The sequence below is a fragment of the Phaeoacremonium minimum genome (assembly GCF_000392275.1).
Source record: "Phaeoacremonium minimum UCRPA7 unplaced genomic scaffold PA7_03_scaffold_108, whole genome shotgun sequence".
Taxonomy (NCBI): domain Eukaryota; kingdom Fungi; phylum Ascomycota; class Sordariomycetes; order Togniniales; family Togniniaceae; genus Phaeoacremonium; species Phaeoacremonium minimum.
This window is the reverse complement of record NW_006921015.1, coordinates 72,334-142,051: the sequence shown is the minus strand read 5'-3', so window position 1 is coordinate 142,051 and position 69,718 is coordinate 72,334. Positions and strand designations below refer to the sequence as shown.

The 69,718-nt window shown below is 50.1% G+C and overlaps 12 protein-coding genes across 12 annotated transcripts; 2 read left to right on the top strand and 10 right to left on the bottom strand.

Annotated features, from left to right (window-relative positions):
* Positions 1-11,422: 11,422 nt before the first annotated feature.
* On the bottom strand, positions 11,423-13,243 carry UCRPA7_1478 (putative mfs maltose permease protein; the record flags this gene model as incomplete). The annotated part of the gene is made up of 3 exons (XM_007914058.1): positions 11,423-12,473; positions 12,521-12,859; positions 12,963-13,243. The coding sequence occupies 3 exons, from the start codon at positions 13,241-13,243 to the stop codon at positions 11,423-11,425; spliced, it is 1,671 nt and encodes a 556-aa protein (XP_007912249.1).
* Positions 13,244-14,610: 1,367 nt separating this feature from the next.
* On the top strand, positions 14,611-16,316 carry UCRPA7_1477 (putative beta-galactosidase protein; the record flags this gene model as incomplete). The annotated part of the gene is made up of 3 exons (XM_007914057.1): positions 14,611-14,649; positions 14,896-16,217; positions 16,268-16,316. 3 exons carry the CDS (start codon positions 14,611-14,613, stop codon positions 16,314-16,316), a joined length of 1,410 nt encoding a protein of 469 aa, XP_007912248.1.
* A 4,366-nt stretch (positions 16,317-20,682) lies between these two features.
* On the bottom strand, positions 20,683-21,849 carry UCRPA7_1476 (putative aliphatic nitrilase protein; the record flags this gene model as incomplete). Its single annotated transcript, XM_007914056.1, has 3 exons — positions 20,683-21,345; positions 21,439-21,625; positions 21,692-21,849. The coding sequence occupies 3 exons, from the start codon at positions 21,847-21,849 to the stop codon at positions 20,683-20,685; spliced, it is 1,008 nt and encodes a 335-aa protein (XP_007912247.1).
* A 7,854-nt stretch (positions 21,850-29,703) lies between these two features.
* UCRPA7_1475 (putative carboxypeptidase s protein) lies at positions 29,704-30,753 on the bottom strand (the record flags this gene model as incomplete). The annotated part of the gene is made up of 1 exon (XM_007914055.1): positions 29,704-30,753. One exon carries the CDS (start codon positions 30,751-30,753, stop codon positions 29,704-29,706), a length of 1,050 nt encoding a protein of 349 aa, XP_007912246.1.
* Positions 30,754-31,978: 1,225 nt separating this feature from the next.
* Positions 31,979-32,830, bottom strand: UCRPA7_1474 (putative short chain oxidoreductase protein; the record flags this gene model as incomplete). Its single annotated transcript, XM_007914054.1, has 1 exon — positions 31,979-32,830. The coding sequence occupies one exon, from the start codon at positions 32,828-32,830 to the stop codon at positions 31,979-31,981; it is 852 nt and encodes a 283-aa protein (XP_007912245.1).
* A 7,749-nt stretch (positions 32,831-40,579) lies between these two features.
* On the bottom strand, positions 40,580-41,770 carry UCRPA7_1473 (putative serine threonine-protein phosphatase 6 regulatory ankyrin repeat subunit b protein; the record flags this gene model as incomplete). Its single annotated transcript, XM_007914053.1, has 1 exon — positions 40,580-41,770. The coding sequence occupies one exon, from the start codon at positions 41,768-41,770 to the stop codon at positions 40,580-40,582; it is 1,191 nt and encodes a 396-aa protein (XP_007912244.1).
* Positions 41,771-44,141: 2,371 nt separating this feature from the next.
* UCRPA7_1472 lies at positions 44,142-45,979 on the bottom strand (the record flags this gene model as incomplete). The annotated part of the gene is made up of 3 exons (XM_007914052.1): positions 44,142-44,175; positions 44,228-45,742; positions 45,816-45,979. 3 exons carry the CDS (start codon positions 45,977-45,979, stop codon positions 44,142-44,144), a joined length of 1,713 nt encoding a protein of 570 aa, XP_007912243.1.
* A 5,319-nt stretch (positions 45,980-51,298) lies between these two features.
* On the bottom strand, positions 51,299-52,444 carry UCRPA7_1471 (putative ubiquitin-conjugating enzyme e2-16 kda protein; the record flags this gene model as incomplete). The annotated part of the gene is made up of 4 exons (XM_007914051.1): positions 51,299-51,438; positions 51,499-51,682; positions 52,039-52,084; positions 52,401-52,444. The coding sequence occupies 4 exons, from the start codon at positions 52,442-52,444 to the stop codon at positions 51,299-51,301; spliced, it is 414 nt and encodes a 137-aa protein (XP_007912242.1).
* A 1,844-nt stretch (positions 52,445-54,288) lies between these two features.
* Positions 54,289-55,698, bottom strand: UCRPA7_1470 (putative glutaryl- dehydrogenase protein; the record flags this gene model as incomplete). The annotated part of the gene is made up of 3 exons (XM_007914050.1): positions 54,289-54,335; positions 54,398-55,423; positions 55,488-55,698. 3 exons carry the CDS (start codon positions 55,696-55,698, stop codon positions 54,289-54,291), a joined length of 1,284 nt encoding a protein of 427 aa, XP_007912241.1.
* Positions 55,699-57,410: 1,712 nt separating this feature from the next.
* UCRPA7_1469 (hypothetical protein) lies at positions 57,411-60,318 on the bottom strand (the record flags this gene model as incomplete). Its single annotated transcript, XM_007914049.1, has 5 exons — positions 57,411-58,416; positions 58,467-58,705; positions 59,220-59,274; positions 59,351-60,231; positions 60,289-60,318. 5 exons carry the CDS (start codon positions 60,316-60,318, stop codon positions 57,411-57,413), a joined length of 2,211 nt encoding a protein of 736 aa, XP_007912240.1.
* Positions 60,319-64,229: 3,911 nt separating this feature from the next.
* On the bottom strand, positions 64,230-65,374 carry UCRPA7_1468 (putative carbon nitrogen hydrolase-like protein; the record flags this gene model as incomplete). The annotated part of the gene is made up of 4 exons (XM_007914048.1): positions 64,230-64,447; positions 64,512-64,592; positions 64,654-65,150; positions 65,217-65,374. 4 exons carry the CDS (start codon positions 65,372-65,374, stop codon positions 64,230-64,232), a joined length of 954 nt encoding a protein of 317 aa, XP_007912239.1.
* Positions 65,375-66,646: 1,272 nt separating this feature from the next.
* Positions 66,647-68,545, top strand: UCRPA7_1467 (putative choline transport protein; the record flags this gene model as incomplete). Its single annotated transcript, XM_007914047.1, has 7 exons — positions 66,647-66,943; positions 67,009-67,234; positions 67,286-67,547; positions 67,610-68,150; positions 68,211-68,256; positions 68,305-68,387; positions 68,447-68,545. The coding sequence occupies 7 exons, from the start codon at positions 66,647-66,649 to the stop codon at positions 68,543-68,545; spliced, it is 1,554 nt and encodes a 517-aa protein (XP_007912238.1).
* Between the last annotated feature and the right edge of the window lie 1,173 nt (positions 68,546-69,718).

Here is a 69,718-nt window from a genome sequence, read left to right as displayed (position 1 = left end):
CAGGCCGTCTATTGCCGGAATATAAGGGACCGAATAATGACCGCTGGCAACTACCACAGCATCGAACCACTCTACCCACCAGTAGTCACTGCTATTTCCTTCCTTTCGGAGTGTAACCTTCCATTCACTCCCTATCTTCTCCACTCGCTCCACAGTAGTATTGTAAGAAATAAGGTCTTCATATCCATTGCGCTCGACAAGGCCCTGGATATACCTCTGCACCAGTTGCCAGGAACGAAACGGTGTATCGGGACCGTGAATAGCCGTTGACCAAGCGCTCTTCTCTGTCGGAAACGGTTCCTGCGAGAATTCCATCGCTAGGTTGTGCACATTTGTCTCTAGATAGGGATACACGGACCCTTCGCTATATCGGGGCCGTGCGCTCTTCGGCAACTGGGCTGGGAGCTTAGTTGGTACCGGCGCCGGGGCGTCTGCGGTGCGAGCAGCTAGGCCAGCAAAATCTGAAAGCAGGGGAGGTGGCGTCTCATCTTTGATCCTACAATAGGAACGGCGTTCAGTCCGGCTGAGTGAGGGACCGGGGCCTCGGTGACAATTGAAAGCAAACTTACCAGCAGCCACCAGGTGCTTCCCTTCGCTCAAAGACTCTGATAATGTCGAAAGCCTTTTCTTTCGCCAAGGCATCGATTGTGATGGCCCCGGCTGGCCCTGCCCCGATGACTGCAACACGCTTGATAGCGACCATGCTTGCTTAATTCTTAAGCTTATAGGTCGACGAGATATTCTGTCCGCTAGAATCCGAGATCAAAAGTGAGCATCTGTAGCAAATTTGCGACGCATACTTGAAGCTCTTTGAATATGCAAGATTGGATGACAGACCTACCTCTCTGACCTGATCTGATCTAAAATGCCAATGCAAGTTCAAATCCCGAAGAAATGGGAGCTAGTAAAACGGTCTGCCTGGTCCGAGTCTAAGCCACTCTGGGCGCTTATGCGTCTTATCGGCTGATATCTACTCTAGTCTTGACCCTTTAATCGATCCTAGTGCGCGATGGCGACATTCCGCGTGATCGATGTAATTAGGTATTAACTCTGTAGGTAAGGGACGCAGCACTCCCAGCACAGCGGGTCGGCCCTGTAGAAACGTCACTGCCGGCGCGGATTGTGCAATTCGCAGTGGATCCTCAACGGTCGCGCTATTTGGTCGTCACCGTTGTAGGTGCCGTACCAAATCCCGATGGCTCACTTAAGTATGAAATGTGTAGTTAAGAATTTCGTGATGTTCTTTCTGTAGACGATCGCCAGTATTCTCAAATATCAAAGATGGAAGAAACTCAAGTGGAGAAGGATTCAGGTGACGAAACCAATCGAGTTGCGTCTGCATCAGTGGGTGAGACAGGATTCTCACTACAAGATGAGCGAAAAGCCCGACGAAAGTTAGTGCATTGTCTTTCCTCACGTGAAGAGCCGACTTCTCCTCTTCAGTGCCGCTGATGACAATGTTTTTGCTAGAGTTGACTTTTCAGTCCTGGCCCTCCTTTTCCTTGGGCTGTTGGTATTCCAGTTGGACCGGATGAACATTGCCAGTGCACTTACTGGCGGATTTGCAAAAGACATTCACATTACTCAAAGCACTGTGAACGCGGGAAATCAATTGATGTTTATGGGAATTGTTGTGTTAGAGATCCCTTCTAACATTCTCCTTCAACATGTAAGTCCAAAGCTCGTTCACGCGGCATAAGATACAAAGCTAACCGCTAAATTCATGCAGCTCGGGCCTAGAAAGTGGATCTCGGCACAGGTCTTCATCTTTGGACTGGTGGCAACTCTGCAGCTTCTAGTCCGCAACCGCGGCGGTTTTCTGGCGACACGCTTGATACTCGGATTTTGCGAAGCAGGTTATATACCGGGAGCCGCGTACACACTCTCGACATGGTATCCTAAACATGAACTCGCAAGGAGAATTGCTGTACTTTTCTTTGGAATGTTTGGGGGCAATGCGTTGAGCCCTGTGCTTGCCTCAGGAATTCTTAAGCTAGATGGACGACGGCATCTTTCGGGATGGCAATGGCTTTTCCTTCGTGAGTTATTACCTGATTCTATCTTCAGCACGATAATGTAACTTACCTTATTATAGTTGAGGGACTCTTCACAATCGTCGTGTCCATACTCCTCGCCCTCTTTCTACCCGGATCGCCAGACAACCCTAGGCCGCTGCTCAGCCCGGGTATTATTCAATTCTCGGAGAAGGACCGGGAAGTTCTGCAGCGCCGTCTTGAATTGGACGATGACGAAAAGTTGCAGGGAGCTCGAGGAATGAAGATTCCATTGTCACTCGTCTGGAAAACAGTCAAGCATTACAAGCGGTGGCCACACTACTTTTCAACTTTTGCTGTCTTTTCGACCTGGGCTGCCCTGACCACATACACCCCGACTATAATTATGTAAGTTAATTCTCAAACATTGTGTTTCTTCACAAAAACGTTGGTTTAACGAAATATTTGTTAAGGAATCTCGGGTTCGACCGCATTGCGGCGAACGCGCTTGCAGCCGTCGGCGCGTCCCTGGCACTGGTGGTTGTCTTTATCTTTGCTTTCATCAGCGACAAGACCAATAAGCGAGGGCTATCAGTGATGCTAGCTCAGTCCTGCTATCTCATTGCGCTCATAGTAGCTAGGTCCGTACAACCTCATGTTGGCAAGTGGTCGAAATGGGGACTATGGACACTAGTCAATAGTTTTGCTGTCGGTTATCACCCTGTCCACAACTCATGGGTCCAGCTCAATTGCCGAGACCCTCGAGAGAGAAGTATTGCAATTGCGTAAGTATTGAACAGTGCTTCACGGACGATATACCTTCGACAGTTTCTAATGATAATTTTAATAGGATGTGGGTAATGTCAGCTATCAGTGGCCTCATGGCCGGTGCTCAGTATTTCCAGGCCCGTGACGCGCCGTCGTAAGTTTGCACAAATCTATTTCATTCTTTTACAATATGCATTGAAGCAGTTTGGACTGACAAAAGTACTCTAGGTATCATACAGGCCTCCGCACGATGATCATAATGGTCTCAATTGGCCTGTTCTTTGCAATGATCCAAGAGGCGGTATACTTCTTTCACAACAGGCGTGTTGCCCAAAACAAGTCCCAGTCAGAAGATGGCGAATCACCGTATATTTATGTTCTTTGAACTTCTTTATAATATTTAGCAGCCAACACAATAGAACAACGCCGTTTCTCAAAGCGCAAGCAGTCTTTAGTGTTTCTAACTCTTTGCGATATTGTCTACATCGATGATGCCAGAAGCTACTGGTCACAATCACTAGCTGGATTACTCCTAATCTGCTCTAAGCTGTTTGCAGTGATTCCCAGTGGTTTGTTCCTCAATCTATGTCAGCCAAGACTTGGGTTATGCCATGAGAACCTTACTTCGAATTCTCGAGGCATGATGGAAAAGGGGGCAGGGTTCGCTGTCGATTATAGCTCTGACAGTGTCTTAGGGGGACAAAGAGGCTTAAGCAGGGACTAGCAACTTCGCCTAGCGGAAGCGGTATAATTTGTAGTGAGGTTCCGACTTCAGTCTCTACCCCACTCAGTGACTTCTATGAACTTGCTGCCCCTTTTGTCAACAACATCTAGCCTGCAAACGCCGCAAAACTACAGAGAACTTAGCAGGAAATGCTGCTGCAGCATTCGTCTCAGACTGGCATCAAGCCCCATCCTTGAGGTATTCTACTTTTCTCAGTTTTTCTGAATCATGATTACACAAACATTGCGACGAAGCACTTGACGATTAAGATGACGCATACGAAGGGACATTTGTATTCGACTAGGCGGCCTATTTTCAACATTGTTACTTGCTAGGAGTAGCGAATAAGGAGGACGGCATACCAATAGCTCACATTCAAGTGACTAGATGAGAGACAGCATATGATACCCAGCCAATGTCGTATATTTAGCAGTTTGTGATCAATTGAGGTGCCAGAGAGATTATTATTATGATTGGTTAGTGTTGATATTACGATTAAATGCAGATGATTCCCACTTCTCGTTCAGCAACCACAGTCGCGATTGCTTCCAACTATCAGAAATCAATTCCGTGCACACGTCAACTAGATCATGCCGTGCTCTTTTCAATGAGCTTCACCAGATTGGATCAGCCTTGCCCTGTACCTTCTGTTTAGGGGAATACTGGGCCACAATGCAAAATGACCAGACCGAATAAACTGTCAGCACCACACCGACGCAATAGTACGCTGGTTGTGCGAAGATCTCGGGGATAGTCAGAGACCACATGCTAAACGGTGCGAATGTCCAAACAGTGCCAATGATGTTGACAAGGCAGAATCCAAGAGCTAGACCGTCGCGAGATCCTCTTCGTAAATACTCATGTGTTGGGCCTACCACAATGAGCACATTGGTGAGGCAGAACCAGTGCATAAGACAGCCCTCGCCCATGAGTTGAATTCCAAGGTGTATAATGCTGTACATGGCTTGTTGAATGAGCGCAGCGTACGTAAGCACAGCTTGCAAACCCGGACTCGGGCCTAAGAATGCCTTGAAGTTTGCATCCCGCTCCTTGGTGATGGCGCGATAAATACAGAAAATCTCGAGAGTTGCCCAGAGAGATAACTGTCGATGTGCTCCTTAAGAACCAGTGATTGCCGTACTGTGGCGCGACAGAACCAGGGACATAGGACCATGTCGAGTCGTGAGCGAGGTAAAAGGAGTGCATCCAATAGGGCATAGGACCCCGATCCTCACGTAATGACACACGGATGGCGTAGACATATTGGAGGTAGCCGATGACGAAGCTAATGACTGCAGCGGTAAGCAGCGGTTTGTTATCTAGAGAGAAAGTCTCGGTGAGACGCTCGTAGTAGTAGTTTATGGCGGTAACCATGATTCAGTGTCTTAGAAGGGACGCTAAGTTGGACTTGGACTGATGATATACACAAACGTTTCCTCGATTGCACAGATCTTGTGCGAAGAAAGTGCATGCTTATATAGATAGAATAAAGCACTCCTGTTAGAAGAGTTAAGCTCATTGTTCGGTATTTAACGCGTGGCTGGTTCATCTTTGGCATCGTGATGATGAAGAGTCAAGTACTGCGCAGAGCCGAGCTTCTTATTTGAGAATTTGGCGTCGGCTTCACCATACTTGCCGGGATCTACTAGGTCCACAACTCGGGCTGTGTAAAGTTGGACTCACGACTACGGTAGTCTGCGGAATGTGTTGGAAAATATTCTCAGGTGATACAACTACTGATACCTACTTCTTTGAAATGAAAAGTGCTCCAGTCTAGCAGATCTCGGGCTACGCCACCAGCCCGACGGTGCTTCTTTACTCCTTACTCCCACCGGCAGCCGCCTCCTCAGTTTCATATCCAAGATTAGAACCGTCCCGAACGATGGCTCGGGTCACGCTAGAAGAGACAAACTCAAGCGCAACGAAAACATCTTCGGGTTGCACGTTGTTGTGAGGACGGACGGCTTACACAAGGCCGCCACTAGCTTCTACTTAGCTTACCTTCCCTCACACTTACATAGCTTTCCTACAGAGAACGAACACATAATGAATGCACAGCACAGCTAATTTAAGCCTACGTATAGCGTAGCCGGTATCAGTCCGTGAGTCCATATCATACCTTACGTACGTCGTGACCGACGCCCTTACACACTTAATAAACGCAGTGAGGGAAAACCGTACGTTCAAATGATTATACTTCAACCCATTTCACATGCCACCTTCTAGAATAGACGTCTAGCCATCTATTCCTATACGTTCTACTGGATCATCCATTCTGCCCCTTGTCATGTGACTTTGAACATCTATGCACCGCCGCGCATTTAGTCAGCGTCTCGCGGTGCGATTCTATTTATTCGCCAAGGCCTGTACTACAGCCTCCAGTGCCACCTTATCCGCACCACGAATTCTTTCGACCAGTCCATCATCACTGAATACAATGGATTGGTGGCTTTTAAGCCCTTCAATAGCTAGTCCCTTTGGTTTGCCGTTTTGAAAGACAACAAAAGTGGGCATAGCCGAGACATTGAATCGTTTGGCGACGTTGTTGACCTTGTCAACATTAACCTTGGCAAAAGCAAGTCGACCGCTGGAGGCATGGTCATCAGCTAGCTTTGAAAAGATAGGCGCGATCGCCCGGCACGGCGGGCACCAGTCTGCATAGAAGTCTACCACCACATGAGTGGCAGAAGACAGTAATGCATCCAATTCGGTTTCAGCGGTGATTTTTTGAACCTTTTCTGAGGTTTCAGGGATGGGTGATCGATCCGCAAACAGTGCCTTATCCGCCAGAAAGTGTCAGCATTATGAGAACAATGATCATTGAGAAATGTGATCATGATGCTAGCTGGTTGCAGTCTGGATGGTACCCGGACAAGCCAGATAATATTTCCGGGAGAGTGAGCAATTTGTTATGACTTACCGGTCCTACTATGAAGACAGCAATCAATGCAAGGATGATGTAGTAGAATGTATCCATTTTGTAATGTATCTTGGGTACTCAGGCGTTGATCTGATTCATATGAGCACGCCGGACTGGGTTGTAGAGGGAAAGCTTTCCTTTTTGACCACGTGCGAAATAGTAGGCAGGCCCCGCATCACATGACTGCTTATATAATAGAAAACCTCAACCAACAGCATGACCGGCCAATGGCCCAAGCTTCTCCATTGGTCCTACTGCCTCCCTTATTTCGACATCGCCTTATTCAGGCTATGACCTGCGAATCATTCGGTCGAAACAAGGGGATGGGCAGATTGCTGCCTACTGTCCGGATGATAGTGTGCATCAGTGATACACCAGGAAGATGAAGGCGCATCGCAAGGCGCCACGAGCTTGCGACAGCTGTCGTATACGTAAAGTAAAATGCGACAACACTGATCCGTGTTCACAATGCACCCACTTCAATCTGCCTTGTGTTGTCTCGCCAGCGATGACGAAGCGGAAGAATCCGATACGCGGTAGACTGGTGGCACAAGCCCGCGGAGGCGCCGAGCAAATCTACGGGTGGTCAACAGAGTTCGGGGGCGCGCAGTCCGTTCTGCCTGATCACCAGCATACTGTCGGCGTTGCCACCGTGGCTAAATCTCCATCGAAACTCTCTACAGCATCTCATGACTACAATAGAGAGTTTTTCACTCATCTGTTACCTCAATATGAAGAAATTGTTTATCCTTTCAACCCGGTTCTTGCTCCCTCTGACATATCATCAACAATTGACAACATGGAGCACAGCCTGGAAGACCAGGCCCTTGTTTATGCGTTTGCTTCAGTCACTATATTTCTTGCGCAACGCTGGGATGACACGCATGACATCAACATGATGCGGATGGACGAGCTGATGCTGAAAAGCCTCGACGCACATAGACTCGCAGACTTGCGAGTCGGGCCGGATGGCCACATGGTCGAAGAGCCACAGGTATCCATCAAACGGATCATGACTTGCATTTTTCTGGAGGTCTCCATGATGGCATTCCGGCGATTCAGTCGCAGCTTCTGTCTTTTGCGCGAGGCTATCACCATGATTCAAATTTTCCAGATCGATAAGCATGCGAAGTCGAGCCTGGATGCCAGTAGGTATCAGAGACTTTACTGGGAGGCATACATTCATGAGCGTTTTCTATCAATTGCGGCGGGATATCCGAGCATTCTCCGTCCTCTCCCGTCCGGATTTCCCACCTCCGATCCCTCGATACCAGCAAATGCGGAACTTGGGTTCAATCGTCTCATCGCGCTGTTTTTGGTCATGGACGAGCCCCTTCTGGCGTATTGGCAAGGCGAGCAGCAGAATTCAGTCGACATCACAGCTGAGTGGATTGAAAATAAGCAGATGCAGCTTGATCAAGACGAAGCGAGTGCCATCGATGCTGAAAAGGAGCTGCAAAGCACCGGGCGTGGGTCTCTCACGGAACTCCAGCACACAGATCTGTTCATCACCCGGTTATGGTTACGGATACTGGTCTGGCAACTAGCCTTGTCTCGTGGTCTCCTCTGGTCTTCGCTGCCCAACAATGTGCATGAGGGTCTTTCTCTCCATTTCCCGGCACAGCGACTTTCAACTCAGCTCCGAGGTCTTGTAGGCCGATTGAACAGTATCGCTAGCATCGGCACTCAAGGCAGTGGCATCATCCAAAAACTCTTTGAGATAACAAGCACTATCGCAGATGTGCTAGCATTGCCACTCGGTTGCGATGAAGAGATACAACAAGCAAGCACACATGTTGAAGACTTCATCTTCGTTGTCAAGTTCATTTTCCAATTTGAACAAATTCGTGAACAGCAGAAGGCATATCTGCGGGAGAAACTAGACCTCTTACGCCAGCTATATCCTGCCGTAAATAACAACATTCTATATTGAATACAATACACACCAGCACGCTTGCTCATCTCTCAATGCTATGTCCAATTGACTTGCAGTCAAAACTTGATTCCCCATCCGTGTTCCAGACAATCTTAAAGCTATTCCACTCAGGATCCCGTTTCCAGTCTACTTCATGACGCTCTGCAATCCCTCCCAAAGCTCTATGGTCTCAAACAGCCCCTGATCCTGCCTGTCTCCTTCCATGAAGCAACTTATGCCGAGGCAACTCAGCGAATCCGCGTATACCGTCGTGGAGAGAGCGAATCGATCGTTTGCGAAGATCTCAAGAACATCTCCATCGCTGAATATACGTATATAAAGCTTCTCCACAGTCTCTGTTCCATTTTCATCGGATATGAAAAGAGTGAATGGTCCGGACAGATTATTCTTTTGAATGTCTTCCTCATGATTGGATAATGTTTTGTCAACAGAGATCTCCTCATCTTCTACTACGAAGCATATCGTTGTGGTGTTGAACAGGTTGTCGTCGTGCCGTACGTGGAAACCAATGCGCCGTAGGCCTGGCTTAACTTTGATAACGGCTTCGAGTTCCCAATTTGTTGACTGAGTCCTCGTGAGCTGGCGAGGTTTGCTGGTTTGCGTCGAAATCGACGACCAGGTTGTCGATGTTTTAGGCCGTAGAGACTTAAATATAGGCAGAGGTCGAATGCCAAGCGTATACACAGCTTTCTCCCTTCCATCCCCGCTGTCGAGTAGTTTAATAGAGGATATGCTTTCAAGGGGAGACTTCAAAGCTCTCCTGATGTTAGGTAAGCGAGACAGGAAGAGCTCTCGGGGTAGTGACAGGTAGCCTGTCCAGCCTTTACGCTCCCGCCGAGTGATGTCTAGATCTTCCTCCTTGATCCAGCCCCAGAGAATCTGTTCACCGGTGTTGGGATGCTTGTATGAATTTGGTGCATAAAAGTCCCCGTTGTCCAACATGCCGCCAAAGTCAAAGGTCATTGGATGGCCATCATTACCTTGGGTGCTCAGGCCCATCCAGAGTGTCCAAGTTCCGTGAGTAACTTCTTCTCCTTCTTTATGTTGTTTCTTTCTATATTCTTTTGCTAAACCACCCTCAGTTCCCATCGTCAGAATGTTGAGATCAGAAGCCCCGTCACTAAGAGCTATGAAGTTAACGCATTCCCAATTGACTCCAAAATCCCCGTTCCAGTGACTGGGTCGACGGAAACCCACGGCGATATCTGTTAGAGGTCCTAGGTACGTCCATGTCGTCAAGTCGTCCGGGGAAACATCGTACAGGAAGGCGGCGGGCCCTTTACCGACAACTCCACCTGAGACGATACCATACAACCGTTTCTCATTGCTACCCCGTACCTTGTCCAATGCTGGCCATTCTGACAGAAAGGGGTCTCGGAAGCCAGTCACAATCAGTCCATCGGGCTCGCCGGTCAAAATTGGGTTGACGCTGCTCTTATTCCAAGTGCGGCCAGCATCCTCAGATATCGCCAAGGCTAGCCCTGCACAGTCGCGTTTATATGGTAGTGTCCAGTGGATAGGCAAATGGTTGATGGACGAGTAGATGAGTGTGAGTTTACCACTCTCTCCATGTGGACCCGTTGGATACATGCAGCCTGTAAAGATTCCCATGTCCTCATAGGGAAGCTGTGGCTTGAGGACTGGATCGACGCCGTTGTGCTGCCAGTGCATGCCATCTTGGCTGATAAAGTGCCCCCAACAGATATCACCCCAATCGCATGATTTCGGATTCCCTACTTTGTGTCTTAGCATTGCCCCGGACAGAGGGTGCGCATGACCTAAAAAGGCAGACCTACATTGATAGAATAAGTGATATTCGCCAGTGGCCGGATCGAAACCTGGGGCACAAGGATCATTCAACCAGCCTTGGAGAGCTTTCAAGTGATAGACTGGAAGTGGGTGCCAACGAGATCTAGGATCAGGCAGTTTTGAATTGGCCATTTCCTACCAAACAAGCCAAGAAGCGATTCAGGTACAGCTTCAGATTCGTAAGTGGGATGACCTCAGCTGACTAGTTGGGTCTTTTTTGTCTGAATGTCAATGAATCTCCTCAAGTATTCTCACAGCTCATGCATTCTTCATGAATCTCCTCTCGAGACAGGCAAATTTGACCATTAATATGGCACTAAATGGAGGGCTAAGGTTGTGTCGGGATGTTTGATTTTTGACAGCTGCTGTGTCCCGGAACTATCAGCCTACGACTAGCCCAGTAGCTAACATACCAAAGAAGATCACGAGAAGTGGGATGATATCTACTGGTAAGGTAGCCCAGGTGCAAATATGGGGCCAATGTACTGGTACCTCGTATATTTGTCGGACCGACAACTTTATCCCCGGCAAGTGTGTTATTCCCGTCAACCTGTGGGGTCCTGCATCACAGGCGCCATGAACTCCGTCTGCCCCATGGATCATGGCCGAGACTGGTAATGGTGGAGCTTCTGGAGGAATTAGGATCCGTTGCTATCCCAAAACATGCGAGACCCTCAACCGGCAGTATTGCTCCCAGTATTTCAAGGACTCACATATTGACTAACCATGAAACTGTGGCTCAATCGATGCTGGCGAAGCCTCATCTTCAGCTAATATAGGGCTCTCAGCTCGAAATCAGTAACTTCATAGGGTAGATGCTACCTAGCAGCCTCTGCCCAAATTGCGCCGAAAAAGCCCAGCTTCAAGTCAGACGAGCCTCTTAATTTGCTGACAAGAAGCGTCTCACTGCATACCTTTCCCGGTCAGATACATTGAGCTATCGAGCTCTGCGGCTGGGGGGAAGTTCTCTTGACAGCTTCAATGTAGACACTTTATGAATGACGCATGCATCTCAGGCCAAATATTGTAGCTGTTTACATTCTACCATCTTTCACTCTCGAACGATAGGATGACTACTGCTGTAAGTATATGGGGTATTTCATTCGATAAATCTACGCCACAAGCTACCTGTGAATACACAGGAATCAGAGACTTAACCATCTTCTCAACCTCCACCCCATCACCATGCCTTGAACTCCACCACCAGTGATTTATGTTTAGTACTTAGGCTTCTGACAGCATTGCTGCCGACTTTGATCTTCGTAGCGGCCTTAGTCGCCTTCATGCTTGATCTGTGCATCGCCATTGCTAGCGAATTGATCGACACGGGCCTTTGAGAATTTGCGGGCGCTGGCACCGTTGTGAAATAAGATATCAAGCTCGCCATAAGTGCGATCTTTGGTTTCTGGTAAGCGGAAATATGCCCAGATCAGAATGACCAAACAGAATCCGGCCCAGAAGAGACCCGTCTTTGCACCCCAGTTCCAGGAGTTGACACCCAGCATACGGGGCATGAGTGTGTTGTTGACAAAACCAGCAATGTTGGATATGTTCCTTGCCAAAACAACTGTCTTCACCTTGAGACGAGTTGATGGCACCTCGGCGACAATAGCATAGCAGAGAGGTCCTACCATGCCGTCGTATACAAAAGTATATACCAAAAGAAGGGTGCCGATCGCCCAGGACGGGCCAGCATTGTCGGGGTCGGCAAATCCTAGGCCACCGACGGTGACTAGAATAAGCAGCAAGAGGAAAATGCCTGACATATAAATGGTGCGGCGACCGAATTTACCCAAAAGAACCCAAGACATTAGTACACCCAAGATGCCCATAGCGGACTGACCGATGTTCAGATCAAAGGCGTGATCATCAGACAGACCAGCACGCTCGTAGAATTGCACCGAGTAGCCCATCAAGGAGGTACCACACCAAGCCTGGGCTAAATACGAGACAGCGGCAATCTCAGTGCGGCGCAGATCAACCCCTCTGAAGCACTGCCAATAGCTGGTGCTGGTGGAAAGTTCCTTTTCGAGGTCGTCAGTTGCCTTCATGAGGGCCACGGAGTCCTCGGGGTCAAAGTCAACCCCGGCCTTGGAGGAGCTTAAGCTGAGAACGCTCTTTTTGGCGTCCTCAAGTCGACCTCTACGGACCAGCCACCAAGGAGACTCTGGAGCGAATAGAGTTCCGAGCATGATCAGAGGAGGCCAGACCCATTGGATCGCATAAGGGATACGCCAAGACATATCTCCTTGGTAATGTAGGAAGCCACGAAGCACGCCAGCGCTGATCAGCTGTCCGAACACCCAGCACATTTTCACATATCTACAAGAAGTCAGACTCTGGCGTATTGAGATAATGGCATGACGTACGTGGTAAGATACGGCCGCAGAATGACAGGGGCTACATCAGAGGCATAATTGATGGACAAAGTCTGGAAGATGCCCCACGGGATACCCAACAGGGTGTTGCCTGCCAGGATTGTCTGGATGTTTTGGGCGAAGAACAGAATAAATATGAGAGCCATCATCAGGACTTGGGAACCCAACATGGTCTTCTTGAAGCCAAAATGATCCGTGACGTAGCCGTTGATGTAGAGACCGACAATTTGGCCGCACATTCCACTGTTCTGGATATAGGTCTGCCAGTCTGCGGAAATGACCTTGCCGACACCGCCGTCGCCGGGTTGGTCGCCGAACTTGTTCTGGAATCTACAATAGCGTGATCCATTAGCTGTTGTCTGTGCTGGTATATTATGGTACTACTGAAAATGGAACTGCTGGAGATGGAGAGCAGATAGAACAGAAAACTCACGCTGTATAACCATAAAAACCACCAATCAGAGCAAGATCGTAACCTTCCATGATGATAGCCGATGAAAATAATAGGGAGAAAGCAATTGCTTTAGGATAGAGCCTAAGAGACTCTCTCCAGCTCAGGTCATGCTCTCTCTCAGCGGCTTTCCTGGCCTTGAGAGTCTGCTCGTCCTTGGCATGCTCCGAATAGGCTGCGCTGGTTCTCCCAGCCTCGTCGGCCTCCTTGGAGTGATGGGTTTGTTGGACCCTTACAGGATCTTGCTCGGGATCGCTACCCATAGCGTTGTGTAATGTTGTAACAGAGGGGAATAATTATTGTAAATGGTGATATCAATTGATGATAATGACTCGGGACTATCATGAATGGAAGGATGGTGAGGATCGCTGACGATCTTTTTGTACCTCTTCCAGTCGACGAAGGTCGGCGCCATCACCACCAAACGCGTAATAATCCGGGGTGCTCTTCCGAGTCACATGAGCCAAAATCAGTGCCTTTATGAGTCTAAATTAGTGTTATAGCCCATGGGGAAGTAACCTGAGCCCTGGCATCTGGTGAAATTCTCAGTCACTTCTCCAGCTTTTCCCACATGGGCTTTAGTGGAGATGTTGTCGGACCGACAACTTTCTGGGTTGATTACCGGAAGTGGGGATGGCCGGACCCCGGGAACGGAGGGGAAGGCGTCTAGGCTGCCTTCCCAGTGTCCTCTTAATTCTCTTGGTCTAAGTTGGTGTCAGGAGATGGACGATTTGACATCTGTCGGACCGACATCTATTGGTTCTATCAGCCGCATCATTCAATCGACTGATATTCAGAAAACGTGTTCTCGAATGAGAGAGTCAGGGGCGAAGATAATCCTCTCATCGTAGCGTCCTCCATGATTTGTGTGCTTGAGTAAAATCAGGTGTACTATCATGAATCGAGTGTGCTTCCCCACAATCCCCTGACTCAGGACTGCCGCCATACCACCATTCCAATCTATCGGGTTGACAGCTCCACCAAAACACTTCGCTTACAGAAGTACTGAGGTACAAGTACTTATCCCTCTCGCTGTGCACGGTCCAGAATTGTCGGACCGACAGCTGTCGAGCGCGCATCTCCCTTTCGGTATTCAGGTGACTATTCAACTCGAATGTGTTCCTGGATCCATAGCTCATGACCGTATCGTACGGCGACAGAAGTCACAAATAAGTCTGGATTGATCTCTCCCAGTCTCTCCAGGTCCTTACACCAGTGCTCTTCATTCTCACGCGAGCCAAAATAATAATGTCATCCCTGGTGGATTTTTCGTCCTCATCCAAACAACCGGACTGGAACAATCTCAAAATTGTCCATCGCAATACGTTAGCGCCTCGATGCTCATTCTTCAATTACCATTCAACCAACGACGCTGTTCTTGGTGGCCTAGAAAGAGCTACTGCTAAATGCCTATCAGGTACTTGGAAGTTCAAAGCATATGATTCTCCCTGGAGCTTGCCAGCTGCAGAATTGGGAGAATCCATCGCATTATCTCAATATGAAGACATTGCAGTCCCTGGCATGTGGCAGCTGCAGGGCCATGGTGTTGGCCCTCGTTACACGAACATGAGCCTCCCCTTCCCAGTTGATCCGCCGAATGTTCCCTTATTCGAAAACGAGACGGGTCATTATGTTCGAACATTCGAGATTCCTCAATCTTTTACTGGAAGTCAGCTGCGGCTACGATTTGAAGGAGTCGATTCGGCATTTCATGTTTATGTCAATGGGCATGAAATTGGCTATTCTCAAGGATCAAGAAACCCGTCCGAGTTCGACATCACTCCTCACGTCTCCTTTCAATCGGCCAACGTGCTTTCGGTAATTGTATACCAAAGATGTAACGGAACATATCTTGAGGACCAAGTCCGTCCAAAGTCTCTTGGCTCGTAGCGAATCACTGCTGACATAGCTTTAGGATCAATGGTGGCTCAGCGGCATTTTCCGTGATGTCTACTTGCTCAGCTTTCCTCAAGCGCGAATAGAGGACTTCAAAGTTGAAACACTTCTGGACGATAATTACGTGGATGCTATACTATCAGTGGATGTTCTTGTGAACGCACCGATGACTGTCACTCTGGACCTTGTCGATGCACAGAAAAACAAAGTCGCGTCGGCTTTCAAACAGGCATTGGGTACGGGAAATGTAAACTTCAAACTTGACGTCCAAGCTCCAAAGAAATGGACTGCAGAAACCCCATATCTTTATTGTGCAATCTTGAAGGCTGGGGACGGAACCCAGCAGACCATCTCTCAGCGTGTTGGATTCCGTCAAGTCGAGATCAAGGATGGAATCATCACTGTCAATGGAAAGAGAATTATTTTCCGCGGCACAAACAGGCACGAACATCACCCCAAATTCGGCCGTGCTGTACCATATGAGTTCATGCGCAACGACCTCATACGCATGAAATTACACAATATTAACGCCATTCGCACTTCCCACTATCCTAATGATGCACGCCTGTACGACCTCGCAGACGAGTTAGGGTTCTGGATAATGGATGAGGCCGACCTCGAGACACATGGCTTCTCCTACGTCGAGCTTGCAGCTCTCACTGAAGAGGACAAGAAGTTGTCCAAGAAGGGGGTCATCTCTTTAGAGTGCGGCCGCGCCACAGAGTGGATTACAAACAAAACTGAATGGGAAGAGTCATATGTCGACCGACAACGACAAATTGTATCGCGTGACAAAAATCACCCGTCGGTCATTATCTGGTCTCTTGGCAATGAGTCTTACCACGGGAAAAATACAATTGCCGCATTCAACTGGGTCAGGGAACACGACACGACGAGGCCCATTCATTACGAGGGAGACCGCGATGCCGAAGTTGTAGATATGTATAGTCTGATGTACCCTGAGATCCCGGAGGTTTTACAGCTGGAAGCTACCTCGCCTCAGAAGAAACCTATACTACTATGTGAGTATCTGTACGGCATCGGCAACGGATCAGGAGCTATCAAGGAGTACATCGAGCTTTTCTACAAATACCCGAGATTACAAGGAGGTTTCGTATGGCAGTGGGCGAGCCAGGGCCTTGAGACTCAGACGGAGGATGGGGAGACATTTTATGGCTATGGTGGGGACTTCCACGACATTATCAACGACGGTCGTGAGAATACACATGGATACAACTTTTCCGACCACACAGCAAAGCCCGCGCTTGCAGAGTTGAAAAAGGCTCTTGAACCAGTTCACGTTATTAACGGGACCGCAACTAGCTTCACCTTCAAGAACATGTATGACTTCTCAAGTCTTGATCATTTGAAGTGCTCTTGGCACCTAATAGGGGACGGGTTTCGCACAGAAGCAACAGAAATTTCTTTTCCAAGTATTAAGCCAGGACAAACAGCAACTGTACAGATCGACACCACTAAGTTTGGGTTAAAATCCGGAGAAACTTACCTGGACATCGTTTTTAGTCTAAGGACAGCTACACTGTGGGGTCCAGAAGGCCACGAAGTTGCTGGGGCGCAATTCATGTTACAGGGACCAGCACCTCAAGAAGAAACTCCCACCAAATGTCCTGCCGTGGAGTTTTTGTCCGAGTCTGTGGTGAAACTATCCGGAAGCAAGTCCACCTGGACTTTTGACTGCCTCCGAGGTCTCCTCCTGTCATGGACTAGAGGTCAAGAGCGAACAAACATGATCTCTAGCCCGCCGACAATAAGCTTCTATCGACCTATGACAGATCATGACGCTCTTGGGGACGGAACTGAATGGGCGGCTAAGCTTTTGAAGCACGTCAAGTCTTGGACCAAGTCGGTTACAAGCAAGAAGGATGATAACGCCGTAACTATCGAAGTTTCAGCAAGAGCGGCACCACAAGGTTTGGAGTGGGGAATAAATACAATAACAACCTATCGCTTTACACTAGAGAACCTTCAAATCTCAGTCTCGGGAACACCATTCGGTGTCAATGCACCAAAGACTCTGGCGAGGATTGGTTTTGACATGCATTTGACATCCGACCTCGACCAAGCTACGTGGTTCGGTCGTGGACCTTCTGAGGCATACAGAGACCGAAAATTGTCTCAGCGCATTGGAAATTGGGACGCATCTCTCAGTGAAATCTTCACGTATTTCGAGTATCCTCAAGAGAGTGGTAACCGAGCCGATGTGCGATGGGTGAAGATCAGCAGCTCACAAAACAAGGACTTGTCTATCAGAGCTGATTTTGGTACTCAAGACGGCTGCAGTTTCAATGCCTTCTACCACGACGTATTTGATATCGATCGCTGTGCTCACCCATGGGAGCTGAAGAAACTGAGGAAGACAGAGCCGTTGGTTAGATTAGACTGGGCACATCATGGCTTGGGAACTGGTGCAATTGGACCTAAAACTTTACCGAAGTATGCATTACTGAACAAGGACTTTGCGTTTAATTTGACCTTAGAATAGAATTACAGAGATTCTAGGTTTCTAAAATACCGAGTAGTCGAGGGTCATGTATTATAGCTGATAATCAACCGATTTCTTATGCAAGACACGTACAACTAATTGACGGCAATATGGACCAGAGCCTATTTCGCGACATTCAATTTTCGTACAAAACCAATTCTAGGAAAGGCAGCATATCGTTAAGGATAGAGTTGTTCTCATGAAGTTTTGCATTAAAACGCATAAAGCTCAAGCACATGAGAATATCAAGTGAAGTCATATGAAATCTTCTTCTAGTGACTGTAAACTATATAGGTGACGTATGATATTTGCTAACAGTGTTACCAGATGATGATACATATGGTTGAGGAGTGAAATGAGTCAGAAACCCGTATTAAATAAGTCATAACCCTGCTCGGTGATCCATTCCCTAACTTCGTTATCACCCGACTGATTGATTGTGGTATCGTCAAACAAAAATGCAAAGGGGTCTGTTTCATGTGCAGTCATCTCTGACCAGCTGGCATCATCGTAAGTGTTTGGCTTCTCAATCTCTGAGGTATAAGAAGCATTCAATAATTCGATTCCATCTGTATCATTTTGGTTATGCGTTCGATCATCGCCCACAACTGAGGTCACTTCTCCTTTGTCACGTAGCTCGCCACCGAGCTCACCATTCTGACAAGGATCTTCATAATGATGAAGCTGTGATAGGTCCTCGCAATGGTACCATTCACGTGCCATTAATTGCACGGCTCGTAAAGCCCGGTTGCTCCAAGCGCACCAGGCTGTTCTCAAGTCCCGCAGCACCTCTACACAAGTCTCTAGGTGACGAATAGCTTGACGCCTTTGCGGACTCGATGGTCCAGCGTTGATGAGATGAATGACAACAGCTGAGAAACATAGATGTACAGCCGCAATAGGAACTCGACGCTGCTTAGAGTTAACTTGCTATATCTTCCCAGTGTATAGCGAGGAGTAACCTCCTACATCGTCTCCAATTCGCAAAGAGATGACGGGAGACTCACGAGAGTATAGTGTTGCCTATATAGTCGCAGCAATCTTGTTATCTCAGAAGCTGAATGGCAACATGTCGCCATGTGCTGGTTCATTTGCTTTTCACCATTGTCCTTGTTTGCCTCAGGCGATCCGCTGTCGCTCATGGCTTGTTTCGATTTCTTCTTCTGCACGAGTGGCCGATGTAGAAGTATTAAGTGCGCGTGATACTGTATGCTATGCGGGTATTGTCAGCGAGCCATGGTACCTTTGTTCGTTAGGCAGAGCATACTGAAATAAGTAGATATGTGGGAGCGCGGGTACCCTGGATGAAGTTGGCAAGCGCATATAACTCGGTAGTGCTCTGTAATATGACTGCAATTCCACGTCTGTTTTACTAACTATATCTTCGAGCTGTTGAGTGGAGAGGTTGCTATTTGCCGCATAGCTATGAAGTGTCAGCTGATTAATAATTGCATCTCACGAGGTTATCTGCCTGCCCTACATGATATCCAACGCCTCACAGGCAATCGTCATGCTTTCTGAGTTATAGTAAGATGTTGATGCAATGTGTGAGTGAGCACCAAGAGAAATGGATAGGTCTGATTCGGCTGCCCAAGGAGCATATTCTTCATCGCCATCTAGGCGTGGCTTTGGGCAGGTAATGGTGGATCTGGAAGTGCTACTTGGCCGACCTAGGCCCAGCGCGAAGAGTCTGTGAATTTAATCAGCAAACATTGTTGATGTCTATGGTGGGGACAGTCAGGCTAAGACACAACTTACTTGTCAACAAAGTAGCATCCCCACCACGTTATGTTTCTTATTTTTGCCTCGTCTTCTGACAAGAACCCAGTTGCAATCCATTTCGAACAGTCCAAATGTAGCCCAAGATTGTGTGCCATTCTAGTTGCATTGCCTAGAACTGTTACCAAGAATGTCTTTCACAAGATTATGTATACAGCACTTACCGCAATACAGCCACCCCAGAGCCTCTTTACCATCTGACATAAGACGCAGAGCTAGGAGGCACGCAGCCTGGACAGTTGTGACAGTGGGTGCCTCGCTTTCGTACAAGAGAAGAATCTTAGCTTGCTCGCAGAATGCTTCGCCAGCCGTGCTCGGATCCTCCGGGTTGGAACAAAGCTCGGGAAGATCAGAGTATCGCGAGGCTATAGCGAATATTGATGACAATAGAAGAGGCGAACAGTAACGTCCATCATCTTCACCCTTGAAGCTCTTCAGAAAACTATTTTTGTGGACGACATAATTCCAGGGATTTTGCCAGCGCCAGTACAACTCAAGCAACTCTTCTTGAACCTCACTGGACACCGTCACAAGCTTTCCGAGCTGAACCGTTGCAGCCAAGCCTTGTCTTCGCGCCTTTATGGATGGCAAGTGGGCTGTGGCGTTGCGAGTTGGCTCTTGAACTAGGTTGTAAGAGCTTTGTGAGCCAAAATAATGGAGCTGGCCATCATCGATAACAGTAAGACGACCAACACGGCCAGTCAACTCTGTTAGAGGGTCTGTCTCGTCCTCTTCTTGTGAGGATTCGGACTCATGTGTTTCCAATGCCTGTGTATCGAGACTATGAGAACTAGCAGATGCGATCTGCGAGCCCAAGGAGACCAACTGGGCCTCCAGCTGGCTTATCCGGGTTTGTAAAGACTCCACATATTTCTTGCTTGGCGTTCTAACAGTTATAGAAATAGATTGATCAGATTTTAGCTATTCATTTTGCATGCATAGCCACGGAAGTGCTTACCTGCGTTTGTTCTCTGCATGCTGATATTCGCAATCGCTTCCCCTTTTCACACAAGGGCCACAGACTGGCTGCTTACCATCGCACTACAGCGACATAACGCGTCAATATCGACCAGCTTTCTAGGGGCGTACAATGGGGGAGCTGATCATACTTACACGCATGCGCTTTCCGCGACAAGCAAGACAGGCTGTAGATACGCGTTGCCTCTTTGTGCCTTCATGCTGTGAATGGGATTGAGTCCATGGCGCTAACATGATCTGAAGTATGTGGATTCAAATGTACGACCGTTAGACAACTCCGCGCTCAGTTTTTCATCAACCAAAGAGTCACGCAAGCCCTCGCGCAATATAGATACGATTGTCTCGATTTATCGGGGTTCTCAAGATACCGCCAATAGTAGGTAATTTGATAACATAATCACACTAATGCACCAAAGTCAAACCTCCACATTCTTATCTTATCATCCATCCCACCACCGCGGCATGGGATATCACTAGCGCAGCTACTTTCAAATGCCGAAAAGCAGATCCTATGTTAAGTGCTCCACTGATTGCAACGGCGGCCTCTCAGGGCTCAGCTGCATAGAATACAGGCCTGGCGGGATACCTGTTCACGCGTAGGCTAAGCTGATCGGGCCGGCAGTAATGTCCAACGGTGTCAAGGTTCTGCTTCGCTTTGACCTTCTCCGCGAGATCAACATCAGCATACAAGATGCCCTCTTCGCCGGGCGGGAGGCGCTTGACTAGCTCTTGACCCCAAGGAGAATAGATCATGCTAAAGCCACCACCGCTACCAGACTTATTGGTGGCGTATCCGAACTCGTCCAGGCGACAACGCTTCTTCGATTCTTCACTGACAACCTGCGTGCACACCATGACGAAACAAGTGCCTTCGAGAGCAAGAATTTGCGAAAATGTCAGACTAATATCATCGGTGATGTGACCCGGCCAATCCGGATCGGGCTTGCCGTCCTTGAGAGGGTGCGGCCACAGAGGCGGCCAGCTAGATACGTGCAGGTCCACGTCCTGTTCGTATTCGTAGTATCGCAGAAGAGTTTGAGTATGCTCCCAGCAATTCAGGCCACCGATTTTGACTTTTGGGAATACCGTACTTGGTGCAACACTCTGCAGTGATTCACCTTGGCCGTCACCCCAGTAGGCACGTTCGACGTGTGTTGGCTTGATCTTGCGGCGGTGGTGCACGATGTCTCCATTCTCATCGATGAAGGACTAACTTAAAGGTCAGCGTAATGAAAGAGGCGGTAAATATTAACGTCAAGTTCTTAAGAAAAAAACGAAAAAAAAAGTGGTGTGATTGTCTACCTGTGCGATGTACAGAGTTCCTCTATACCGTTCACTATAGCCGAGCACGACGAAGATGCCTGCCTCCTTGACAGCCGCACAAATTCGCTTCATTTCGTCCGAGTCTTTCTCAAGAGAATTGCGGAAATACTCGTCCATGAAAGCTGCATTGTCAGTTGGAGACTTGGCCCAGATGCTCCTTGTGCCCCTGAGTGTCAGCTTACGGTGATCATAAGGGAAATGGCTCTTAGTGCCCGCGATCCAAGCGACTTACCATGGATACCCAGGAATAAAGACCTCAGGAAAGCCGACAACATTGGCGCCCTGCTTCGCAGCTTCTTCAATCAGTGCGATGGACTTGGTAACGCCTCCTTCAAGATCATTCCAGGCCGGCTCAGCTTGGATGGCAGCAATCTTGAGTTTGGGAGCCATGATTGTCCCTGTAGAATAGATTCTTAAAGTCAGTTGGTAGCTAGTGGAAGAAACTGTCTTTGAGTTCTTGGTAGTTATGTTCCTAGAAAGCATTGAAGAATTCTGTATCTTATATAACATGCCATAATGCCACTTCGCTTGTTGACCCAGATCAGCCTTCCAATGGGCTCGTCCCGGTTGAGCAATATCCTATCTTGACTTTCTAAGCCTTCGTAACCAGAATAGCATTGATATTGCAAGCCTATCTGGTTTCATCTGATTCACCACGACGGTTGAGCAGTACCCTATCGCACATGTTGATCGTTGTTCTGATGTAAAAGTCACAGGTTGGCATCTCATTGGCCAATGGCTCGATATGGATGACGCCCAAGTCGAGTCTCACTGGCTCCATGATGTGGGGTTAGGCCTGCGTAGATCCGCAAGGGGCGTGGACCCACCCCCGGGCCAGCTTTATCCTATCTGCTCGACCAATCCACATCCACATCCAAAATCAATGTGTTAAGACTTTTCGCTGGGGTGCTTGAGGTTAATTAGTGAGAAGAGTCATGATTTCATGGCAGAATAGTAGTACGATTCTTCTCGTCTGGTACTACCACGGCTGCCGGAATAACATCTATTACAATCTTGGTAGGGAGCCCTCAATAGCCGTAGTGTGGATCCACCATGAGGTCCCGCCCTTCTCTAGTAGTCCAAATCTGGCCGCAGAGTGAAATGAGGATGTGGTCTGGCAAGATAAATGTCCACGAGCTGTCAGGAGTTTTGAGGCCCAGCTAGTCCAGTAATACTGTCAACAAGAAAAGAAAAACTTCGACGGTTGAGATGGAGCTAGAATCTGCAATTCCGGCATGGCTCAAGACAGAACGTACATTATCCGCAAAGACTCCTCCAGGATTTAAGCCTCCATTTGAGCTATACACTTCGCGCTTTCCAAGAGACACTAAAGACTTGACTTTGGCTGTCATTGGCGCTCAATACGCAGCGAGAGATGTGTACGATGGTCAGGCTGTCGAAACGATTTCTTCATATGTTACCTCGGACATAGTGGATGTTGGCTCACGTCCCGGATTCTTCGAAGTCGCTGCCGAGACAGATATGGATGGGTTCTATAACATTGCTGTTTTAGCTTATTGGCCGAGTAGAGTGGCCTTTGAGGAGTGGTCAACAACAAGTGGATTCCACAAATGGTGGGCCACTGTAGACCGAGAAGTTCAACAGCAACAGGGTTGGTTCTTGGAGGTATTTTTTCCTACTATCGAACGTTTTGAGACGGTCTTCTCCACAACAGTCCCAGAAGGCGCAGCTCATTTGAGAGAGAGCATCAGTGGCCCAATTCAAGAGCACGTCTACTGGGGAAGTATGCGAGATCGCCTTCCTATCTCTCAAGTCGACAGTCTCGATAAACAGGCGGCTTATATTCCATGTGGGGAGTTGTCCTCGAAGAGTCGAGAGGCTCGACAACGCGTCCGTATCTCTGGCACAAGAAACCTTGCAGTCATTAGATCTGGTCAAGACTGGTCAGCAACAATTCCCGAGGAGCGCAATCTTTACCTGGATTCAATGCACCCGACACTTGCCAAGGGCATGCAATATCTCCGAGATAACGGCGATGAGGTGGGATGCATCAGCTGCCGGTTTATGGATATTGTCGATCCCGTAAATCTTCAAGCTAAGAAAGATCGGACCTTTGGGCTGGCATATTTTGATTGTCTTGGATCTCTGGAAAGCTGGAGCAAAAGCCATCCAACTCACATAGCCATTTTTGGTGAATTCGCCAAATACGCTAAGAAGCTGGGTGACAAGATGAGCTTGAGATTGTTCCATGAGGTGCTTGTTCTTGAGCCAGAGCAACAATTGTTTGAGTATATCAATTGTCACAGAAGGACAGGCATGCTGAACAAATTATAGATTGTAAATACCAATCATATTTAGCTGTTTTGTGGGGATCAAATTGAACTGAGGCTTGAAACAGATTGTTGAAGTTACCGGTGATACTGGTTTCCCAGGGTTCAAAACCTCTCGTGAATAAACGAGAAGAAACCCCTGGTTACCAATCGTTTCTTTCTTTTAGGGATCGCTCTATCTCGGTGTTTTCAATCAGCGTAATTTAATCAGTTCATCAGGCAAACCCAAGTTACATCCTTCGCCATTCATAAACCCATGGATATAGCACTCCCCAACCAGATAGAAAGAACCTGTGAAAGCCTTGCTCTTTCTAAGGAGAAAAGGAACCACGCCCCCGTCAAAAATGCTAATTCTATCCCCTTTTCGTGCTTGTGGTGGCGCAACTCCAAGATACCCTTTTCCAGTTAGTACAAACTTCCACCCAGCCAGGTTTTCCTGAAGTGCAAGGAAATAGTTCTGGCCCGACAACCACAGCGCATCTTTATCTCTGGTAGACCCTAATCTTTCACCAACTCCTTTCCGTTGCCTTTTCTTGTTCTTACTTTTTTTAGGCTTCTTACCTATATACTCACACAATGCCATATATGAATCATGCATGTCATGACCTTTGATTCGCTCTTTGAGAGCTCCTGCAATGGGCACTTGCCACCTAAGGTCTTCATATTGAGTTGGTGAAGCGAGTCTGACCATCTCATCGATCTCATTTAGGTACGATACGAGCTCTTGCGGTAAGTTCGATGTAGTACTCACAGCCGTGATTGTGTCGACCTTGACGCCATGCACTCTTAGCTCAAAGTCATTAGTGGCCTGGGCGTAATCAATTCGAGGCTCAGTAAGTCTTGAAGCAGCGCATGGCATCCCTTGGCCTGATAATGAACGAAGACTGTTCTGCCTTTGGGTTGTCCAGTCTGGAATCCAGGATGGAATCTTCACCCCTGGCGGTCTACCGAGTCCAGCACAGTGAAGCAAGTCCATCACTTTGCCCTGCCTAATGAACGCCCAACTGTATTGCCTTACAAGAGACTCGAAACTGATATCGTAATCAAGCACAAATTCCGGCTTATTTCCATCAATGGCAAGCCCGAGGAGGAGAAAAGTTGGTCGTGCTGCAGAGTCGATTCTGTATAGCGAAAGTTCTCGAGTAATTCATGCATGGGTCTGCGTTGATGTTGGGCCTCGAGTTCCCACTGCGTTGCTAGTTGTAGAAACATTTTCCACGTTATGCTTGGTACCGTGCACGGTTTAGTCGGCAGAGTTTGCGAACCACGTTCAATGATTTTGATAGCGGTAAACAGGTCGTTCCACTCCACCATCCACTTGCCGCATATTACTCGTATGCTAACTGCAGTGACAACCTCTTGAATGATCCACGCTCTTCGAAACCATGGTCGCTCAAAAAAATTCAATATGTGTTCCCAGATGGGATCATCTGCTGGTGGTGTGCCTGTCTTGACCCAGTGAGAAGGTATCGTTGCGAGCTCCTATGGCCATTCTTCGGGTAAAGTCCCTAGAGCTTCATTGACACGAACTTGCATTAGCGCCTCTAAGGCACGGTCGCCATTCTCGTCAGTTCCCAAGCAGGCAAGAACACATGTTGCACGCTTGGAAATATGCGGGAGGATGCGGACTTGCTCGACATTTTTTTTAATGTCTTTCTGGTTGATACAGACCGCATCGGCCCATAGCAGTAACGGTTGTGTCTCGTGTGGTAAGGAGTGTAAAGTCGAATACATCGACAACGTCATTTCGACACTACCTTCTGGGGTCCAAAGCAAATGAGACAGCTCCGTAAAGCCCCAAGTATACGAGACTGCTTGGAAGCTGCTTGCACGTTGAAGGGGTGTTTGAAAAACGACAGCACGAAATTGATCATCTTCGGTTCCGGGGTGTACCAGAAGTAAGCGTATTTCGTCTTGAACTAGACGATTGTAGGAGTAAAACAAGATATTGCCCTGATCTTCCAAAGGAAATGCAATCTTGAAGAAGCTAGGAGATTGGCAGGCATTCATCTGAAGCTGCTCCTGGGGGACGTTTTTGAGCGCACTGATGTTATAATCGGGATCAATTTGAAGTCCAAGAATACCGAAGCGATACAGAGTCAAAGTGGTGAATGGCGCTAACAAATGCATCTACTGATGCGTCCCGAAGGGCACGGTTCCACGGTGCATCGGTTACTTCTTCTTGGCTGGCCGTAAGTATAAAGTCGCCTTGGAGCAGAAACTGGTTATACACTTAATATTGCCTAATTTTATCTGACGTGAAAAGCTCAGCGGTGGGCTAACCTTAAATCCATCGTCTCGGATCGGTAGAAAGGCGAAGACCGGCTGGGTGTTCAATGCGGGCGACACCTCTAAATCCAAGATTGGAAAGGCCAACAAGATCTGGGATTCTGAACAGCCAGGCCGCTTCTCCTCTTCTGGTAGTTGGGGCAGGTTATGTGTGGTAACAACATAACGCGAGGTTGTACTTCCCCTGTGCAACAGCCTGATTGTACTTCCATTCTCATGGATATCGCTGCGCCAAAGGACTTCACTCTAAACTTTCTGGGCGCCCTGCTCGACTCTAATTTCGATTCTTCTCAGTTTTCGAGTGAAAATAAGCACCTGGGGGCTGAGCGTTTGAAAGTCCTCGATGATTTTTGCTTCATCGCAACTCTCTGAGAGTTGGAGGTAGAATGAGGTACAGCCAGGTATCTTTGATTCAGGGAAATCAGCCCAGGTGGGGGCAACAAGGCCAATGCTGCCTTGAGACCGGTCTAATTTGAAGGTGAAGTCGCGTGAGGAAATATAGATCGCTGTAGCAACCTTGAAGACCGATTTGAATCCAATCCCCTTCTCGCCAATGTGACGGATAGATCTGCCAAGCCCAGCCTTTGTGCTCTTACCAATATCACAAATTGCCCGAACACTGCTCTCTGTGAGCCAACTTCGTTGCAATCTACTCTTAGGCTCCCCCGCTTGTACGTAAAGCTCAGAGTCGGGCTTTCGCATTCGTATTTGTTGTCATCGGCATTTTGAATCAATTCAAACAAAAACTGACTGTCTTTATCGTATAGCTGATCAGATAGACTGTGTATTGATTAGGAGCAGTCATTTGGAGCCAAAAGGAATGAATATTGGTACATAGTTAGAGCCTGCTGCAGCTTCTCACCGATATGGCCCCCAATCCTTCCATTTGGAGTATTTCCATTGCTTATGTCTTCGATAAGGGTTCTCGCGGCCGAATTCGGAGTCATTGTGTGAGCATGAAACGTGCAGAATTGACAGAGACGCGGTCAATAGTCAAACACTCCAGAATAATGTCATAGTAGCCTATATTTTTCAAGCTGAGATGGACGGAAGAAAGGGCTGTCGATGCGATTCGTCAGTTCCCTGTTGCGGCCAATTCCATGTTATCATGCAGCAAAGACGCCTAGGTACTGTACTCAATAAACTGTACAGTACCTGGTAAGTAGGCAGTTTCTTTTGGGGGCTGTGACTTGGGGCGCAGTCAAGCCATTATTGCGCTACAGCTGCAGAGCGGTGCGCCGCAACAAGGTTGCAATGAGACAACTCCGCATCAGCAGGTCCAAATCCGCACAACATGACAGGTTCGATTTGCCTGTATAATGTCTTACACCACCCTCCATCGCATCTTAGCCACCACAAGTGGTCGTCACGACCCAATCGTGAGGTGCTTCCGCACGTACGCTTAGCAGTTACTACAAGTAGAACTAGCATAAAGCCCCAAGATTCGGCCACGCGGCAGATGTGCTTTTATTAGTTTTTTTTTCTATGTAGAATGACGAATCGGCCGGGACTATATAGACATTTTCCCCATGTGCACTAAAAGACATCCATAGGTAGACCTGAACAAGCATTGCTTGCAGAGTTGCTTAAAAGCGGGCATTGTAGGCTCCCTCCGCCTTGGATACGCACATGAATGAGGATGCTCTACTCCACCTTTCCGACATTTAAAGATATACAATAATCATGGCAATGATGACCAATAATCAGAGTGTACCCGACTCTTTAACAGCAACCTCATGCTCCTCTAACAACGAGTTCTCACTCGAAAATGTGGTGGGCATGTTCCTCACACTTAGCCTCTGCTTGCTCACACAGCCTTACGGGAGCCTTTTCTACAGTCCCCCGCACGATGACGACTGCCACACGATCATGCCGTGGACTTTCGTATTCTGGCGGCTCAATCCTTTGGCATGTGTGTCCGAGGCTATTGTGATCTACTTCACTTTGGTGCAGGCGTTTAGCTTGGCGGTGAAGAGCGGAATCGCTTCCAGAGCTATCTCGTCGCTTCCCATTCTATCGCATCAGCAGCGATCGAAACCGTCGATGGAAGAGGCACTGGCATGTAAATGCTGCGGCACTACTTCTCCTCCGAGCCAACGATCATTACGGTGACCAGCGTGGTAATCATGATCTGCTTAAAAGACTGCTATCGCCAAGCTTCTTGAGCGAGACAGCGTCCGAAACCGAGAGTCGTGGGACTGTGCCTGTACGAACAAGCAACCTATTGCCCGGCCAATCATCAGACCGAATAGAAATGCAGAGGAGCGCAGCAGTAGCGACATCACCCGAGCCGGAACTTGGCGTGTCACGACGACGGATGAGCTTGCTTGAAGCAGGTATGACGGTGGAAGATAATCTTTCCGATGAAAAGCTCTCTCAACTTCGTAAAGCTCTTGGAACAAACGTTCTGGCCCATCGAGAGAAATGGGTGGATTTGGTAACCATCTTTTCTGTCCTTGTAGTCATGGTCAAACTTTCTGCAATAACACTCCCCTGGGACATCCGGGTCGCTTCAGCCTTTCTTCTGACGGGATGGTCATCGGTCCAGCTGTTGCTCTATCTTTTTCACCTTCACGAACTCGACGACAACGTGGCAGTCTTGGTTATCAAAACAGCCTGTACACATAAAGTAGAGCTAGAAAACAAGTTGATTGGCGTGATCATCTCAGTAGTGATTGCAGGCCCCTTAATTTACCTTGGATATTGTGCTGGATTTAGGAGCTTCTATGCAATTCTATTCCACCACGAGACCAGCTTTGAAGAGGGATATTTTCAAGGGCCGGTCCTTTGTGTCTACATGCTCGCCTTTATCATAGTTATATTTGTTCCCCCTATGATCCTTTCTGGAATCATTCTGGTCATTGCCTTCAAACTTTTCCATATGAACAATGGTTGGATAGTAGCATTCGCGATATTCAACTCTGGTGTACTTGGCTTTGGCTATTTTTCCGTGTTGGACAAGGCTAGGAAAGCCGAAGGGGCTTCACAATGGATATTCGTCACAACCAACATTGTGGCTTGTTTTGGAGTCATTGTCACGATCTGGGGTTTTCTCCTAGGTCCAGCGAGATTAAACACATTCAGACGTGGCTTGGAAAATGCTATCGTGGTCAACACTATTCTAGCATTCTACGTCTTTGCTGAACTTCTTTGCTTCTATAATCCCTCGGGAACATACAAACCCGCGTTTCTCGATTCTTTGGGATGACCCAATGGCAGCGTTAGAGTCAGTCAACTAAGCCTTCATTCCCTCCTTCCTATCCACCCAGTCACGAGACTATCGTCGATAAAGACCGCGGTTACTCAGAGCTCAGCCTCGTCGATGTTCTGGATGAACAGAACGAAGAACCTCACAGAGTTGATGTGACCATTCACATTAGCCTTTTCGTTTATAGTATGAATTGCATCCAAACCGGGCTCGCTCTCGTCGGCGTCGAAGCTTGGATCGAAGCGAAAGATGTGCTCTGTCAAGTCCCAGAAGAACCTCGTATCTGTATTGCCTGTGAGAATACCCGGAGCTTTGGCCAGCTGGTCAGCATACGGCATACATTTGGATTTTAGCATGACAGGACTCGGCGAATTTAGCTTCGTCTCATAAGGGTGACGTGAGAGCACTCTAACCAGGGATGAGAGCATGAAGTAGACTCAATCTCAAGAAATGTGATTACTCACTGACGATAGTCTCCTCGCCAAATACGGCGCGAACGCTGCCGGCAAGGATGGAAAATGGGCTGACGCCAGAGCCATCAGCCGGCGTAACAGGCGCAGGATTAAGGCCAAAACCCACGCGGGTCGAAAGGATAATCGAGGATGACTCCTCCTTGCCGTCGAAAGCATGTAGAGTGAGATTGTACTTGTTGGCTACATTACTCGCGATCTGGGTCAGTCTATCGCGGACGACATCAATCGTTTCGCCGATGTTAACACGGTGGTTGATGACGGCCCTAACGCGCTCGGGCAGAGCGTTGACCTTGGCGCCACCCGAAATGATATCAACAGCCTGCGAAGTTTGCATGAGATACTTGACGTCCGGGCCCTGTTTAGCAGCCTCGAGTGCAAGATGGTCTGGCTTGCGACGGACGCTACCATGGCACCCATGCTGTAAAGATGAGGCAGGTCGGCGCTGTGCAAGTAACTTCCTGAGCTTGGTAGGGAACTCGGGTGAGTGTGCTGCACCACAGTGGAGCTGTGTATAGTAAGGATTCCTCTCGTCCAAGTGCGTGGGATACTGGGTGGCCTCGATCTCGGTGATAAGCTCGCTGAGAATGCCAATACCGGTGTGATCCTGCGGGATTGATGAATGCCCCCCTGGAGTGCGGATGACGATTTCGACATTGGTAGCGCCCTTCTCTGTTGTGGCAGGCTTCGCGAAGAGGGTTCCCCAGGCTTTTTCGAAACGCGCCCCTTCGTCTACCAGCGCGGCCAGGCCGCCGCTACTACCATAGCGATCACGAATGACAGATGACAGGTTGCCGGCGCCATGGTAGCCAAAGGACTCTTCATCGTAGCCGAAGGAAAGCAAAATAGTGCGCCGGGGCTGGAAACCGGCTCCCAGCAGCAACTCCGTAGCTTCAAGGATGGCAGTGAGCTGATCTTTGCAGTCACTCGCTCCACGGCCCCAAACAAACTTGCCATCGTACACACCGCTCCAAGGAGGATAGGTCCATGCGTCAATAGTGTCAGCGGGTACAGGGACGGTGTCTTGGTGGGCCATTAGCAGCGTGGGTTTAAGCTGAGACTCGCTGCCATTCCATGTATATAATAAACCATGCGTATTCACCTTTTCGACTTTCAGAGTTTTGTGAGTTAACGGGAAAGTCTTCTGGAGATAGTCATAGAAATCGAAGAAAACTTCCCATCTTGAATCTTCGCCCACCTCTCCTAGATCATCGAAGGTCTCCGTCTTGATCTTCACGGCTCCCGACCAACGTTCAACCGAGGCATTGCGGAAAGCAGAATCAGACAGGTACTTATAGGCCTTGTCCAGCTCCGAACTTGTGTTTGTAGGCAGAAGTGCAGCCGGCTGCGCACATATAGCCGGAGAGCTGACCGGCGTATGTTGGCGATTAGCAATCCAGGATGATGAATTTGGATAGGTTATTGAGAACAAATAGGCTGCCAACGCGAGTGGAACGAGCAACCAAGGCATTTTCCAACCGAGGCGCCTTGATAACGGCACATCTCGTTCATAGCTAGGTCCATTTGTGAACGACATAGGAGTTGAGGTAGCAAGGGCTTCTGCTTTCTCCTTCATAGCGATCAGATCAATCGTAACAATTATGGGACTAGGTGACGGCTCTTTATTCGAAGACCTGAAGCCGATTTAAAAACCGTCCAGGACAGACCAGTTGAGAACAGTGAAGTGATGATGTTAGCGGGGTAAAGAAGAACAAATCATTACCGCGTAACGTCTCGACGTGATGATAAGGTAATAGATAAAGGCGACCGACACTTGCTGCCTTAGTAAACTCTAGAGGTGTGCGATCATGTGCGATCATGGATTGAATGTCGCAATAATGGCCGAATAGTCCTTTGCCGCTGCTGCTGTTGGGCCTATCATAGGAGCGAGAACCTGGCTGTGCGTTTCCATGCTGCAGATCACCCAATCCTTACGAGCGCAGCTAGCAGTTTATCCCGAGCCGGCCATACCGAGCAAGTCACACCAGATAAGTCATACCGAACAGGTCGCAGCGAACAAGCCAACTGAACGCAAAGGATACTCTGGTTTAATAATTGCAGTGATTTTGACACAGATTTGTTTAATTCAATCTTAGCTCTTAGCAAAGAGGTAGTTAGTTTCTATTTTACTTGAGAGCTATTACCTAAATTGATGATTACTGCGGAGTACGAACAGCCTTGTGTTGTGATTGGTCTCATTTGTCTAAATCATCTACCTTCAACCCTGCTTCAAGTCTTATACTGTCAATCTTCTAGCTTATTCACTCTGGAAAGTCACACTCCAGTGCGCGGGTCTCAAAGACCTCTGCTGTCTCCTTGAACTCGTCAGCCCTACTCCTCATCCCGCCTATAGACTCCTTTCCGAGGGGCATTCTCAGCATAGGCTTGCCATCTTTACTGAGTGTCGGGTCCAGAACCTCCTTTACGATCGCAGCAGCGACTCTTTTAGGGTCCAGACTCTGATTTCCATGTAGCATCGACAGCCCTTTTAGAGTGTGGTCAACCATGGTGTCCTTGTATGTCTCAGGCATCGCGGCAAATAGCTCTGGCTTAGCTGGATCAATGAGGGATGTGCGCATACCCCCAGGCTCAGCGAGCAAGACCCGGATGCCGAAGTTGGCAACTTCCTTCTGAAGCGCTTCGGATACTCCTTCGACGGCGAACTTGGAGGCGCCGTAGATAGCGATACCTGCGTGCGCAAACCAAAACTCGCCGCTGCTCACATTGACGATGGTTCCAGCTCTTCGTTCTCGCATAGACGGTATTATGGTCTGCGATGCACGAATTGGCCCAAACAAATTCGCGGCCAGCATCTTCTGCATGATTCCCGTAGACTGAGTCTCCAGTGGGCCTACTGTGCCATATCCTGCGTTATTAACGAGCACATCAATTGGACCGTACTTGGCAGCAGTTTCTGCGATGACCTTCTCAACATCGGGGCCGGCTGTATCGAGAGCTATCCATTGACCACCCCGCCCTTGGATCTCGGCCACTAAGCTTGGTGTTTTGTCTGGCCGACGAGAGGACGCAATTACAATTTGGCCCGCGTCTAAGACAGCTCGTGCTAATTCAAGCCCGAGACCACTGGAACAGCCTGTGATAAACCATTGCATCGTGAAGGTTGGTGATATTTCGTGGAAAGAAGAGTATATCTTAAATCAAATGTTTATGTTGCAATGATCAATGAACTGTGCCCAAATCTGTGATGGCCAAGAATAAGTAAGCCCACAGTGTAATAGGTTATGTCTATTTATACTTTTATTCTCAGACGTTCTACGCAAGTCGTTCGTCCGGGCCGGTTGTTCTTGTGTTGACTTGGCGAATTTCCGGTCTACGGTAGCTCGCTCTTGTCCGAGCTGGTGGTGCATTCCCAGCAACCCCAGAAAACTCTATCAGTCTTTGGGCTGACCAATGTCCAATTGCGTCGCTGGGAAATCCCGAGATTCGATCACGTGTGCGGACGGAGGACGGAGCAATGGACGGAAACGCCTGTGTTAGCCAACCATCTGGCCCTGTTTGTCCGCCTTCTCCACTTAGGGTCGGCGTTTCTTCGAGTCCAGAGTACGGCGACCTGGAGAGTGCCGTTCTTCATACATAGCAATATTTCATACACAATAATGGCTGAACCCGGATCCAGTTTGCCCGCCCTATCCTTCCCGTGGCCATCGAAAGTGATCCGAAAAGGCACACGGAGCTGCGTTGAATGTGCGATATGAGGTTTCTTTCCCGATTTCTGTCCTTAATTCAAGCAACGACAGTCTTTCAATCCTATTTGACTCATACTAATCCTCCTGGCTAGGCCGCCGTCGCAAAATACGTTGCTACTTTAGCCAAGAGCATTCCAGCTGTCGTCCATGTATCATTCGCGGATCTCGATGTGTCGGTCAAAGGGAACCGATAAATGTTGTAAACCGGGCCTCATCCGCTGTGCGAGCCATACCGTTGAGGGCAGCAGGCCAAACAGCACAGAAGCAGAATGCGCCGTTGCCCAGCCAGCAACTCGATCAGAATTCAGACATAATCCCACCAGGTGATGGCATTGACCAGCGAGTTCCAATTGTATCAGTTCTTCGCAATGCTGAAGTAAGTTACTCTCTGCTTTAGCCAAACTCCATCCTAAGACGTTGAGGTATTGCATAGCGATATCTCGGATTTCTCAAGCGAAATGAAAGCCTTGCCAAGCAATGTAAATGCCATAGGGGACCCTGTTGTCAAAGCGAAACTCATCTGCGAGACACTACGCGCAGCCTTACCTAGCTATGATGCCATGGTTCTGATGTTTGCGAACAATGGAGCTTGGTGGCGTAACTACCGAATGAAAATACGTGCATTCTCTGGAGCACCAGCCGCCGAATCCATAGAAGACTTTGCAGCACGAGTCTATACAACCGGAAACCCGAGCGATCTGGGCACTCTTGCCGTTGCTTTCGCCCGCAGTGCATCCGACGGCGACGATTTATATGCCCTCGTTGAGAGTCTGGTCACATCAGAGTTCACATATATGACTACAGTCGAAGGCTTGGGGTGTCTAGTACTACTAGCCAAAGTGCACAAGGACATTGGTCAACCTCGAAAAGCATGGATGTTGTGGCGGAAAGCCATGACATTCGCGCAGGTAATGGTATCGTGCATTCTAATCCAACCCACGGTCAGTTCTAACGGACTTTTCAGGGCCTGTACCAGATAGATGCCAAATCTCCGGCGCAGAGCGGCATCTGGTGGGAAATCTACCTTGGCGATCGCATGACCAGCATGCTAATTGGTCTTCCTTACGGATTCAACGATATGCACTTTGGCGACACGGTGGCAAATATTATCAAGACATCGCCGTCTCCAATGCTTCGTCTCAGCTTCAGTGCTGCTCTGCTCGCCGGGAAGGTTATAGACCGGGATGTGTCACCGAACAGCCCATCGTTTGCCTATGCCATGGACCTGGACGAGCAGATGATCAAAGTGGCAACAGTTATGCCAGATAGTTGGTGGGATGTACCAAGCGAACCTCATGATGCAGAATCGGACGATCTTAGGCAAAGACTTGTGCTGCAGTTTTACTTCTTCCACGTCAAACTATACATTCATCTTCCATTCATTGGACAGTCCTCTACAGAAGCTTCTTACCACGTCAGCAGGCTTAAGTCCATGGAGGCGGCTCGCGAACTGTTGAGACGATATAACACGTTTCGATGCGAGGTTTACGGTTCATGTCTCTATGAGTGCAGGACATGCGATTTTATCGCTTTCACCGCTGTTGTCGTTCTAATGATATGCACATCTCGGCCATCAGAACAGATGGGATCTCAGAATTCCAAGGAGGACTCCGATCTAGTTACTGTTACGGAGGGCATCCTTGAGAAGCAAGAGATAAAGGGTTGTAGAATTGCGCGTCAATCTCGAGAGACGATCCAGTTCCTATCAGGCAGGGAGATTGTCACTATGCAATCGACCTTCCGCCAATCCAACGGCATTCGCATTCCCTATTTTGGCACCGTCGTCAAGCGGCCCTTGGATCCCAAACCTGCATCCGCACAATTCCCGTTCGCGCAGAGTAGCGGCGGTTCTTCTGAGCCCATCCAATCAAGCTTTCCGCCACCAAACGACAGAACTCTACCTTTGTCGACGGATCCGTACAATATCGAGTATTGGAGACCTGAAACTCCCCCCTTAATCTCAGCCGACTCATCCTGGGGTGTCGGAAACAATTCCAACGATAGCATGGGTTTGTGGTCCGACTCCTCGATGCTGGAAATCGATCAAGATTGGACTACACTAATAGATTTTACGCCATCTTGATCAATTTCTTTCTTTCTGATACAGATAACCACGGGATTTCGCACGTAACTACCAAACGCCAAAATCGAACGTCTTAAGGTCTCGCAAAGGCTTTTCTATACTGTTCATAAACTCATTTCACATGGCTCAAATCTCTATTCGTTCATTTCATTGGTCTCTGCGTTTGAAGACTTAATCCTGTCCCATTGCAGTAAACGTTGAAGTCGTACACTCAGATCAGAGTACCAATCACATATATGTGATAATGTCCGACCCTTCTAAACTCTGTTCACGGACTTATGGTGGAACAAGATAGTCCTGTTTTCTCCGCGCCCGTGTCAATTCATCTTTGTCACCCTTGACCTGCTTCAGATACTCTTGGAACGCTTTTTGGCGCTCCACTGCTGCCTTAACATGGATCATTTTGACTCGCACCATGTCTTTGCCCCTTTGTTGCGGCATTGTGTGACTTTTCCTCGCCGGCTCATGTAAACTGACCTCTGCACTTGAAACAGCGTTCTGTAGGATGTTACGAATCTCGCGTCCATTGAGGTTGTCACAATTTTCAATGAGGTAATCGGTAGCTGAGGTGTCCACTGAGATAGTTCCCGTCTCTTCGAATTTGTGCACTAACTTGTCCAGGATATTTGCTTTTGTCTCCTTTGACAGAGGGAGATAAGCAATTGGACATGTTATCCGGGAGATGAATGAATCATCAAGATGGCCTGGTCGATTCGTGGTCAGGAACAGAACACCTTTGTAGTACTCCATCGTTCGGAGAAAAACAGTAGAGAGACTGTTCCGGTCGAGGTCTCCCTCTCGCCTTTGCTCGAGAAACAGGTCTGCTTCGTCAATAAGGAGGATCGCGTCCCATTTCGCAGCCAATGAGAACCAGGTTCGGAGGACAGTCTCCGAATTGCCATGCAAGCCCATATTGACGGGTTGTCCCATAAAACTGGTCCCTCCCAAGTCCTGGGCTGTTAGAGTGAGCAGTGGACGCCCGGTATCGTTTGCCACACACTCGACAGTCAGTGTTTTGCCCGTTCCAGGCGGTCCATAGAGGAGGAATATTTGACCTTCGCCCTTGCCGGCAATGAAGTCCGAACTCATTGCAACTCGCTGTTCGCCTTTTGGGCGCACCGTACGAAGAATTTCTTTATCGATGTCTCGTACTAAGACCAACTCTGATCCCAATTGATTGGGAGGAGAGATTGGGGGACCGTCACTGATCTTGTCCATGTCAAAAACCAACCAGCTTTTTGATTTCAGAGCAAGACCACCAATCTGCGACGGCAATAATCGATATACTTCGTCGATTCTCTGGAAGTCCTGGCTGTTATGGGTGTCAAAATTCGTAATATCAGCGAATTTCTTCCCACCCCCTCCATCATCAATCAGTTGGAGCCCAGGGTAGCCTGCCCGTTGGCCATATCCAACTGGCGTTCTTTGTTGATTGTACGCGTCTGAATCAACAATGATTGGACCTTGATATCCCCGAACCGGATCGTCGTACTCACGATATGCTACTTTGCGTGGTTCGGCTAGAATAGAAAGGTACTTGCGACCCATGTTTTCCAGTTTATTGCGGAATGCACCACCGTCCAGCTGGTCCTGTAGGAGAGCAGGAATGATTGGAAGACTTTGCACCGGCTTGAACCCCTTGAAGCTCTGGATGATGGCTGCATGTGCTACACGTTGAAATTTCGTGCCGGTGTATGCTATACTCCATGCAGAAATCTCCATACAATCATGTACGCCTTCTTGTAGAGTGTTATTCATGCCTGCTTGCTTTGGCTTATATAGCCAGTTCACAACAACACAGCCTGACCTGTCATTGTTCCCTGTGGGTCCCTGAAGGTCGTATAATCCATCCTGGAGGAAGGCTGAGTGGTTCACATAAATGTATGTGCCCGGTCTGAATAAATACCAAAGAGACTCGTAGTTAATAAGTGGCTCGGGGCTTGATAGGGGAGGAAAGATAGGTGCCACTTTGTTTCGATACATAGGGGCCAGAAGCCGAAGCAAGATTGCGATATCCCTGGCCGTTGACTCATTACAGCGACGTTGAGCCAGTTCGCCTAGGTCTAACTGTCCCTGTAGCAACTTGGGGATCTCTTCGGCTCCACAATCTCCGATTTCTAAGTTCAACGGGCCTGACGGGTTTGATTGTTGGTATGTCTTGAGATACTCCTTCAGTTCGCCGAAATAATACATCAATGCAACGAAGTTGTCCTGGTCGCTTTTGAAAAAGTCGTAACGCCCTAACTGGCCTGGGTAATAATCCAATAGCAACTTCATGACTTCAACAAGATTTTGGGAATTGAGGATCAGTGACGGCCAGTCATAACTTATGACAGTTGCATCTCTTCCTAACTCGAAATCGACAGGGTTTTCTTTCCATGTTTGCGCTGTATTTCCGAGCCTTGGAATTCTATTTTCAACCACTGCATAAGCGCAGTATGTAATCACTGTTGTTTGATCCACTTCTTTGTCGAGTTCTGAGTTGGAGAGACCGTCCACGACACCCTTCCAAGGCTGGTCTTTGTAATACTGTTGCCAAGCTCCACCTTTCTGTTCTTGAGTCATTAAACAATATAGCACACCTTCGTGTGCTTGTCGTTTGTCGTCTGAGACTTTATGCTGGGCTTTCGGGGCGTCTGCCTCCGTGCTAGGTAATACCTCGCCAGCCCTGCCGTAGTAACCACCACCATTATAGTTCAGTGAATCGAATTGATCTGCGCCATAGTCCACTAGATTTAGACCACCATGTTCTCGACCCAATGCGTGAGTCCCTGCGGATGAAGAAACCACCAAAGGAACAGAGGAGTTGGGAGGTGCTCGACTTGTGCGGGCCTGCATTCCACCACTCATCTGACCTAGATTCTGACCTTCGTCGATATGTCCCGGCGTAGAGGCCATTTCGACGGTGATCTAACCTTCCAATTGATCTACGTCGGTAATCACTGATGCCTGTTAGGTAAATCTTATGAAGTGTGAGTTATAGAGACTCTCCTGAGCGCGGCCAAGCGTGTTGATAGATCGAGAAAAGGCCACGAGACATTGGCGAGACTGGCTTGGGAGACAGGTATAATAATTCAATATCGCAACTAGCCACACTAGAATATGCTGAGGGTGGACTGGGTGCATAAGCGGCTAACTCTCAGGCTCAGCTTTGGGGGCTGTGACAGCAGGGGCAATGGCCTGTCTCATGCAGGCTGTAGGATCGGCGTCGCTGATTCGAAGGAGCCTGTAGGCTGCTTGGGCATCGCGTAAATCGTATTTGTATTGGCAAATACTTACAGGGTTATTACCGCGAATAACGGTAACACTCAGCCCAAAGCAGTCCTCTCGCCTCTACGGCCCCCAAGTATCCATTGAACACTGCCAATGCAGCTCATGCTGAGGCAGCCTGATTGACAACCCAACACGACAGTCCTATATGAAAACTAGCGTTCCATCTCACGATCGCTACAAGAAAGGCTTAACCTAATGAAAATCCCGAGCATCTTCTCCAATCAGATAATGGACTGACTTTGTTTTTCCAATCTCTGATGGAAACTGCTCTTGCCATCGCAGGTGTGATTCTTGCCTGGAAAGGCATAGTCGACTTTGGAGGCGTTATATTGGAAATCGTTGAGGATGACTCGGGTCACCGCGACGGACTCTTGCTCCGGCTTGAAGCATCGCACTTCGTGCTCACGGACTGGGGAGACTACTGGGGCCCAGATCGCGAAGATGGAAAGTTTCACTCTTTCGACCCAGGCAGGAAGGCTCTCATCGCCCGGATCATATCGCGACTCCACGACTCACGTCGCAAAGCACTGGAACGATTAAGAGACTACAACAAGATCCCCAAAGACGGTGGCAGCGAGAAATCATTTTCCAAGCTTTTGGTACAAGTCAAAAGCGCCTCAAAGAAAGTTAAAGACAAAGGACGTTGGATGGCGCACGATAAGAATATGCTCAATGACCTTGTTAACGAGACATTTGAGCTATATCGCAATTTGAATTACTTGACGTACGAGTCACCCAAATTCTTGTCTAGCATCCTGTCCGACGTATACTCTTCATCTATTGAGGCTGTCATCAACAAAGCGGAAAAAAGAGGCGAGGAGGTTCTGAGATCGGTGAACAGTCATCCTCAACCAGAGTCCCAAAGACTGGAGGATGTTCCTGTTGAGCAGATTCTGACAACTCGCTCTGCCGAGTCAATGACATCAACCACACAAATAGAAATATTTCAAGATAACATAGGCCTTGCCTTTCACTTCTACGGCGACTCCCGTGTTCCGGAAGCAATTTCGATGTGGTGGAATGAAGACGATCCGAGCATACTGTTACTTCAAACTTCAGACGCTGCAGATGACGAAACTTCTGCTCTCACATGTGCGATGGTCTACTATCTTGCGCGTTGCCACAAAGTCATATACAGTTTTCCAACTGAAACGTACGGCAAGCCAGTTGAAGGGTTCTTGGAGATGCTCCGAAGCTTACTTCGGAGCTTAATGTCGCTTGGGGGCTCTTCAGAATTTGGCAGCATCACACTTCCTCCTGGTTTCAGCACCATCCAAATGGACAATGGATCCAATGTAACTGAGACAGGTCAACATCTGATTGATAATATTGCAAAAGTCGTATTGGAACTTGCTCTCAACCATGGGATGCGCATTGTAATAATCGTCGATCGAATGGATCTCATAGAGGACGGCCCGGAGCTATCGCCATTCATCACATCCTTTGCATCGGCGCTTCAGGCAACATATCACGCTTCGCAAACGTCAATCAAAGTTCTCTTCGGATATAAGGGACGGTCGACATTGTTATCGAGCTGCCTACCGGATGAGGGGCATTGCGATTTCACCGACCGTCCGGTTCAGACTGTCAACATCATGCAGGAGCTAGCATTTCATCTCCATGATGATGAAGATATGCGGCCAGACAAACCGGCCATGATCAATATTTGATGCCGGTCGCCAAGGGTCTACTTTTCGCTATAGATTTTGTATAACCAGCCCAATATATATTTTACCTAACGCCTCGTTCAAAGCTTTCTCCTTCAACCTATGCGGCGTGTGTTTCCCATGCTGCTTAGTCTAATTTGATAGCTGTTCAAAGTTTACCGCCCCAGGAGCTCGTTGTTTCTCTCTCCGTGCAAGAGCCAGAAACTTCTTGACGCGACTTTGAGGCTTTTCAAAAGTGGGGGATGACCCTTTGATCCGTGTGACCAAGCTATCCCATGCGTCAAGATCGAGTGTATCGGGGTATATTACCGACATCTTCGCCCTCTCGCACAACTCCAGCAGTGTCGACGTCCCGCCTACAACATCCACACTAGCTCCCAGATCGATAAGCTTTGCTGCCGCTCTCCACCTCACTCTTTCGATGAGTGTAGCCAGCAGCGGCTGCTTTGCGTCGCCACCGACTTCTATGTTGAGGTCAGCGCCCAAATCCCTCAGCGCGCCCATGCATTGGAGATTAGCTTCGTGCTCCGCAGCGTAGAGCATTGGCGGCAGACCATCCTTGTCAGGCTGGTTGACATCCGCATGCCCGCCCTCGACGAGGTCAGTCACCGTCTGTGCAAGTCCATGTGCCGCAGCGAGGTGAAGCGCCGAGACGCCGCAGGGCTCCTCGCGACGAAGCAGCATGATGTTGACCTCGGCACCCCTCTCAAGCAATCGCTTGGCGACTCCGGCCTGCTTGGAGATTATGGCCTGGTGCAAAGGCGCCAGGGTGACGCACCCGTCGACTTGAGCATTCGCGCGGTCCCTGGCATCGCGGAAGCAGCTCAGGCCGTGCGGGGAGAGGCCTAGGGACTGCGCATTCACGTCGCACCCGTGGTCCAACAGAAAGTCGACCGTGTCCAGGTGGCCGAACTGCGCGGCGCGGTGCAGGGGCGTCCAGAAGCGCGAATGCATTTGTCGGTCCCTAAGATCGAATGGCCCCGGAATGTATCGTACCGTCCTGCCACCGCGGTCCACGTCGCGGTTGATGGAGTAGACGTCTAACGGAGCGTGCCGGGTGCCTTCGAGATCGCATGCAGAGATCCATCGCTTCAATGTCCCTGTGCGGCCAAACTCGGCAGCCCAGAAGACGACATCATAATTCTCCTGAGATACCTGGGTCTCATAGAGGAGCCGGCCAACAGACTTGTGCAGGCGTCGACTGGCTCGCGACAGGGCAGACACGTCCTGCTGGCGAGGGCAGAACCATGCAATGAGTGCCAGCAACTCAAATGGCAGACGGTAGATGAGCGGGGCCAATGACTTGCGGTCGTCGACATCCATGTCTATGGTTCTCTCTGGCTGGTTAGATGTGAGCATTAAGGCTAAGTAGGAGTTCCGTAATGTTGTTAGGCGTACGTATAGTTCCAAGGTTACTTAATAGGTAGGTACCTAGGTAAGCACCTCGTGTCAGCCATGCAATCCCCGCAACTCAATCAGTCAATTGATGGCCTGCATGCCTTCCTGCATCTCCAGACAGCATCGGCACAATGATGATCGAATTCGTCTTTGTTACATACAACTACATACTCAACTGCTCAAGCAAATCACGAGAGATCAAAACACATGCGATTGCATGGCATTGATTGGCCTATTGAGGCTGTGCTGGATGAGCCTTACTGCCTAACTATGATTCAGTGGCTCAGCTTATTCATATAAGTCCTCTCAGCCCACTTGCAATGCTGCGAGGCGCAATCAACCTTCCATTCATTGTTCACACCTACACATTCGCGATCTCAAAAACATGATAGAAGATACGGCAATGGTGTGAATTGACTCCCCAACACCATCCCCACACTGCTGCCCATCTACCACCAGTTGTACCCTTCGCCCAACCGGCCAATGCCGGAGCCGGCGAAATGGCAGCACTCCGAGGAAGACGCCTTTGACCTCAGCGTCTTCAAGGCGCTTAGCAACACGGCGACGGCTGTCTGTACGTGTACTTCGCAGGGCCCGAGCGCCTGGTCTACTATTTCGATCGCCGCGAGTGTCGTAGGAATTCTGCTGTCGAGCTTTGGGAATTACTTTTCCAGATCGAAAAAGACCTCTCTATAGCTAAGAGTTCCTAAAGGGCCTATTGATCATAAGAGGACTTTTTATGGAATGTAGTGTAGACATTAAATCATGATCAGGTGCCTATGTAAAGCCATGTAGCTCTATCACTGCCCGGAAAACTTCATCAGGCCTTCCTTGCAACTCCGCCTCGAGACATGTGGAAACATGGAAGTTCATGATGAGACAAAGACTCAGATCGACCATGCACTTGTATCTATCCTTGCTGCTTCACACGCAATGCATCTCACTAGAACCATCGCCACAATCTCCTCCGCTGCCATGCCCGCCGCACATGTATGCCGCTAACTCTCGAATCAATCCACATATTGTTTCCTACCAAGGCTATCTACCCTATCATTACAGCAGTCCAAGGCAATGCTTCTCAGAACAGACGGCTACGAGACAAAATTAGCACCTCGTCTAAGTCCCTAACCAGCTTCCCATTCCACCATCCAACTTTCCCATCCTCAAGTCCCATAGCATGCCCTTTGACATCTGATACCCGCCCAATCAACACGCACTCGCCCTCCCACGTCCCATCTCTCGCTCGCTCGCACAGTGTATAGAGAGAGTACAGCAATCAGGCGTGCAAAGAAGTGCAAACAAGACACAAAACAAGAGCCCTATGCACCTTACGTCGAAATCGAACCATTTCTCCCGTTTCCAAGACTCTGCGCGTTTCGGGGCGTGTGAAGTTGGGTGGGGCCCGCCCCTCGAACCTCGAATCCTCCGCAGCAGCCAATCGTAAGGACGCAATTTGGCTGACGTAACCTCCCCTGACAATTCGCCAGCGAACTGCGAAGGCATGAAGGGGATCTTCGTCGTCTGAAGTCTCGGAGTCTTGTCCGGGAATGGCTTCAGTATGGTTTTGGTAGGGCAATGAATTAGGTCTGTGAAGTAGTAGATCAAAAAAGGCAATTGCGCTCAGTAGTCAAGTTAGGTATCACAAGTCAGATCACCAACTGGAGAGCCCATCAGATGCAGTCAGATTACTTGTGAATTGAAGTCTAGATTGTAATGTAATGGATATGTTTACGCTACATACATGTATGAAGATATGTGACAAGGTATACCGCTTCTATCTTTCTCTCTTTTCACTGCTCTTCTACTCAAGCGAACTGGGCATCAGAGCAGAGCAGAGCAAGGATGAAAGTGAAGACTGTGAATCTAGATTATCATCCCGCGATGCAAAACCAACTTCCTCTCCCGCCACTCTGACTCTCGGCATCTCCAGAAAGGCTAAACTAGTACAGCCAGTCAAAAGACACCATCTCCTCGTCCCCATGTGACTCTCTTGCTGCAGCTTCTTCCAGACCGTCATGTCTTGTTGCTCCGTAGTCCATATTTAGATTGACAGATAGATGGGACCCGCCGACGTTGACACCTGTATACCAACAAAACTCCGTAGAAGCGATGGAGAGAATAAGCCAATATGTCACACACACATGATGCAGCAGTAATCAGTTTCGTCTTTTTGCGTCCGGCGCACCGAGGAGAAAAGTTATCGACTTGAGGCGGGGAAGAGCCTTGGCCAACGATTTACTCTGTCCGCAAAGAGGATGAAGAAAAAGGAAAAGCGATCGGTCGGTCGAGTAGGAGCTTAGAAGTTCTCTTTACCCCACACGAATGAGAAGCTATCCGAATAATTAGTGCATGTCTCCTGGACAATAGTAACAATTAACTTACCCAGGCTCACTGTACTTGTTGCAGAAGATATGCAGCGTGCTACCAAGACCCTTCGGACCGCAGAAGAAGACACCCGCCTCGGCCGGCGTGTGTAATTTCCTGATACCACGGAAGATCATATCCCAGTTGGGTCTGCCAAAGTTGGTCGGCGCACGGAGACCAGTGATGGCGTCCTTGTCGGCGTTGGCGTCGTTGATCATGATATTCGTTGCGTCATCAGCTTTGATCTTAGCAGTCAAGTAGGTGTGAATCTCGATACGGTTGTCGACGTCCTGAGCCTCGATGGCGAGCAGCAGCGAGCGGAACCATTCGAATGATCCGAAATCTCTGCAGATCCAGAAGAAGTAGACCTTTGTGAGCCGTGTCTTCTTCTGCGGGTAGTTCATTCGGTACCAAATGGATTTCAGGATAGATGCGAAGGGTGTCACACCGATACCAGCACCACACAGGATCGAGATCTCATACTTGAACACGTCCTCGGAAGCGGAGCCGAAGGGACCGTCAACGTAGACTCGGGGGAGCACTCGTCGCAGGGCGGGATCGACATCGTTGTTCTCGTTGTTGACGCCAACCACCGCAGAGCCTCCAGCTTTTTTGTCCCACTCGCAGCCCAAAGCTTTCGAAACTGCCCGGGTGAAGTCACCAACCACACGCATGTGGATGGAGATGTAATCCTCCTCGGGCGCACTGGTCAGCGTGAACGGGTGATATTGCCAGATGGAGACCTCCGGGCAGTTGAAGAAGATGTACTGTCCCGCTCGGGTCTTGGTGTGCTCCTTCTTGATCTGAATCTCACAGACATTGCTGGGGTGCTGAACGACCTTTGAGATGTAGGTCTTGTGGCGGCCACGCATCTCACGAGCCACACGCTCAGCCAAGTAGACGAAGCCTCCATACATCCAGTACTGCCAGAAGACACCGACAGCCTGGGTACCGACAGAGATACAGAACGGGGCGAAGTCGGGTTGAATCATGCAGAACGCTCCGTGCATGGCCCAGAACAAAAAGAAGACGATGAACATGTGGTGGGTGTACCAGAATCGCTCGTAGTTGGCACGTCGTGGCTTCTCAACCGAGGTAATGACCATTCCCATCAACGCAATCAACATCACATAACCTGTCCAGCCCGGTCCCGACACAAAGTTGGCCAGCAGCCAGCCATAAATTCCGAGATTGTTCTTGGCGGCAATCTGAGCAAAGTTGTTCCAGTGAGCAATCGTGTGCACCCAGGACCAGAAGACAATCGACCAGGCCGTCGTGATGTGGAATGTAATGTTCTTGTCGAACTGGACGATGCCATTGAGCGGTGTCTGTCTGGCCAAAGAAATGAACGTCCTGCAGACGGGGAACAGAATCATAGCCACATCGAAATGGAGAACCAACGCGGCGGATCTAGCAATCATGTAAGTTGGTCCAAATGTACTCCGCGCTACTTGCAGGTTGTCTTTGACTGCGTAATTGACGAAACCGAAGGCGAAAATCAATCCGTGTAGTGCCATAAAGACGACCACAAACCTGTGGAAGTAATTAGCAATTTCTCCTCAACCAACCACGATGTTCTCGGATGAGACTTTGGAGAAAGACGTACACTCTTCGGTAGCCCTCGTTGATCATCCATCGATCGAACTTCTCTTTGCCTGACAGAGCCTTTTGCCTCTCCTGTGTCATCTCTCCGGACAACAGCATCCTCGTGAGTGGCGTCCATCTCGACCGCTCCGTCTGCTTCTCGTAACCTCCATCATAGTAAGACATTGTGGGCAACTATTCGTCAAGATCGAAATCGGTATGAGTCGAGGTGATTGTCCGTGAGGCCTTCCAAAGCCTACCCGATACCAAGATCCAGCCGCCCCGATGGCAATGCCTTCTACTCTCTTCCTCCCCTGGAGTGAATTCCTCCTCTCTTGAATTAACGGTGGATGATTATCTTCTCTCGAGTCCCAATTCCAAACAAGTAAATCGATCTGGTATATTCAGAGCCTGCTGAACTGGCGCAAATGCATCGATAGAGAGCGTCGGTTGTTGAAGAGAATACAGTTGTAAAATGATACAGCGCTAGATTATTGGAAAGACCGTGAGAGGAAGTCTGCTGTTGCCGCGAGGACGAGATGGTCAGCGAACAGCAGCAACACTGCACGACAAACACAACAAACACAGCACCGCGACGAAAGGAACAAAGGAGGGCGGCGACGGCGACGGCGACGACGACGAGGGAAAGAAAGAGCGGGTGTGGGAAGAGAGAAAAGGCAAATCAAACAGGACAGACAGAGGGCAGAAGGGGGGGACGGGAAGGCGGGTGGTTATGAGAGACGCCAAGCGGGATGCTCGCCAGAAACATAAGCTGATTTCTTGTAGATCATACCTGCACACAATGCCTGCACCCGGCGGCTGCTGTTGCTTGCCCTGCTTCGCTCGACCCAGCAGAATTAGGAGGATGTACACAGTTATTAGTTGGGGCACGGCTATCCTGGAGACTCATGCGCGCATGGGAAAGAAGAGAACGAGGAAAAGAGAGATTGGTCACAGAAAGGGAACGTGGCCGGGAGGTGGGAGATCAATGGTAGATGAGGGCCCTCCTGGGGTGGTACGGTACTTGTGAAAAGAGACGGAACAAAGTAGAAACTGGGTGGAGATTGCGTCCAAGGAGACTCAAGCTGCCAGGTATTGTCGTTGAGGCGAAGGGAGTACGGTAGGGAAAAGAGAAGAACGAATTGCAAGGAGATGCACCCCCGGACCAGGAGGGCGTGTACCGAGAATGTCTGAGCATGGGCAGGCGATGCCAGGGGCGGGCGTATGCCCTCAACGCTTAAAGTTACCACCACAGAGAGAAGGGACAGTGAATGAAAGCCAGCAGCGTCGCAGAATGACACACGACGGGGGCGTGTGCGCAGAACGAGAGGCTCCAAGACTCGGGTTGTAGTCGAAACAACGTAGCCTCAATCCGGACTAACGTTAGATGGCGGGCTGGGGTGTTGGAGGCTGGAACACCGAAACTACTATGCAGTACACAGCGACTGAAGTACCTGCAGGCCTAGGCACGTCTGTCCGTCTTCAGTGCGCAGTCCAGTCCAGTCCAGGGTTAGCAGAGCAGCGGCTGCAAGGCACAAGGAGGAGGGAGGCGGAGGACAAGGGGAAGGCCGTTAGAAGTGCCGGGTCAGATGCCCGTTCCGGACTTTGATGGAACAGGGCGGCTGTGGCCCAGTCGTCACCTCGGCCCATACACAATACAGCAAGCCCACCGTACTACACACAACGACAATATGAACACACTACCGGTACTCCATCCAAGCTTTCACATCGTCTTGAACATGAGCCCATTGCCATTGCCAATGCTCCATGGCACCAAGCAATGGAGTCTGCTTGCGTCAGTGAAGCGCCCTGGCATCGAGGCAAGACATGGCCAAGACGAGACACGGCGGCCGGCGGCATCTTGGATGGAGTCTGGGGGTGTTTGATGTTTGAAGAGCCACTGGAGCTATCGCAGAGAGCTGTGAATGCTGTCGTCGAGTACGTCAATGTGAACGTATGTGAAGCCTCAGCAGTCTGTGATGGCGAGTGATCGACCGATTGGACAGGGGAGGCGAGTGGGTAATGAGGCCACTTTTCGCGATGCACAAGCTTCTCGAGGGCTTCGCGTGCTTCGAGTTGTGTTGGCGAAGCGGGCGGCTTCAGAGCGTCAGGCTTCAGCTGTTCGAGGCCAGTCCCTTTCTGGACGTTGGCATTGGCGTGGCGGTAAAAAGGATCAAGCGGCTGAGATGCTGCGTACGGTAGTGTAGACAGAGAGATACACAGAGATGGAGAGATCTTGCGTGTGCGTCTGTGTGTGTGTGTGTGTGTGTTAGGTAAGGGGCCAGAAAGAGGCGTGTTTCGATTTCTGGGGACTGTCAAAGTTGCTTTGGTGGACTGGGGGTTGGCCCCACTGATTTCACAGTGTAATGTCGCCTGTCATTGGCTGCAGCCGCCTGTCCGTCCGTCTTGGTCGGTCGCGCCTGCGTCGCAGAGTGTTTCGGCTGGGGTGTCTGTGACACGCATCGGAAATTTGCACTGGAAGGCACCACCCGCCTGCATTGGCAGCACCTTCCTGCATAGCATCGTGCTGCAGAGGGTTACTATGCAGTAGACTCCTTCCTCGCCAGTCAACCATGTATTGTGCCGCTTACTTAAGCGCTCTCTCCTTGAACCTCCTCAAGACATCTTGATCGATTGGGTTTAGAACAACTCTGAAGACTCCAGCCAGGCACTCGACTCGAGTTGCATCTTTTCGCCTACCAGCATGAACCATCCATCCATCCCGGGAACCAGCCTTCACCTCCCTCCGGCACGCCAATCGCTGACGCACGTCTCCCGCAACTCCTACCTGCCTCCCTAATCTGCCTATTTTCCCCTAGCAACCCCGGAGTCGATCTCTCCTACAATTCTAAGAATAGAGCACATCTCTCCGGCAGTGTTGAGGGCATCCATATGTCAGAAGAGTCTAGACTTGAGCTGTGCTTTTGCCCCCCACGTCCCATAGATTCCCATAGATATTGTAAATGTAGCAGAAACATTGCACACTGGCCCTTCATCAGCCCGCACCTGCAAGCCACATTCTATCCACGGCCACCTTCCATCACTGATAAAACCAGGTTTATCCTCATGTGCTGGGAATCAGAAACGCTTCTTGGCATCCCCTTACTTCTCGTGCGATAAACGCCTTCTCTCTCACTGGACATGTCATGTCGTTGCTGTATCATATAGTATAGGTATCCCATCGTATCATAATGTGGTGACTTGATCCTGTCATATGTCTCGCATGTGAGTGAATCCCGTCACGTCACAGCCACTCACTGCTCGCGTTTCTGCTTCCACTCCTACCGACATGGCTGTCGGACTGTATCACCTAACAAACAAGGGGCCCATGATGATTCGAGACAAGGTGGAAACAAGCTTTGCCAACACCAGAGTCCAAGACCTGTCGCGAGATACTGTTCGGCTGCTCGTCCGTCTTCGTCTGGTGTCTTGCTCGCCACTATCTCGGGCGTGAAATGCTCGTTTCGTTCCGAAGACCAGACTCCCAAGCCTCCTGTGGCTATCTGGTATGGCATGCATATGTAGGGCGTTATAGAGAAAGGCAAAGTCCCTCTCGGCATAACTGTATCATGCGAACATTCACATCGGGAAATCATGGGGAGGCTGTGTTCTCACGTGTGTTTCGTTTTGTTTATGACACTTTTTGCCATCAGATGAAATGTGTGCATTTGGCAACATTCGCGAACATATCCAATTTGCTTCTTCAGCACCTACTGTGAGCTTTCGTAGAATGGGGCTCTAACTTGGATTGTGTCCGCAGGGTGAAGCTTCGACATTTGATTAAGGAGAATTACGGAGATCAATATGATATTCTCTAGATACACAATAAGCCACACCATTGAAACATGAAAGCGCTGTCCTTTTCAACATTAACCAATACCTACTCTTTAGTATTTTGCAGTCGAGTTCGCCATTTATGAAGTTTGTATAATGTGAAGAACGTTTTACTTTTTCTTTTCTTTTTTTCTTTTCTAAATCTGAATGTCTCAAATACAATTTTTCTTCTGTATTGCTCTCAAAACGTATAGTTTTAAGAAACATTATCTCCCCGTGAACATCAAGCTACCGTTGAAAAGAGTGGGAAATTATTTGTGTACTTCTTGTCTCGACTTTTGAAGCAGTCTTGGAAAGATCAAAATCGAGGCTGTGCTTTATCATGCATTTGTTTGATCAGATTCGGCCCAGATCACTCTGTCCAGCACGCCATAAGATACACAATGAGATACAATACCGTGTCTCTTTTCACAGTAAACTGTTCTCAACGAATAGTTCTCTTTCTGGTTCTAACATGCATAACCATTAGTGCTACCGAGAGGCTCGTTATCCTGAGAACATCAAATCATTACCTCCCTTCACTCAATATTCGATTCATAGCTCTCCAAATAGCAAACCTCATCCGTGACAAAACCTTCGACAGAATAGCAACACTTCTACGTAAAAATACCTACAAGGCAAAGGAGCCAAGCTAACAAATGATAATCCATGACGCACTACTAGATCCTTCCTGATCTGCCTTCACCGCAGTCATCTCCAACAGAAACGTCATCATCGTCCTATCAGCACGTCCGAGGAGATCTACCGATTCATATACCAAAGCATTCAGTCCCGGGCAGTCATGATGACACGAAAACTTGCAAACTATGTTATCTTTATTTCTTACCGTGAGAGACCTCCCTTTTGCTAGATAGCTAATCTGTCACACATATTGAGATCTCGAGACCAGAAAAAATGTATATCAACCTTCTCAAAAACGAAGTTGAAGCCATGTATCAACATCATCTACCTTGAAAACTCAATCGTCCTCGCTGGAGGCGTTGTTACACATCAAACCATATGTTCAGAGAGCACAAATTCCTACGTTGGTTCTCGATTTGGAAGTGCGGCCAAAGACGCCATCAGAGGCTTCTCTAACCATCATGAAAATCACAAATACAGTCATCAAATGATGCCGAGCAAAGACCTCCGCTTGTCAAATATGGGATGTCAGAATGATTTGTGCATTCCTGCCTCAAGCACTTCTGTCTGTCTGCCTGCATGCCTGTCTGCCTATCTGTGACCTTCTACTTCTCAACTCGAACAACCAGCCCTCCCAAAGTCTCGAGGCCAAACCACGTGCTACCTTTTGACCAAGTCGGAAAGGTAGCACAAGTCCAACCCTTCACCCACAGAATGCCTAGATCGTTCTCTCGCCATCCCTCCTTTCGTTCTTGTCATGTCCCCTGACAAAATGGTGTAATAATGTAGAGTGTGTTGTGTTCTGGTGTAACGTCGCGTAGTGTGGTGTTCGTGGTGTGGTAGAGAAGAATAGACCGTCAAAACGCAAAAATGATTTCATCGATGAGTCGGAGACGCAACGCCAGCAAGTAACAGAGAAAGAAGTTCCAGAAATGATGTCTACCGCCGATATAGCAGCCTTCCTATCCCATCATCGTCATCCAATAGACACGGCGCCCCATCATGTCCCGTCGATCCTCGCCCAGATGGCGAAGGAAGCGACATGCTCGTTTAGATGGCGTACTTGCGGGTCCACTCGCGGGCGGTCGCCTCGTATCTAGCGCGGTCGGTCTTGTAGACGTGTGCAATCTCGGGGACCAACGGGTCATCGGGATTGGGGTCCGTCAGCATCGAGCAGATTGACAGTAGGACTGTAGGTGAGTGTTAGTATACAAGAAGGATAGTAGAGGAGGGAAACACAGAGGACATACCTTTGGAAATGGTCAGAGCCGGGCTCCATTGGTCTCGCAGGATATCTAAGCAGATGCTGCCGTTGCTGTTGATGTTGGGGTGGTAGATGCGGGTTGTGAAGTTGACCTTGGGAGGCTTGAACGGGTAGTCTGTGGGGAAGTGGATTGCCAGGAAGAAGACACCGCCGGAGTATGGTGAGTCGCCCTAGAAGACAGCGTCAGCAACATGTCGACAATAAGAAAGATAGCATGAAATCGTTGATGATGCCTGCAGTTGCATCCCGGTCTCCCGAGTCAGGCGATGCGGGGCAGTGCAGATTGGGCGGTGGTAAGCCCTTTGGAAGGAAGATGAAGAGGAGGGGAAAACTCACAGGTCCCATGATTGTGGCTTGCCAGTGGAACTATTCAAGCAACAGAGTCAGTATGCTATTCAGAACACGTATGTTGATATGCCCGCATGCCCTCGTGCTGCTCCTGGCGGTCCGGCGTGGTCGCTCGGTCGCTTTGCGGAGTCCACGGCAGGGCCTACGGCGCTTATCGGAGAGGGGTGAGTCCACGTACCAGATCCTCACCAACGGGACCAGCGGAGCATGATGAGGGCGGGTCTCTGCAGAGTAAAAGTTAGCATCGATGCAATCTTGGAACAAGATCGGTGTCATGGTCCTGCTTGATGCCGGCGCTGCTCGTCGAGATGGCTTTTTTTGACATGGTGAGCGATTCTGCTGGCAAATCTGTCCGTCTGCAAGCCCCGCTCACCCATCCATCAGCGTTCCCCCACCATGGGAGTCGGAATCATCATCCAAAGATTGACAGCAGCAATCGAACAGCCAGCAACCAGTAGCAGCGCCACCGGGCAGGATCCAGAAACCTTGGAAGCAGGAGAGAAGGTATCGTGCGATAATTAGGACAGGGAGGCAACGTACCGGCCGAGATCAGTCAACTCCTTGTTAATGCGCTTCAGAGCCATTTTTGTGTGATGGAGATGTGTGAGATTGTTGTTGTTGTTCGTTTGAAAGAAGAGAGAGCGAAAATGTCTCGCTCGTTTCCTTTGTCAGTCGTTTGTCCGGTCGGTTGGGTGGTTGCTGCGCAGAGGAGAGGTGGCGGGGGAGGCTGTATTTAAAGGAACGGTCAGCTGGTGGAAGCACGCAGAAGGCGAGTGAATGAATCAGACAACAGCGACACAAGACACAGGACACAGACCAGACTGTGCGTGTGCCTGTTCCTGTTTGTCGTCGCTTATTGAGAGTGAAGCAAAAGGGCCTGGATCACGGAAAGGACTGTCGGGAACATACCAGAAGACTTTTGATGTCAAGGCTGCGGAGGGATGGTGGATGGATGGATGGATGGAGATAAGTTGGGTTTGGTGTGGTATCGCAAATGGAAGTGGGAGAAAAATCGATCACAGCGACGAGGTTTGGTTTGGCTAGTAGTAGTGTTAGGGATTATTAGGCAGGTTTGTTAGGTACCTGCCCGGAAAATGGGCCTCAGGAAAACAGGAAGCAGCGACCAACAGACACACACAACACATAATAGTACAGTCAGTTCCTGCCAAAAAAGGAGGGGAAGGAACCGGAAGTGAACTCTGTTTCTCTTCCTTTGACTGGCTGAGGGATCCGCCCAGAGCGGAGCACTCTTCACTGGTGTACTGAGGACAGCAAGCAGGATAGGACGGATCCAGCCCCACTGTCCCTCTAGGATTGGGCTCTATTCACTGCAACAGGCCTACAAAGGCTGTGGCTGGGCGCTAATACCTGCCTGAAAACCCACTGCATAGGCGCTGTACCCAGCTGCAGTCCGCCCTGTGTCGCTGTAATGCTACCCAGCTGGTCGGAGCAGGACCCAAACCAGAGGCACCATCATTGGGAAGAAAAGGATTCAGCCATATCAGACCATCAAGGGCAGGGCAGGGCAGGACAGGGCAGGATTGGAAATCGCCTTCTTCGGCGGATGGCGCTTGGAAATGCTGAGAAATGCCCTCAATAGTCACTGCACCGCCACACTACAAGTTTGATTAAGTAACACAGCACCGACTAAGCTTCTTGAAGTACCACCTCTTTGTCATAGCCTGCAAATTCCCCAATAAAGTGACTAAGAGATTGTTAAGGTAGCGGCGGGACATTCTTACGATCGGATGACTCTACAACCACAGCCACATTTTGTGCTGTCAGTGCAGTTCTAACCTTCCCTGGATGGGCACAGCCAGCTGTTCACGCACCTTCCACCCAAGGAGTTCCCCGTTCTCAGGCAAGTGCAGGTCACAGTAACGAGAACCCCTTTGGCCTGATGCAGGATGAGCCACGATAGGAGAGGACAAACCATTGTCCGGCCATCTTTTGAGGTGATCCCTACCTAGCCTCGTTGCAGCAGCAGCATTCCTGAGATGAGGCTGAGTCTTTGTTCAAGACAATGACGTCTATCATTGCCGGATATGACCACTGTACTATACACTACTGTAATCGACGGACGGGATGTATTGCATTGCTAGGCAACGGGTACGTATCTTTCTACCAGCGGGAAGGTAAGCCCGTCCCAGTCCGTCCCATGGATGCCCGGATGCAGCCGAATGTCACCACCACTACCAATACAGCCACGTTTTTACGAAAGGAGCAGCACATGGCAACATCGGCAATTATGAATGCTGATCATCGTTGCATGAGATTCCGAAAGTGTTGCCACGTGTCATTGCAATGCTATTGTACCGATCAATGCTCTTTAGTTGGTGTCGTATTTTCAAAGCTGTATCTAGATTCAAAGAAGGAGGTAGCTAGTGAAGTCGAACATGCTACACCGTCGCCCCTTTCTGAGATAGGCTCATACAAATGCCTGGATGCCAGTGATGGCCCTTCCCAGAATCAAGCCTGTAGCCCAGTAGTCAGCAAAACCAGTACCCATCTCCGGAGTAATAAAAGACGAGACTTACTATGAATGTCGCTCTGGCCCTCATACGTCTGCGTGACGAACAGATTCGCCACGTGCCGCCCGATGCCATACTCATCGCTGACCGCATTGCCGCCAAACACCTCCTGCAGCGTCCGCGCATTCACCAGCGCCCGGTCGCAGTTCTGCCTCTTGACCAGGCTGATCATCTCGGGCGTGGCCTTGCCCTCGTCCTTCAGCCGCCCCACCTGCACCGCCGCCAGCATCCCGTACGCCGCGTCCGTCGCCGCGTCCGCCAGCTTCTTCTGCACCAGCTGGTACCGCGCCAGCGGGTTGCCCTTGAACTGCCGCCGCTCCAGCGCGTACGTCCGCGCCCGCGCGATGCAGTCCTCCAGCGCGCCCATCGTGCCCATGGCGATGCCGTACCGCGCGCTGTTGAGGCACGCGAAGGGCCCGCGCAGGCCCTCGACCGTGGGGAACATGTTGGCCGCCGGCACGGGGCAGTCGCCCAGCTGGATCATGCCGGTGATGGAGGCGCGCAGGCCGTTCTTGTTCTTGATGGGCGGCGTGGACAGCGTGCCTTCGGGGCTGTCGCGGCGGTCGACGAGGAAGCCGCGGATCTTGCCCGTCTCTGAGAGCTTGGCCCACACGAGCAAGACGTCGGCGATGGGCGAGTTGGTGATCCACGTCTTTGCGCCAGACAGCAGGTAGTAGCCGCTCTTGCTGGGATGTGGCCGAGCCGTTGTCTCCATCGAGCCGGGATCGCTGCCGTGGTTGGGCTCGGTCAGACCAAACGCACCCAGCAGCTTGCCCTTGGCCATGTCTGGTAGGTATTTCTCCTTTTGCTCCTCGGACCCAAACTCGTGGATGCCGCCCATCACCAGCGAGGACTGTACCGACATGCCTGACCTGTAGCCACTGTCCACACGCTCGACCGCCCTCGTAATCAAGCCACCTGCAACCGTAGACACACCAGCACATCCGTATCCATCGATCGTCGCGCCAAGCAGGCCCAGCTCGCCCATCTCGGAGAGGATATTGCGGTCGTAGTTCTCATCGCGGTATGCTTCTGCAGACGGGATCAATTAGCATGAATACGCACGAAGAGAAGATAATTGCAGCCTAAATCATACGGAGGACTCTGGGAAGTAGTTGCTCCTGGCAGTACTTCTCCGCGGTGTCCGCAATGGCAAGCTCCTCCTCGGTGAGCAGCGCCTTTGCATTCAACGGGTCCTGCCAGTCGAACGGCGGCGTTGCAGAAGCAGCCGCATAGCTCCGAGTGCTGCTAGCCTGCACTGGCCGCAGGAATTGGCGTGCACATCGTCTGTAGAGAGGCCTATACATCTTCACCGACACCAATTGAACTCAGGAGAGGCCACCGGGAGCAGGAGAGGAGCTGCGTGCGAGGCCGGAGCGTCACTCCATCTTGTAATTGATGCTTCCCCGCTGATAGCCGTCTCCGCTCTGTCTCCAGGTCCCGGCGATGCCCGCTTCCGAGGCTGGGTTAGGTGTGACCCCGCTACGACCGTGATCGCTTTACCGCTATCGCTCCCCCATCACAAGATCCAGCACGTGCAGCCTTCTCCTGCGCCCCTGAAGCCCTGAGCCAGCGTTCATGGCATTTTGAAGCCCGCGTATTGCAAAGAATGGGGTTAGTTATGAGGATAGTCGTGGCGTATCATAGTTCTATTCACGAGCGAGCTGACTCAAAGTTTCAAGTGACGTTGGCCTGTCTGATGGATCCAGACTTAAAAGTCTAGCCCCCCTTGCTTCAAAAATAGCCCTTCGCATGCCATGCGGCTCGGCATGCTGGACTTTAAGCCCCTTGATCTGCTGATCCATAGCTGAGAAAACCGGGAAGCTGCAGCCCTTAGATTCCAGCTTCTGAAAGAGTTCGAGAAACTTGAGATGAGAGCAGGCCAAGGAAGTTCGGAGCCGTTGGACGTCCTGAATAATGTACATGCATGAGTACTGCAAACTCTTGTATATCGTAGCAAACCTTGGTGCTCCAAGATCTTGCTCTTGGAAACTTGCGACCACGCAAGCTCTGCATGTCTGGCTGAATTCTGGAAGCCCTCAGGCCAGAAAAAAACAATGAGTAGCACGGATGGGTTGCATGGACCAGATGCGAACCTTTAGCACGACCAGATAGCGAACGCGAAATTAGTGATGGTTATGCTTGCTCAATTACCGTGGGTTACAACCATGTCAGGTGTTTTTCTGGCGGATGAAGCTTCAGCTCTTACACAGTACCACACTCAAGCAGCCTGTCGTCGTCGTTCACTGCAATTTTAGCCTTCAGCCAGGTGCTGATAACGTTTACCATTGGAGAAGATAAGTACACTCTCAAGACCGGTGTGACGATCGAGCAGAGCTTCTCCGCCTACATGAATCTTCACTGCGATTGTAGCCTCCAGAGAGAGGAGTACATTCCAACACTGCAATTTTAGTCTCCAGGAAGACGCTGACAAGCCCCCTGATTGGTCATTCACCTCACTCATGAAAAGACGTAAAAGACGTATTAAGTTTGGGTAATCATTAATTGATTTGAGTATCATAAGCTACAGCTATTGCTAAATTCCTCTTCTCCCATTCTAGCAAATACAGAACATTACCCGCCCAGTTACTTGCTGTGGTACTTGATACAAAATGCTTGCTTTGGCTTGAGACCGGCCCATGACCACTCGGTTCGCGGACTCTAGAGCCCCGTAATGACCCCCTTGCGTCGCCTCATTCTTAATTCACCCCCTTTCGGCATTCGATACCGAACAGAGCTGGACACGCTTCCTTCTATCCCATGCCAGTAGTAATAGTAATTGTGGTAGTAGTAAATCGCGAGAGGCCATCCTGATTCCGACACCCCATTCCCATTCCAAATTGTCGGCCGTCTTTCTAAATTGTCCAAAACAGCAAGATCTCGCAAGTTTAACGCCGCCGTGTCGCCGGTATAGGTAAGACAAGGTGAAGTAAGGTACGTAAGGTACAGATGGCAAGGTAAATAGGTGGGTGGTAAATTTGACACTTGACAAACCCCGGTATGCTTTTGTCTGTCCAGATTATAGCACCATCACGGCACCGATCATCAGGGCACCCAACATCGCGCCGGCCATCTTGAGGCTCTCGTCCGCAAAGGTCGTAGCGCCTGCAGTGACAACGGCGGTGAACGGTCCTGTTGACGATGAGGGCACAACAATGGTGATGTTCGTGCCGTTGCTGCTGGGTGACGCGATGGGTGTTGCGATAGGTGTCGCAATGGGCGCCTCCGTGATGATGGCGGGAGCCTCTGTCACAGACAGGACATGTGTCACGGGAATCAGCACCGTGCGGGTAGTCGTTCCCTCGGTGATGACAGTCGTCGTGCTCTCGGCCGGGTTATACGGGAACACAGTCACTGTGTCGATGGTCTGCGTCTCGAGCCATCCACCGCTGCAGGGCACCTCGGTCACAATAGCGATTTGCGAGGTGAAGAGCTCGCCAGGGTAGCACGTTGTGACCGCCAAGACAACCTCCGTCGGCGACGCGGCGCAAGCTGGGCAAGTACTGTACAGCGAAGTCGTGGTCGTGTAAACCGTAGCTGTGTAAGTCGGGATGTCGACGGTGACGACAACATCTGGTGCAGCTGCGGCTTCAGTACCAGAAACCAGCGCAGGGTCAGCGCTGGCAACGACGGTCGATGATGGGACGATGACGACGCCAGATGAAATGGCAATCGGAGCACCTGCCGAGGTTCCATCCGCAGGATCAGCGGCAGCCGAGCTAGTAGTCGAGGGGGTGGCGGGAACTGTGGTAACGGGTATATTTGAGGAGACAACGACAACCTGTGTTGACGATGAGACAGCAGCCGGCGCGGATGAGCTGGCAACAGTGGCTGGTTGTGAAACAGAGACGCTGACGCTGCCTGACACAATGTAGTAGCTGTAGATGAAGGAGAGCGTTGTGCTGTCAATGCCACCACAGAACTCGGCCTCATACGGAGGATCGCAGTTGAACGAACACTCTGTGTTGCCAGTGTCCGCGTATGTGTCTGTGACTGTGAGTGCAGTTCCCGAGCAAGAGCAGAATCTGAACTTGTATTAGCATGTGCGATGGGCTTGGAACTCCTTGAAACTTACTGTGCGGAAACTGCGATGTATTGGTAGCCCAGACCACTGCAGTATGTTGCGCATGTCTCTGGAGAGTTGGGATCGAGAGGAGTAGTATCAGCGAATGAGTTGGGGTCGACAGCAACGCATCCTTGGTAAGAGAGCTGTGCCTTCACACCGGCAAACAGAGCCGCAGTGCTCGCCGCCAGCATGAAGAATCGAGCCATCTTTTCTTTCGTAGGACGTAGATGTGATTCCTCCTTGGAAGACTTGAAGCGCGAGCGAGTGTGATATTGTCAATCTACAGAGCTTCTGAAGAACAGGTGTTGCTCTGAAGTGACTGACCAGGAAACGAATGGGATAGTCTTCTGATGGGAGAAAGAAAGAAGAGGAAGTAGAACAACAACATGGCGGCTCGGTTGCCTTTTCAACGAGATTGTCTCCTGCCACAGCAATGCTGAAAGTAGTCCGGCCCAGCCATCGAGCGAGTCCGTCTCCATCGCGATGGAAGCGAGACACCATGGCGCGTTGCCTCCGCGACTGTGCCTAGAAAAATCGCATCCAGTGAGAAGGCGGCATCTGAGACAGGGTGGCTGCTGAAGAATGGCTGCTTCAGGATAGCCAGGGCGAGAAAATCAATTGAGTGCCAGTGGGCGGCACCGCCTACATTCCAGCGAGAGGAGCTGCACCACCACGCCCCCAAGGGAGAATAGCAAGATTCTCTAGGCAGGCGCTATTGCTCCAAAAGCTTGGGGATAAAATTTGGACGATAGAACGCCTGACCGTGAGTCCATTCAAGCTGTGCGATTTGGCGTGGCGGTGGAGGTGTGGATAGCTTCTGGGTTGTATAAGAACGTATGGGATGCACCAAGATGGGTCTGGTGATGACGCCGGCGACATGATGGTCCGCTTACCCAATCCTACCGATCCAGTCATGTAATACAGCCTGGATCTCGTCGCTATTCTTCTCCATGAACATCATGTGTCCATTACCATGGATGCCAATTTCGGCGAGCTCGATGTGATCCAGCCGACTGCAACCTGCCTGGCGCAGAAACTGAACAGTGCAGTGGTCGTATACGGCGTGGTACGAAGCCTCGGCCGTTACCAGTAGCATTGGCTTGTCAGCCAGGTTTGTGAGCTTGCGAGGGGTTGGGTCGTCGGCTTGGAGGATGCAGGCCGTGTGTGCCGTATCCGCGGCAGCCACCGTTTGCTGGACAACGAGGTCGGTAGCCGGATCCAGGACTAGCGGATCGTAGCGAAGCGGGATGTCGGCAACGCCCCAGAGGCGGGCGGACTTGTTCTTAAAAACGGCCTCCCGAAACGGCGGACCTGCTGGCTCGAGCAGTATTAACGCCTTCGTTCGCATCGGGCGTGCATCCGCAACTGCAGGCACCATTGGGCCACCCTGACTATGCCCCATGAGGATGACCGGCTTGTTGATTCTATCGAGTAGTGCTGCTCCAGCACGTTGTGTGGCTGCTTGCGCCCACGAGGCGTTTGTGGTCGACTGCACGTTGGATGCGTAGAACTGGTCGAAGATCGGGTCACCCATCTCGCCTGAGCCGTTCCACTGCGTATGCTTGGATGCTTGTGGCCAAAGGCCGTACTTCTTCGATGATGTGAAGTGAGACTCGACATACTGCACTGGAAAAGCGGATGCAAGGTTTGGTCCACCGATGGGTAGCCATGCTGAACGGCCTCGAGCAGGTATATCCACAATGAAGAGCTCGTAGCCTTGCTGAATGAAGAGGGACGCCCAACCCTTACCACCATCCGGCTTGTTCAAGAAGTTCTATGATCTATACATTAGACAAGCCCTCCAAATATTGGAAAAGAGGTAGCTTCCTACACTTCCTGTCTGTGATCCGCCATGAATCATGACAATTGGATGTGGTTGGCGTATTCCATGCACCGGCGTTAGATGCTCGACGTACATCTGGTCCCGTAAGATATGCCCACCGGCTCCGTCATCATCATAGTTCCCGCCGACCATGAGGTAAGATCTGACCATGGGAGCCTCCTCCTGTGCACTTGATGGCCAATTGGTGCCATCGGCGCGGGGCCCAGCAACCAGCCAGCCCAGGAGGAATGCTCCTATTGCGGAGATTATCACAAGCATGGCCGGAGGTAAGGTCAAGCGACTGGGATGTGACCATCTGTGCCGCTACCAGCTTGAGTTCGCGATATAAAAATAAGCTTTGATCTTTACTTGATGTGTCAGTGAGTGACAAAGCACACATGCCTGTGCCACGGGGAATGAGCGGGGACAAAATGATTGTGCGACCCGCGCCGCTCATCGAAGGATCGGGGATGGATTCCGTGTAAGCCCAGCACGCCCTATAGGGAGTAAATTTCAATTAAATTCATCGTTGCGTCGACAAAGGTAGACGATCGTACCGGCCGATAGCCAACATTTCACTTCAGTACGCCGGAGATTGGAAAAGGAGGCGAAGGGGCGCCTGAGCCGCAAGCTGACAAAATTACCGAAAGGATGCAATCAAAAGTACCAGACCGCATCCGCTCGGTAGTTGGCCAAGGGCAGTTCCTGCATGTACCGGACAGTCCGCGGCGTTTCAGGTGTCATGCTCGCAGGATAGGTGAACTAGGGGGATGGCTGTCTTTCTGCAAAAGTTTGGTGATGGCCACTTCCATGCTGCACAATGTGTTGTCCCGCTCTCGGGCACAGCAATTAAGCTTGACTTGACCACAGCGTGCGCAGCACATGTCGACTTGATGTAGCAATGAGAACCTGGTCTATACTAGTTTGAGGCTTGTCATGATGCTTTGTCACCCATTGCCCCAACGTATCGGGTTCGGTATCGGATGAAACTTGATTGCATGAGAGATGGATAGAGGAGAGGCACAAGGAGACTCAATTTAGATATCATGCTTAGATAATGAATGAACAGCTCAAATGCAGCATAAGATGGAAGGCACAATGCAGACCATCTCTGATTGATGATAGGAAGGAGCAGGAACCATGCAGCATCACCGTCTAGGGAATCCAATGTTGCGGCAGGAGCGACTCTGGAGCATCTCGGGCACTTTCTGCTGGTAGCGGACCCGGAGACACGCAGCGCAGACCCGGGCGGGGAACCTTGGAAGGCTAGGAGATGCGGTGCTATCTGTTAGTGCATTATCTGGCGGCACTAGATCAGACATTGGCGGTGAGCCTAACAGATTAACAGCGATTACCGGAGGTCCTGGTGTAGTGTAGTGCAATGAGGTATGATAAGGCAGGAACAGCACAAACACGATGGCATGCAATTGGGAAGGTACGTTCGGTGTCCGATTCCCACCCCAACTCCGCCTGTCAGTCAGTCAGTCAGTGTTCGTCTAGTTTTCCCCATTCGTTCGTTAACGTTAGTAGGAGCGCTGCTGCACCACAACCACCACACATGCTTAAACACCTTACCTTACCTTACATACTCATACTCCACCATACACCAGCAAAAGGCTCCATTCTCTTATCCTCAACAACACATCGCTTCAGGCGGTCCGGAGAAGGGCCCGAATACCATCGCCGACGATGAAAGTGACTGTTCGGCGGCCATGAAGACGGCCAAGCTTACTGATCGGACGCTACCGGTCTCATCCTCTCGCAGCAGCATCGGGGGCGGCGGCACCGGCAAGCAGAGCAGCCAACACCACCACGACGGCACTCCCAAGGCCAGACAGGGCTGCTGGACATGCAAGCGTGAGTAATCAATCACCCTCAATCACACCTCTCTCTCCATACACATACACGTACATATACACACATACACACTTCACCTGTGGCGTCTTCACACATCCATCTACGTATACGAGGACTCGCATACCCCAATAGCTACTCCGCAGCGGCCATGTCACAGGACAAGACACGGCCATACGAAACGAGACGAGACAAGACACGGCACCGCTTGCGCCAGATGCCCTCACCCCCTCTCCGTTTCTTCCTTCCTGCCTCGCGCGATTGAAACTGACCGCCGAATTGACTGACCCGGACCTTTCACTGACTGTCCCTGCTACAGGCCGCAAGATTGGCTGCGACCGGGAGCTGCCGGCATGCAACAATTGCCTGCGTACAGGCAGAGAGTGCCTGGGATATGGCATCCGCCTCGTGTGGCCAGACAGACCAGACGGCAGGCGGAAGCTGCAGAAGCTACCCACGCAGCTGGATGCATCTCCAGACACAGACTTGCAGCTCGCGCCTCGTCAGCCCCACTACGGCCAGCAGTTCTTGAACATCACATTCGAGGACCTGAATTTAAGCAGGCAGGACGTCAGCGCTATGAAGCTGCATATACAGCCGCCCTATAGCCGGCCTGGGCCCGGTCTTTCCTCCAACCCAAACGTAACGGAGGTGGAATCGCAGCTCTTGTCTTACTGTGAGTTCCGGCCTCAGAGCCGACCCCTGTGGCACTAGGCTGATTGCCCATGCGTCCTGTCATTTGCTAACACGAACCGACCCCAACGAAAGACGAGCAACGAATCGCGAGGATGGTATCCACCGTTGATTCTAAGAACGGTTTCCGGCTAGAGTTGCTACCTATGGCGCTCTCGGCTGCATCTGCTGCCACATCGGGTCTCCTCAATGCTATCCTGGCACTGTCCGCGTTCCACAGGTACGGTGCCGAAGCTGCGCTACCATACAAGGCCAATGCATTGCGCTCGTTGTCAGCCTCCCTTGCACAAGAGGCCCCGAGCAACCCCGCCACGGTCGATGCCCAGCTCGCAACATCGATGATGCTGTGTGTCTACAATGTTGGTGCTTGAAATTCCCTCAAGGGGCCATTTGGTTAACATGGATCAGGTATTCGATGAGGCCGAAGGTTATTGGCATCTTCACCTCAATGGCGCTCGAAATCTCATCCACCGAGCAGCCAAGGTTCATGGCGGGAGACTCGACTACAGCTTCCTCTACACCTGGTTTCTTTACCACGAAGTTCTTGGCGCCTTTAGTCAGCCGCCACGGCGACGGCTGGAAGGGCCGACCTCTTTGGAGCTTATTCAGGGTAGCGACTTTGACAACGCAATTGTGAGAAAGCCAATGAACACCTGCTCACTCTCATTTACAGAGCATAACTAACACGGTCCAGATTATCGGCTCCCTAGGCTGCTCTGTAGAGGTCATGGAGATCATTCATCATGTCAATGAGTTGCGCCCTTTACCAACCGAAGACCCTAGAGGTCGGTGCTCTCCTGAAGTTCTTGCCGAAGCTCAGCAAGCGAAGAGCTTAGAGGACCGATTGCTCAATCTCACCCAGACCATGGACCCAGAGGATTTTGCACACCACTCTCCGAAAGAGCGGACGAAGGTGATGACCACGGCGGAGCTATATCGCGTCGCCACCCTCCTCTACCTTCGCCGGACCTCCCCAGCAGGGGCTAGCGCAGATCACCGATCAGTCTATCTCGAACAAGCCTTTCAATTACTTGGCGGTCTGGAGGTCTGCACAAGTCCTTGGCCGCTCTTCGTCATAGCCTGCGAGACCGAGACCGATGAGCAGCGTATCATTATACTTCGCACACTGGACCTCATGGATAAAGCTCGTAAAATTGGTAATGTGTTTGTTTTGCGGACAATTATCGAGTCATTCTGGAAGCAGCAAGACCTTCAAGCAGATAGCGAGAAGCCTAAGCAGATAAAGTGGTGGGAGCTCGTCACCTTTGACACTGCAGCCCCTTGGTTCATATGAGACCAAGATCATGCACGCCTCTAGAAGTAGGCGTGTCGCTTAATCACTCACTGACTCCCAGCGGCAAACGCTGGAAATGACCACCGGACAGCGAGCCCATACACCGGGACTATTTGTCCATGAGAGTTACATGTTTGTCGGCAGTAGGATTCACCAACAGACTCAGGAGGTCAGGTCGCGCATAATGCCCGACAACGTCGATGAATGCCTTAGGTTTGTCAATATCCCGCAGGTCGATGTCAGCCTTGAGAACACCCTCCCATCCTGCGTCCACGGGCTCACACAACGGCTTGCCATCAGGGCCAAAGATCATAGAGAAGCCGCCGCCTGGCGTCGTAGTTACTAAGCGGAGTCAACATCGGTCAGAGTTCGCGTCTAGGACAGCGCCTACCAGGGTTGCCCGTCAGGTTGTTTTTCTCCACGTTTTCCTCCGTCAAGATCTGCGAGGCAACTAGGACGAACGATTGACCCTCTGTAGATTGTCAGCATCTTTTAGTCCCGACTGTTTTGTATTGAAGCTCGGGATTCTGTACCAATAGCGAAGAACTGGCTAGCACGATAGCTTGCCTCTCCTGTCTCGTGGTACAGCCACGCAATCTTCTTCGGGTCTGGCATGGCGAACTCGGCCGGCCAACTAGCGACGTGTATCTGCACGCCTTGCGAGTACTCGTAGTACCTCAGGAGCGGCTGCAGGTGCTCCCAGCAGTTCAGCCCGCCGACCTTACCGAATGGCGAGTCGACCACGCATTTGAGTGACTCGGCTTGGCCATCTCCCCAGATTGTCCTCTCAATATGCGTGGGCTTGATCTTTCGGCGGTGGTGTACGATTTCTCCCTCCGGAGAGATGAATGACTGTGCCATGTACAAGCTCGCACCATCTCGCTCGCTGTAGCCTAGCACGACCATCATACCGGCTTTTTTGACAGCCTCCTGGATGCGTTTCATCTGTGGCGAATTCTTGGGCATCGAATTTGCCATGTAGTCGTGGATGATGTGAGAGTTGTTGATCACAGCGCTTGTCCACATACTCCTATGTAACGAACAACGTGCAGTTAGCCCGATCGTCCTCGGTAGACCAACAGCCGGCAATACCTACCATGGGTAACCTGGAATCCATACTTCTGGAAAGCCAAGCACATTGACGCCATCGGCTGAGGCCTGCTCAATGAGAGAGATGGTCTTGTCCACACTACCGTCGAGGTCAAGCCACACAGGCTCAGCCTGAACGGCTCCGACGCGGACTTTCTGAGACATCTTGAACGTTGGTCGAATTCGCAGTGATGCTTCGAATCGAGCTGTCATTATCCGAGTCAACTCGTTCCTCGATGGAAATCATCCTTATATCGGCCATAACAGGCCACAACACCAACCCCTCTCGCACGCTGTTGCGACATGGCTCTTCGAATTGGCTTAACGCCGATCGCAAGATCCTGCCTCGGAGCGGCTGTAGATTCGCGGCTGCTGAGCCTAAGGAACTCTCCGATGCGATAACTCGTGTAACGGTGGCGTCTATCCGTCGCTGTCGTACAATTCGTTACAAAACATCATGAGTCGTTGTTGAAGGGAGGAAATTGGGAGGAGGAGACCAAATCCCGAGCGTTTAGACCCCGAGGGCAGGGGGAGATCGCAGAGTCCTTCCACTGCGCTGCAGCTCTTCAGGTTTACCGTCCCGCCTGTCAGCTCTCCCCGCTAATCGATCGCGAAGTGCTGCCAAGCGGCTTCCCGATAGCGGGGCTCGGACCGCCAAAAGGGCAAGGCGTTTTTCCAGACTGACGGCGTCCCGTGCTAACGATCGGCGCCAACCCCGGAACCTCGTGCCATATCTTATCCGGTAATGGGTGGTGATACACGAGTAAAGCCTCACGTAGGCGCCCTTATCAGAAGTTCTGAACCTTGAAGCGTATATCATAGAAACGGAGTTCATAGACCGCTCGGATGGACTTTCTCTATCAGGTCATGACACTATGGGTGACTGTTGCCGCGACTTATACGCGAGATAGGGCTTGTTGATTGCTTTACCAAAGCTCTGGGTTCGACTTTGGGGGGAAGAACTTGCGATCAAGTTCGGCTCCCGCTCAATCCCACCGCCTCCCGCTGTCATAGTCAGCGTTGGGGTCTGCTCGGTCACATACGCCTCGAGGGCTGCTGGTTCGCCCCCAACACGAGGCGTGTTGGCCCCTTCAGTTTGTGAATTTGACTTACTCAGGGTGGTGTAACTTTGCGACCACGACTAGTTCGTTGAATGATAAGGCTGTGCTTGGCATTATAAGGTATGTCTTTTGTAATGTGCTGTATTATTTTCAACAGGGGGATATTTTGCGGCTTATTAGCGAGGGGAACAATTTCTCTTGAAGAGTACATATCAGATATAATCCCAATCAATACCCAGTCCGACTAATCTGTCACCTGTACCACACCGCACAGTCGCTGTAGATTCCACTGCCTATATACCGGCACTGTTAAGAACCTTTCAACCTTTCCCACCTCTCAAAGCCTTTCAGACGAAAGTCATCGCGTTGACTCAATATGACTGTCACAACGTCTACGCCCGCAGAGGGTCACCTGCGTCCACGGTTGTCGAGGTTGACAATGGTCGCCATGACCTTTGCCATCCTCAATACGTGGATCGCGCTTGCTGGCTCAATCGGCCTCATTCTGCCATCGGGTGGCTCAGTGGCTTTTCTCTACGGCTTCATCTTTTGTGTCCTGTGCAACTTTGCCTTGGGTGCCAGCTTGGGCGAGATGGCTGCAATTTGGCCCACGGCTGGTGGTCAGTATCATTTCGTGTATGCCATCTGCAGTGAGAAGTGGAGGAAGTCAATGGTGAGTTTCATCAATGCTGCATGGTTGTATAGGGGCTTTCTACTCACAACTATCCCTGGGTTTAGAGTTTTTGGGTTGGCTGGACGAACATCGCTGGATGGCTCACTCTTGTCACAACAGAGGGATTCTTTGCCTCGCAATTTATCTCTGCTGCTGCCGTGATCGCGTCAAATGATGCGTACGAAGCAGAAGCTTGGAAGACTTATCTGATCTTCCTAGCTATCTTAACTTTTACGACTGGAGGCAATATTTGGGGTAATAAGATCTTGGGCAGATGGAATGATGCTGCGTGTAAGTCATCAAGTGTGTTTCGAGTTGGAATTTGGAGCTGACTTTACACAGTATACTGGTCTCTTCTGGGAGTTGTTATCATCAGCATCGTCCTGCTCTCCACTTCCAAGAAGACCAAGGCGGATTTCGTCTTCACTGAGTTCCAAAACGAAACTGGCTGGTCAGATGGCATGGCTTGGATCCTCGGTCTTTTGCAATCGGCGCTGTCTCTTATCGGGTTCGACGCTGCTCTTCACATGACTGAAGAGATGCCACGGCCGGCTGTCGATGCACCTCGTGCTATCATGTATGCAGTGGCTGTCGGCGGTGTCACGTAAGGATCTTTCAATGCCCTTAACTACCATGACTTGGCAGATCTAACAATTGTCCCAATAGCGGCACAGCCTTCATTCTCGTCATTCTCTTCTGCCTCGTCGACCCAGACACGGTCCTCTCCACCTCGAGCGGCATGCCCATCTCCGAGCTCATCCTCCAGGCGACCGGCAGCCGCGCCGCCGCAACGATCCTGACGCTTATGCTTGCCATTTGCTTCATCAACGGCACCAACGGCTGTATCACCAGCGCCTCACGCCTCATGTACGCCATGGCGCGCGATAAAGGCATCGTCTTTCCGCAGTACTTTGCCCACATCAGCCCCACGCTCGACGTCCCTGTGCGCACACTCGTGCTGTGCTTCGTGTTTAACGTGTTATTTGGATTGCTGTACCTTGGTCCGAGCGTTGCGTTCAGTGCGTACGCGGCGAGTTGTACGATTTTCTTGAACGTGTCGTATGTGGTGCCAGTTATTGCGCTGATTGTGAGGGGGCGAAAGGTGCTGGCGCCGTTTCAGCATGGCAGGTCGCTGTTTAAGCTGGGTGATCACAGTGGTATTGTGATTAATTGGATTGCAGCGATTTTCGTCGTCGTAACCTCTGTTGTAAGTGCTAATGCAAGATGATCAATGTGAAGTGAGCTTGGAACTAAACTACGTCAACAGTTCTTTTGCTTCCCCACCATTCTGCCCGTGTCCGGTTCGGTTATGAGTAAGTCATCCGCACACAGACTTGAGTCGCTTTAGCTAATTGATTGAGACTATGTATCGGTCGTCATTGGAATTTTCCTCGTCGTGATTAGCATTTATTGGGTTGTCTACGGTAAACGCTTTGAAGGACCGGTCAGTCTTGTTCTCGTATGCAATACAAACCGGGAACATTCACTAACAGCTTAATACAGAAATTCGATATCATCATGGGTCACCAGCCTGGTGATGTGGAGACGCCGCAAAGCATTGAGGAGACATCTGAGAGTGGGGAGGTTAAAGTCAAGGCTTGAACTTACAACGGAACCGGGATTCATCCACATCAAATATGCCCAGACAATGTCACTTGCAAACAAAAATAGTGTTGAATAGATGTGAAGCGCGTTTAGAGGCACATAATACATGCAATCTGTGCTTCTGCACTGCCGATTTGAATAGAGCACTGGATGTGTCGTTTAGATCAATAAGTCTCTATATTGATTGTTCAGAGAACCTGAAACTTATGACTAGTGTTCAAGCCTATCGCCCTTATTCAAGGCCAAATCAAAATCCGTCTTAGTGACTCATGCGCCCAAACATAGATGCTGCGGGGCTATCATGGAGCTTGTAGGAATATTGGCATGCGGACATCCCTACTGGATAGGATAATGTGGCCAAAAACTGAACACCGAATCCTTTAGACCGTCCTAAACTAGCTATTCATGGAGAAGAGACAACAGTTCTGTCTCCGAATGGTTGTATATAAACGGAGGCCTGCTTGCCCCCTGTCGAACTCTCTTCTCTATCGCTACTGTCAAGAGAGTCGTCTTCTATTTGGGCGGTCTTACGTTTCCTGGGTCTTGTCAGTGCTCATTCACTCATAATTTGCAGGAACGACAGGGAGACTTACTCTTTACGCTTCATATAAATGTTGAGTATATGCGAACCGATGATGAGAGACACCGCACATCCAAGGGAGAAGGCAAAGCCCTTCGGATAGCGTGGGGCTTCCACAGTTGGATAAGCAAGTAGTCCCGTCCTATACGCGAATCAGATGATGTTTGGGAACCCCGGATTGGGTTTCCGCGAAGATCGAGGCTCACCATGCTGTTGAAGACTGTGCCATAATATTCATGAACACAAGTGTGAAGGCACGGGTTTCTGGCGAGTCTCTTAAAATGTTGTTTACCCAGCCGTGAAGCACACTGGATAGCGCATATGACCAGGATGTACTGCAAAAGGCGAACCATTTTGCGCCTTCCGGAACATTCCACACAACCTAGAGTGACATGATTAGTATATATAAAATAAGACAATCAAGAGAACGAAAGCGAACATACCAGAATTAGTAAGGCCACGGAGTTATAACCAGAGGCAAATGTAATACTCCATGCGGGACCCCAGAGCAAGTCCGAGGAGAAGTTGGCAAAGAGCGTGTAGAAGATGCCGAGAGCGGAGGGAAGAGTACCAAATTGATTGACCTTTGG